Source organism: Clytia hemisphaerica, unplaced genomic scaffold (genome assembly GCF_902728285.1).
Source record: "Clytia hemisphaerica strain Z4C2 unplaced genomic scaffold, Clytia hemisphaerica genome assembly, whole genome shotgun sequence".
Taxonomy (NCBI): Eukaryota; Metazoa; Cnidaria; class Hydrozoa; order Leptothecata; family Clytiidae; genus Clytia; species Clytia hemisphaerica.
In genome coordinates, this window is record NW_027103840.1 from 377366 (window position 1) to 438192 (window position 60827).

Below are 60827 nucleotides of genomic sequence, written 5' to 3' on the forward strand. Positions count from 1 at the left end.
CTCCCGGAAATTTTGCCGGACCTCAGCAATGACCCATTTACATGTGAGGAATTGTTTTTACTTTAGCGTATAAACAAGACCTTAAAAATCGAAGCGCTGTCTCGGGAATTGAATGACAAATTTTGGTTGGTTGATTTTGGCTGTTGCACGGTTTATTTTGTTTCCAACTTTCAAGTTTTAATTAATATTGTCTTGCAAACTTGATTCAGGTAACTCTCATCCTTGTTGTTGAAATGTATCCTGTAGATGACTGATGTTGTTTTTTCTGAAAGCTTAATTTCCTAGTGTGACTAACTGTTTTAGATTGGCACTGCTCTGAATGCCGAGCTGAAATTTGAGGGCTGGGAGAGTGGGGTAACTTGCATCAGCAGTGCGTCTCAAACCGCGATATTTCAAGAGCACGGAAGCGCGTCAAAACACCAGCTTTTTTAGAGTTTTGTCTCGTTTACCCAAACGCTGCAATCCTGCGTAGGCTTTGGGCTCAAGACTAGAACCCCCAATACGAGACATTGGCCTGACCGAAAAAAAATCATCATCATCAATTTTGTTAATTGTCAGAGTCGTTTACTCACTGGAAATACGCAACTTTCTGAAGTTTCGTTTTTTTTCGGTTGTGCTTCATTTTAAAAATAACGAAGATGAAAAGTTACCATCAATCCCGCGAGTAAAAGAAAGTACTCCGACTAGTCTACGAAAAGTGCGCTCGCGCGGCGAATAGAATATCTCGCAAATTAATATATGCATAAAACTGACGAAATCCTTTCTTTTTATGCTTAGGTGACGTCACCATCGATCCTGACTCAACAATGGAGAACCAAATTTGGCAATGTATAATTATTACGAGCGGCCGAGAAAGTTTGTGTGACGCAAAAATTGCGCGATAAACGAAGCCCTAGAAGAACGCCCACTGAAAATTGAAACCAGGAATTTATTGAATATTTCATTAATGAAGTATCAAACTTTTTGTTTTTTGTAATTATTATAAATTCATAATTTTTAAATACTATTTTTTGAATGTCAAAGGACAATTGAAGTGAATTTAAGCTGATTGGGTGGATATTGGGCGGACGGGCGTTTTGCACGTGCCGAGATTGGAAATTAAATGAGAGTAAAAGACGGGGGCGTCTTAGTATGTAATATTAATTCATTATTCTTTTATTTTTATTTTCGCGAATGAAAAATGAATTTTTGATTTTTGAATTAAGGAAATATAGTATAATATATTGTATTTGATTGTCAATGCCAAAAAATACTTACGAATAATCTGCTGTGTTGCTTCGCTATTTACCCCCGGATTGTTTTAGTAGGCACTTCGGTCACGTAAATAAAAACACGTGTATATGTTGAAGCCGACTGTGGACTGACCGCAATTGCAATTACATAAATTATTGTGGAGGGAACGCTTGAGACGAATGTTTGGGAAATCAAAAAGACAACTTTTGTGAGAATGTTGACTTTTGTTTATATGGCTGTTTGTGACGCACTGATCAGTGGAGGCCAGTCTAGGCTTCCTTTCACTTTATCGATATTACGCAAACGGCAGTGTGCGCTAAATAATCTTGGTTTTGCTTTCGATTTCAAGCAAAGGTCTTAGCAACAGGGCGCGCGGACATAGCAGCGGGGCTGGGTAGAAAAATCTAAACATAGAATTCAAAAAAAATACAGATCATCGTATAGAGCACTAAAAGATACCCCCTTTCTATGTTTAATTTGTTCTACCTTGGATTATAACTGAAAATATCTTCAAAAGACCTTCGTCTGCTATCAGCCGCGCGATAATCTTTGCCGCTTCAATTCTTAGATAATGAATAAGAGAGGTGCTCTTAGCTAAGCCGTGCTCGTGGGCGATAAATTCATGTTTACTTATCTTGTATATTTTAGTGGTATTTATCCAATGAAAAGGATGTTGACAAAATATGCACGGCGCTGACAAAATATGCACGGCGCTGACAAAATATGCATGGCATTGATTATGACATCATTAAATATGTCATTATCGATTCAACGCCCGTTAAAGAAAATAATTCGTAGATAGTTCCTTTTATCTTGAAATTTAGTAATACAAACAAAAAAAGAATCAAATTTAATATTTGTTTCCTATCTAGTTTATATTAGCGTTAGAGAATACGGTAAATTCTCGCAAAAAATATTTCGCGATTGGCGGTACGCCCAATCACCCCCACAGGAAAGTTCCAATTTTTAATTATCAGGAAATCGGGGAAACCGGTTCACCACGTGGATAAAAAACGTACGGAATGAAACCTGACAGAAGATTTTCAACCAGATTTATTCAGATAAAGCTATAAGAGGTTCATTATTTGTGGATTTTAAAACCTACATAAGCAAAAACGAAAGTTATTGGGAAGGAAAGAGTAAACGCAAGACAGAAGGTTTGGTTGTGTTGATCAGGTATGTTTTTATTCTATTTGAACTAATGTTAAAAAAGACCAAAGAGGTCCTGACTGGCGCGTACATAGCAACGGGGCTGGGTAGAAAAATCTAAACATAGAGTTCAAAAAAAATACCGGTCATCGTACAGAGCACTAAAAATTACCCCCTTTCTATGTTTAGTTTGTTCTACCTTGGATTATAACTGAAAATATCTTCAAATAACCTTTGTCCGCTATCAGCCCGCGCGGTAATCTTTGCCCGTTCCAATTCTTAGATAATGAATAAGAGAGGTGCGCTTAGCTAAGCCTTGCTCGCAGGCGATAAATTTATGTTTACTTCTCTTGTATATTTTAGTGGTATTCATCCAATGAAAAGGATGTTGACAAAATATGCACGGCGCTGACAAAATATGCACTGCATTGATTATGACATCATTAAATATGTCAATGTTGATTCAACGCCGTTAAAGAAAATAATTTGTAAATAGTTCTTTTTATTGTGAAATTTAGAAATACGAACAAAAAAAGAAAAAAAGAATCAAATTTAATAATTGTTTCCTATCTAGATTATATTAGCGTTAGAATACGGTAAATTTTCATGAAAAATATTTCCCGATGGCAATGAAGGCTAACATGCATAGCCCTCAAATGAATAACCTGTCTGGTCCTTAAAATACAAAGTTAAATAAAAATAAAAATGATAGAGTAGAGCTGCGAGCGAAGCAGCGTACTTCATTTGTTTTGAAATTTTGCTGCTTTGATTGGTCAGTCATTTAAGGGCTATGCATGTTAGCCTCCACTGATGCAAGTTATACGACTTCATGGTATCCAATTTAGGAGATTCAGGTATGCTAAATAGGAGAGCAGACACTTTGACTTAAGTTTTTTCAGGTATTTGCTTCAATCCACGTTCGGAAAACTGAAGAAACTTTTTTATCATCAAGATTTGTACCATTGACCATTTTTTTTTTCATGGAACGGCCCACTATTGTACAACACAAATTTCAAAATGGGCATGGATATTTTTACTCTCCTAAGTAGGAGAGACTGCCCCGCCACAGGTATCCTAATTTGCAATAATCCTTGACTGGTTGACATGACATGTACCGCAGCTTCATGTAATATCCACATACCTTTGTTTAATTCTGCCATAGCAACTCCCTGCATCTGGTTTGCAAAAGTAGTTACGAGTGTTAGAGTGATATTTTTAGACAGCTTTTTCAGAAGGTTTTATCTATAAATATTTTAAAGACCAGATAGTTGCTATGATGGAATTAGACAAGGTATCTCGGCATTACACAAAGTTCCATTAAAACACACACTGACATTATACTTCTACTGTTCAAGCAAAATTTAGAGGAAACGTATTGGACTTTGTATTGTACCCAATACTACACACTTAAGCTAAAATCCTGCAATAGCGGGACAAAAATTACTTTTTGAAGAATGGAAAAAAAATGCCACATCTTTCAAATTCAGTATGTATGTGAGACACATTGACAGTAAAAAAATAGCTACAACTTCGAATGGGGGGTTCGAATAATAGTAGGGGGAAATTTGTAAAATCGCTCGATTTTTTTAGTCAAAGCACTTGTTATACATTTTTGGAAAGCTAAGGGGTAGGGGAATCAAAATAACTTGGGTGCCAATTTTGTTTCGGACACTTTGGTGTGATTTTCGGACAAATACGACGGTCTCGGGCAAAAATCATAGGGTGAAAAATTAATGAAAATTTCAGCTTGAGAAAACGGAGACCTGTTGTATAATTTTGGAAAGCTCTCAAAAAATTAAGATTAGTGATATATTGCGAGTATAGGTGATTTCAGTACCCAACTCGAGATATTGAGCTTCCGAAAGCGCAAAAACTGGACAAAACAGCTGTTTCTGGCTGAAAAACACTGAAAAACACTGTTTTTAAGGATTAATATATCGAGTTAGGTAAAGAAATCACCTATACTCGCAATGTATCACTAATCTTAATTTTTTGAGAGCTTTCCAAAAATATACAACAGGTCTCCGTTTTCTCAAGCTGAAATTTTTATTAATTTTTCACCCTATGATTTTTGCCCGAGACCGTCGTATTTGTCCGAAAATCACACCAAAGTGTCCGAAACAAAATTGGCACCCAAGTTATTTTGATTCCCCTACCCCTTAGCTTTCCAAAAATGTATAACAAGTGCTTTGACTAAAAAAATCGAGCGACCTCAAAAAAACGAACAAATTTCCCCCTACTATAAACACATCAATTTTTTCAAGCAACATATGTCGCGTGTATTCAGTGTATTTTGTAATTATTAAATTGAATGTTTTTAAAGAAGAAAATCTTTTGATACATTTTAAGAAATCAAAAGACGTTAACAACCAATTACCAAAAATTTCAACTCCTGTTTTCTCCTGTTGAAAACTTTTGGGCAAAATGCATTACAGGCCTATTGATTGTTGTTTCTTTTTGTTTATTGTCAAACCGCTGTCTCTGTGGGTTCTTATTCTTTACTTGGACCTTGGGTGAATATGGAATTCTCTTGATAGCTTTAGAAGTTGATAAGTTAACATAATGAAATATTCTTGGATCATTACAGCTCAAAATTAACACAAAATCTCTCATGTCTTTGACATGATATAATAATACCCGTGAAGGCTTGCTGCCCATCGTAGAAATCTTCAAATTATAATAATACATATTCTTTTTTAGTAGGAATCGGCTCGAAAACATTTTTTTCAATGAATGTTCTGGTGTTAGGTACTGAAGGCTCTGGAAAGTCACTTTTGATAAAAAGATTGCAATTTCTGTTGACCCATGGAACCGAGGTAAATTTTGAAGATGTCCCATCCACTATTCCTACAGTTGGTATCAATCTAACCAAAGTTAATGTTGGTAAACTAGATGTAGAGTTGAGAGAAGTGGGTGGCGCTGTGGCACCACTATGGAAAAAATATTTTGCTGAGTCAAATTGTATTATTTATGTTGTAGATAAAGCCAACCAGTTTCAGTATTCAGCGTCCTGTATTCTATTGCTTTCTGTGTTATCGAATCCTTTGAATAATCATAAACGAGTACTGATTTTGTTCAACAAAACAGATTTTCCCACTGCTATGAATAGTTTAATGATAAGAAATTTATTTCGATTAAACGATCTGGTAAAATCTGAAAAGCATGGTATTGAGATTCTGGAATGCAGTTGTGTTGACAAAAATGGATTTAAAGACTTGATTAACTGGTTAAATCAGTCAGTGACAGAATTCATGAAAGGTCAGAGAGCACTTTAAATAATATCTATCATATTATATTGTCTGTACATAAATTTTATTTGTATTATTTATATCATTTGCATTTTATTTTGTATATTTTAGTTATCTCTATGGATATAATATTTGGTTTTCTCCTTCCATACTGAGGTCTTGTTTCTGTTAACTCCCAATATTTTTAAGTGGTTTCATGAAATATTCACGAGACTCCTACTGTTTCATTTACTTTCTTTTTTTGTAACAGAAAAAAAATAAAAAAGCGTTTTAGAAATAAAAAATTAGATCACCTAGGTTGGTTTTCCCCTTTTGTTTTAAAATATATTTCTTTCTTTTTTAGGGTTATAAATAATGATTGTAAAAAATATGCTTGATATGTGGAGAATGATGGGCTGAAAAAGAGAGAGTAACGCAAAACAGTTCACTCTCTATCGACCAAATAAAAAGTTATGAAGAAGAAGAGAAAATATCACAAAAGATACTATTAAAACAAATGTAACATGTAATTATTAACTTTTCACTTTTCTTTCCTTGATGAGTTCTTCTCCCAACTTTGTTATGCTTGTTCACTCTTTGATTGATTCTTGGTGATTTTTAGGGAACCCAAAGAAGAAAGTGAGAAAGAAGAAACCGTTGAAAAAATGTTGGAAGTTCATCTAACTGGTTGCAGCAAAGGATTAGGTAGAAAACACTCTTTAATTTAAACTTACAGTGAAATACAGTACAGTAAAAATTTTTTCTGAAGAATTTAAAAGAATAATTAATGTAAAAACCTTTGAAAGATCGATTCCTTTTGAATTCCCAAATAGTGCAAGTTCAAATTATTCTTTATCCTACAATAAATACGTATTTCGGTTTAGATCTCTTTTCATTTTAAATATTGGGTTCGTATCCGCTAAATTTGTTTTAATTGTTCTAGTAACGTGTCTCTCGTAAAATTTGGTTTGTTTTGTCTTTTGTCTTTTAGGATTTTGGGTTGTTAAAATTCATTGGTCATTTGATTGTTGTCATATGATGTGGGAAAAGTTTTAGTGTTTTCTGAATTTTGATTAGCTTCTTATATTGAAATTACTCATTATTACTTATACTTGCTTTAGGGATGAAAATCATAGGAGGTTTGGACCCAAATGGCAATTACACAGGGATTTTTGTCAAACAGATTTTACCTGATGGCTGTATCGACAAAGATGGTACGTTAACGTATATATTTTTAATTTTTTAAGCTTTGTAAATCTCCTTAAATTTAGCTTACTGCTTGCCTCTTGGAGAAAAAGGTTTTCCTTAGCTTATATTTTGAATTATTGAAATTTTCTATGTTTTAGGTCAAATCAATTTAGGTGATATGATTTGTGAAGTGAATAATTATGATTTACGCCACTGTTCACAAGCAGATGCCATTTCTTATTTGAGAGTGGCTGCACAAAGCGGAGAAGTTCGTCTACTCGTCGATAACACGCAGCAAGCACAGTAAGAAGAAATCTCACTTTGATGATATGGACTGCCTTGCTAATGGTTTACAATTTGAACTTTTTAAAGTTAAAAAACTAATTTTCAAATAATCGGGGACCAACCCTTAGGACCCGATGTATCTTTTATGGGAAGTGTGTGTAGCTGCTCCAAAAGTAGATTTTATTTTGAGACTTAATTGGGAAGGGATTGTGAAAACCAGACAAAATCTATTACGGTTAAAAGATTAACGTTACAGCTAATAAACCCCTTCTCCTCGAATTTGGTTGAAAATTGATTTTTTCAAAGCTGAATTCAACAAAAATGATTGATACAATCAGAAAAAAGTCTGATACATTAAGGCTCAGACAAAATCTGAAGTCCATTGTACCCTATCGGACAAAATCTTGATCTTTTTAAAAGACATTTAGGGACACAATGTAATTTTGATTTTCATTTCAGAGAATTATTTCTGGCTTTGTTTGAAAATCGGAGACCTTCACAGCCGACCACAAAACCGAATAATTTGACTGACCCTTCGCAAGAAACAGGTTGGTGATATTTCCATTGCATTTGTGAAAGCGTTTACTGTATCAGACGTACGGTTAAAATAACTGCTATTCTGTGAAACCCTGTGATCTTTATTTAGCTTAAAGCATTTCTTCGATTTTATAGCAGTAGCGAAACTATTACTTGCAGTTACTGTAACTCAAAGAAAGCAGAAAAATGAACCTTTTTTTTGCGTTGTTATTTGTCGACTTTTTGAAATCAAGTTGAATTTGCATGGTTTTCTTTTAGGAAATGACAAAAAAAGTCTTTTGAACATTCATTCTCCGTCTTTCGATTCTGGCTTATATGGCTCTTCATTCAATTCGCATGACGTCACTCATCATGATGTCATCAATAATGATCCAGTCAAAACAGTATTTATTCTTCACGAAACATCACTCGGTATAAGTCTTGGAGGTGGCACGGACAAACAAGATGGCCCGAATATTTTTATCTCTGATATCGTTTCTGGAAGTGATGTTTTTAACGTAGGTTATATTTCAGTGTCTGTAATGAAGATGTCTAATGGGAATTAAATATCTTGTTCCAGAAGATTTATGCCCATACACCTTTGTTATATACCTTAGAAAGAATGATCGAATATCTAAAGCTCTACATACCTGTATCTCTAGGAATATCACATTAAGATGTCTATTTGTTTACTTTATATTTTCATTATTATTTGATGACTAAAGCCTAAAGTTTAAATATTTTTCCATCTCCCATCTAAAGGAAGGTTCATTACGTACTGGTGACGTCATCATGTCTATCAACGGCGAATCGTTCGTTGGTTTGACGAATGAGCAAGCCAAGAGCAGTCTCTCTCGCATGAAACTAAGGTTAGTTTTTAGCTGTAGTTATGTATTTTTGAATCCCGCTGTTTGTGTTCTATATGTATCTTTTCATCCCTTATATTATCACCTGTAGGCGAAAAGTCTATAGAAACTATTTTATTGTGAAGTTCAAACTTCAAAACAAAAGGATTAAAGAGAAGTACGATAATTTTTCATGTTTTGAACTTAGGTGGAAAATGTTAAATTAGTTATGACCTTCAAGTTTGTCCTCTGAAAGAATTTTTCTGATTTTTTTCTGAAATAATAATTTTAGCTTGCGAGGTGTATTTTGAGAGCTGACTTTTTTGTGCTCTTATTCTTCTATTCAGAAAAGACTTGAGATCTTTTCAAATCGCGTATGTTGAAAAAGAGCAAATCCATTTGATCAAGGAGCAAATCACTCCAAGGAGGAATCTACCTTCCACTTCTACTCCACAACAAGCAATCTCAACAAACGAAGCCTTTCAAAGTACACCTCGCAAGCAGAACGATTCTCTTTTAAACGAACTTTATGACGTCATGGCAGATATACAAGAAAGCGAAAGTGATTGGAATAGTCAAAAAATGTCTCCACAAGAATTGAAAAATGGCGAAGATGATGTTTTTGTAAAACGTAAAATTTTATTTCCGCCAAGATTTCTTAGTGTTCCGTTTTTAAAGAGTAGGTTTTTATTTTATTTTATTCTCTTCTGTCTTAAGGCTTTTAAGAACTTATACAGGAGCAGAAAATGACTCCCTTTGAGAAAACTCAGTCTTATGAATTAGAAAATGAGAATGGTATATCATTTTGATGGATCCAATTTAGAAAGAGTTTTGAGCCTTTTTCAACTGAAAGTTCGAACATAAAATCATGAATTTTCTTCCTGACTGATCATGAAATCATGAATTTTTTTACAATCTTGGGTTTTACGATTTTTTTATTGCGATACTCAATTATTTTTGTCACGTTTATCATGTACTTGGGCAACAAATTGAATTTAGGGTGCCTTTGTTAGTTGGACTTCGGCTAAATACACATTCTTTTACTTTATTTACGCCGGATATCATTTCTTTCATCAAGTCTTTTTATAAGGGAAAGTACGATTTTCGATTTTCTTATGTTTGACTCATATTTTATCCTTTCATTCTTTTAGACATTCCTCCTCAAAGAACGATTTCACATTACCTACAACAAGATGTTCCTTCATCTCAAGACGAGGTCGCGCGGAAGAAAGCGAAAAGACCCTCTGAAACTTTATCACTTGAAGCACACACAACTATCAAACTTGAAAAGCTAGAGGGGGTATTTCAATTTTTATTTCGACTTCTTCCCTGTATGTTGGCGGGATATCTTTGTTCTCGAAACCTGTTTAATTTTTTTAATATCACCTTTTCATTTTTCTCACAAATTTTCACATATACACAGGCTTTACAACATTTGGGACTTTCACCAAACCAGACTCAACGAAAAGAGATTCGAAAACGGCTTCAATCAGATGCTGATGGTAGTGTCACTTATGGAGGTTCGTTTGACGTACTCTGATTTACGATTAGGTTTTAAATTCTTATTCCGTCTCATAGAAGTTCAAAAAGAGCAATTTCGTCTCAAAATTCGGTAAAATTCAATAAAGTGTTAAGAATATGGTCAAATTTGTTATTTTAAGTCCATTTTCTGTCTCAAACAATAGCTTTGCTTTTGATCGTTTAACTTTGACCGATGCCTGGCGCTGCAGGGGATGTTACCGTACGGTAATTGTTGAAATTCCGCCAGAAATTGCGTTTGTCCATGAAGGCATTCGTAATTTCATTAATAAAAAGTAACGAGATATTTTCTCGACAAAAATGCAAATTTACTTGACCCCAAAATTTAACTTGTAACCTTCGGACAAGGCTTTATTTGGGCATAAAGAATTGATTAATTTTTGCTTTTATTTCATATAGATTTTGTAAGGATTGCAAGAGAAGTGTTACATTTGAACAACGGTCTAAAAGATCGGACACAGTCCTTGAAGAATAAATCTCTAACTTTCCAAAAATCAATTATGGTGAGGGATTTTTATATTGTGCTGTCAAATTGCATCCTTGAAATTCATCCTTACTCAGCTAGATTGAATTCAGGGGATAGAGTCTGTATATTGTATTTTCAATTCAGGTTTACTGTTTTTCGCAGCTGAGTGTCTTATGAGTATTAAATATACATAAGTACGGCATTGATTTTCTATTCAGTTCTATTCCTTTTTCATTTTCAAAATCAGTTTTTCAACAAATCAAAATATTTCACTATATTATAAGAAGTGTATTGAGAATTGAGAGTTGTACAGTTAGGATCGTTTCAATTTTCTGTCTTAAGGATACGACGACGACAACGAAAGTTGATGAGAACGAGAATATGATTTCGTGTAATGATGAGATTTATCGGCTACGGCGTGAACGTGACGAAGCCTTACGTGATGCACGCTACTACCGGGATTTACTTCACGAAAAAGACGCCGACTGTTTACAGTTAGAGGAAGATCTTCAAGTTACGCAACAACAGGTGGCCGTCGCACGCCGTGAGTGTAACACGTTACGTTACGAATCACGTAAAGAAATAGAAGCGTCGCAACATCAACATGAACAACAAACGGAAAAGGTAATCTTTCGCGTTGTTTTTTTTCGAAACAGTTGCAGGTTAGTTTTCCATGGAACTTTTTATGTCATTTTCAACTCTTTGTGTTAACATTACGGATTTAAGTTTTCGTATTCCTTCTCGCTTTCAAGTGGGTCATAGGATCCATAATTCCTCGAAAATGCTTTTAATAGTGCAGTTTTTTGTATATTCCATGTCACGTTTTTTCTGTTTATTTTCCAGACGATTGAGAGGCTAGAACAAGAGAATTCGGGTTTGAGATCAAATTCACTTGGGACGGTAAGTCATGAAGCTTAATGAAATAACTGACAATCCAGACTGTCACGTCAAAAAGTTGACATTCTTTCTATGGGCTTAGCATGCATTACTTATGAAAAATGGGGTCAAATGTTTTCTTTATTACAGCTTATGATGATTCTACTGTGTTGTTTATACAAAAGTGAAAAAATTCCAGATTTGGACATTTTGTTAATATTACGTAATTCACCATTAGTCGCGCGGCTGAGGTCGAAAAACGTTTCATTTCGTGATACATATTTTAGATTCCAAAAAAAACAACGGAAACTCGCGAATTAGTATGTGTAGATTACAAAATCAAAAAGTTTCCACGATATTATCGTGCAAGTAACGAGTAATTGGCGATTTTTTGCGTTTCCAGGCAAAATTGCAAGGCCTGGAAGGGGCCTGGAAATTCATGATTTTTGGGGGGGTCTTCAAATTAAAAAAAGACCTATACCACATGATAGAGCTCTTCAAACTGAGCAAAAAAGTGTATTACACCAAAGTCCCAACTTCTCTAGATCAAAAGTTATGGGCCTATTTGTGGTCAAAAAGGTGTTTAATTTTGCATAAATTAATGCAGATTGTGGGGAAATTCCCTGTTTTCCATCAGTTTTTTACCACAAATAGGCCCATAACTTTTGATCTAGAGAAGTTGGGACTTTGGTGTAATACACTTTTTTGCTCAGTTTGAAGAGCTCTATCATGTGATATAGGTCTTTTTTTAATTTGAAGACCCCCCAAAAATCATGAATTTCCAAGCCTTGCAATTTTGCCTGGAAACGCAAAAAATCGCCATTTACTCGTTACTTGCACGATAATATCGTGGAAACTTTTTGATTTTGGAATCTACATATACTAATTCGAGAGTTTCCATCGAAAAAAGTGGAATCTAAGAGGTGTATCACGAAAATCATTTTCTAGCCACTTTTTTCGACCTCAGCCGCGCGACTACATGTGCCTCTTGAAGTGACTCATTAATCTTCAACATATTTGTCGATGATGCCCTTTTCCGGGTCCAACGTCCAATAAATCTTTCGTAAAGTTTCTTTGAATTAGTAACTAAACCTACACCTTAGTCGATTCATGAAGGGTACTGTTAATTGGTCTTATGTCAACATATCTCATCTAATTCCAACACCACTCTCTAGAGATAGGAATATTAGGATATTCGGGATCGCTAATTGAAACTATATTCTTCGCTTAGCGGTCAGCGAGGAAAAACCTTTTGTCAACCTACTTATTTTTCCTATCTTTTAAAAGAAGGGTGCTGAAATTAGACCAACTTACGGTAGCGAATCCTGGGTGTAACAAAGTATTAGTTTTTCGTCACTTAAAATTATATTTTGCATCTTTTTCCAACGTAAGCCTTGTATTGATATACTTTCGAAGGATTTGCAAACGGTATTTCTAGATTCGAATTGTTGAAATACTGAAAAACACAAAAGCCTAAACACAGCTTTTCGAATTTATACACCGTTCTACGGCACCAAAATTTACTGAATTTTACATTCCTGTGACCTTAAAAATCTAACATATTACACAATGTATGTAAATGCTTTTCCAGAAAGACTTAAAAGACCTTCAAAAACGATTGGTTGTGGTCGGCTGTCAATTACGTAAAACGGAAATCAGTAAACGTTCGTACGAAGTAGCTGTCGATAAACTGACCAAATTTGTCGAGGTGAGTACAACCACGCATTATGTGTCGTGATCCCACGTGCCTCACTTCCGTTAATTTGACGTTTCTGACAGATTTTGGTACGTTTTGCAATGTTGTATTTTTTCTCTGTTCTTTTTTCAGAAAGTTCATCTCAATTTAGACTCACAGCAAGACACGAGGTTTGTCTTGACTTGACATTTTATAGTCACTAAAATCAATTACCAAATCTAATTCATCGAATAATTAGTTTTAGACGGCCCCTAAAAACGATAACGCTAAGAATGTCGCTATCCCAAAGTAGCTTCTTTTCTGTTTGCGTTAAGATGTTTCTTTTTGTTTTTTAGAAACCCAGTACAATGAAGAGACTCGATAAATATTTCTCCTAAAAGTTATCACAATCAATATTCACTTTGTTTTTAGTTCTTCAAAGAGGACGCGAAATCGAAGTAAAGAACTTTCAAGCGAAGCCAAAGAAACGATTCGAAACGTTAAAATGCTACTGGAGGAAGAACGTAAGTCGCTTCACAAATATGTATTTAAAATCTAGGGCGATTAGAATCCACCACAAAATTGAAATGAGTCTCTTGTTTAATAGCGAGTATATGTATATGTAATTTTCTTGGACGGAGACGGTAAGGTTCTAATTTGACTAGATCCTGACCAGCTGAGGACGACGGCAAATCAGCACTTTTACCGTCCTCGATATTGCGGGTCAGAACTGCGGGTTATTCCAAATCGCTTCAGACACTCTACCTTCCTCAAAAGTGCAAATACAAAAACTCGCTAATGCTTGACGCAATGATGAAATGTATTTCTTTGTTCACATACTACTAAATGAATTTACAAAACAAAAAACTATTGAATCTAGAATCATGTGCCTGTTTGGCTTTTGTCACTTTCACAGTAAATAAATTCATCTTGAAAAGCTTCAATCTTTAGGAAAACTTAAGTTTTTTGAGTACGAAGGTACGGTGAATTTTGTTAATATGGTTATTATATCTAAATCTTTTATTTCTGCGAAATTCGGGGAAAACCCTATGAGATTGATCTTGATCTATTTTTCTTATCTTTTTTTTCAGCATTACCATTTGGTTGGGAAGAAGTTTACTCACCGGAAGGAACGCGCTATTACATGAAGTGAGTATTTGGAGAAAATTAATTTTTGGGAGATACAAATCTTATTATATACATCTTGAGCGCAAATTTCACGATTGAAATGACAAACATATTTCCATTTTCGAAGGCCCATCGGGGCTGTGAAACAGGGCTGTCATATTGTAAGTTTCTATTAGAATTACCCCCAGCTCATATTGTACGATTTCTCTGTTACCGGAAGATTCTGTAAAATCTTTCCACTTGTTTTAATTTTCCAGTCACGTGACTCAAACGACTTCATGGGTTCACCCGATTTCATCCGTTTCTCGAAAACCGAAATCCGTAAAAAGTCGTAAAAATTCAGCATCATCCAAAAGCAGTTGAAGGGAGATTTTGGAAATTAAATTTATGGGATCAAAATTATTGTGGATTATTTCAGTTTTTATTATCGTCATTTTTATACTGTATCTATATTTCTTTTTTTCAAACGAATATTTTTTATTTACAATAACTTTAACCTTAGATAGCCTTTCGATGTTGATGTCATACCTTTACAATAGAATAATCTGAAAATTGTCTATCTAAAAATGGAACATTCAAGTGAGTCGAGAGTGAAATCTGTCTAAATTGATGACGCGTAGGTTGTCAGAGTTATACTTGTTGAAAAAAACCACAAACTAATTTCAAGTGGATTGAATATTGTCTATAATTCGCCATCAAGCTTACTCTCGGGTACCTAATAACCGGTGGGGGTGGGGGCGCTAATTAATGTTTTAAAAATTTTCCACCCAGGACATTCTTATTCCAACCCCCTCCCCCCGCTTATTCCTACCCCCGGCTATTAGGTACCCGAGAGTATACTCCTTGACATAAATAACATTATTTTACGCTTTTAATTAATTTAATAATATATTATGAATTTTTTTATACCTCTAAATAATATTTAATGTACAAATCTGGTTTTACGGACGGAACAAGTATTACAGAAACAACGTTGACTGCATTTTTGTTCTTGTTGAGGTCTATGTCTAATATATCGACAGTCTTTCAATTTCTCACACGCAAAACTAAAATTTGTCACCAATTCCAAGTTGATCAAATAACGTAAATTTTGACGAATTTTTCTCCACCTTTTTAAAGCGACAATATTGTGGAATTTTTTGAATCGGTGGGCGGGTGGGTGTATCGTTGAGGGTGTTTCTTTTTCGGGCGGTAGATCAGAAAGTGAGCGACTTCTTCGACGTCCCAAACGTTTATGAGTGCTTGGTTGATAGGTATCTGTTGTGAAGTTCAAAGGAACGACTTGAACGTTTTTATTTAAATCCAATGTAAGAGCTCTTGCTTTCTGTAACTTATCCGATCGTTTACATAATGGCGGACTAGCTGCGTAACTGGCCGGTAAAAATGTGGATGATTTGGGTCTTGGTTTCGTGTTCCGTAACAGGAGTTCATCTTCTCGGTGTTTAGGTATTGAAGGAAGTAAACGACTCTGCTTAGCGAGAAATTTCTCTTTTTCTCGTTTGATTTGTACCGTATTCTTTTCTTTCTCTCGTTTGAAGCGATAAATCTCGTGATCCAAATTACTAACAGTTCGTCTGTTCAGACTAACCGTTTGTTTGAGTTTGTTGGAAGTTGTACTGAGCGAACCAATGAAAGTCCCTTCGATGTTCATTCTTGATAATACTGAAACAAAAATAAACAAGCTCTTTAAAAAGTTTCGACCTGTGTACTCGCTCGCAAACATTTATTTTTTAACGGAGAATCGAATATACCCTCTCTCTATTTATATGCAATCTGAGATAATTGTGAAATCTTTATTTTGACAAACAACAACATTTCAAAAAAACAAACGTGGGGTGCTTTCTAACAAAAGGTGGTCCTTTTCATATAGCCCTATCTACACGACGATCGTAAAGATGTGAGATTTTTTCGAGGAAATGATGACAGTTTTGCGTGACCGTTTGAAATGAAAAGTGTGAATTCCCTGATAACAAATTAAGATTCACGACCTTCCCTTTTCACCAATTTTTCACGTTATTTCCTACAAGTGTGATATTCCTTGATTCAGTGTAGAAAGGGCTTTATTTATCTTTTCAAAATTTTAACATGAACGCCCACATTTTGGCAATTTTCTCTTGAATGAACAAATTATTTAAGTGAAAAGGCAAACACTTACTTAAGTAATAACTGCTTATTTTTTGAAAAAATTTTACATTGGATATTTTCGTATTCATCTTTTATTTTACACACTTCTCGAAGAAGATTTCACACGCTGTATTCTCTATTCCATCATGATTGTTTTTAACTTTGTGATGGCAATCATCCTAAAATATTCTAGAGGGTTCCTAGTACAATCAATCTAACCTAAATATAAAACGTGATACATACCTCAAGCAAAAATTAACAGGAAAAAATGCTTTAAAAATAGAATTCTTCGATTCCATTGCAAAATGGTGTTATTTTTAGCATATTCTGAATTCTTTGGCCCATTTCGGGGGGCATTTATTCTTATTGAGTACAACAGAGAACATTCTTACAAAACAGTGTGTTGGTTTTTCCCCGGTGGAGAAGCACTTGGTTAAAATACGATCGTTCTTTAACGGTCCGTTTTTTAAAAAAGAACATCCAAAACCTTCGGATGTTCTTAACTTTTTGAGTTTTAAACCTAAAATTGTTTCGTAACATGTTCTTATTTTCACCATTTTTTGTCCATTTTCCTAAGAAATTTGGTGCTTTAGAGTCTGCGAAGCTTTAAAATGTTCTTAACTTGTTCTTAACATTTTGGCCATCGAAGCCTCATGTTCTTATAGTTTGTTCTTATAAAAAAACGTGTTTATTCAGTGAAATGGGGTAAAAATTGCAACATCCTGGCAAACATCAACACTTTAAGGTGCAACTTTCAGGATTTTATTTGAATTTTGATTTTTTTGCACGAGGATTATTTCTGTTTCACGTCACTTCGTAAATCTGATTAATGATGGAATGGAATTCTAAGAAGAACAAGCTTGATCATCTCTTTTACTTTCGTCATAACGGCAGTAAATAGAAAAAATACTAGCGACAATAAGCACTTTCATCCGTGACCTTCAATAGAATCAGACACCTTTAAATATTCCGAGAAAATCTGAATGAACACAGACCCTGCCGTGACTTATAGACAAAAATTCTTAGAAGCCTCTCAAAAAATCATATTTGAATCATTCAATCTTATCGGTTTGAAATACGAAAGGAAATATTCTGAAAACGACAACAGTGGAGGTTAAAAGCACGACCTTTGTAGGAGCTAAAAAAAACTGCGAAATTAACTTTATTGTAATCAAAACCCCATGGGGGGGAGTACTCAGGCAACAATGGGTGCTAAGTATGTGCGGGCGGTAAGGGTCGGTTTTTTCACCCTTCAAAGTCTCCAAGAGTCGGAAAATTCATGATTTTAGAAAAAAAAATTGATTTCAAGTGAAAAAATTGTCAAAAAGTCTCTTAAAGTGTCACCTTTTCAGTCTCTCTAAAGGTCAGATTTCGGAGGTCCCGTCCGCAATTACCCCTCATCCGCCAACCCTAGTACCACTCCTTCCCGAATCAAAATAACTCTTACAAATTGAAATCAGTCCTGTTGAAAAACCTTGTCGGAAGACTAGAGACCAAGTATTGTAGTTTTATCAAAAGTTTTTGTTGAGCAAAACACCATTCTCATAATTCAAGAACCCAGATATGATTCAGGGGAAATGCCTTCTCCACTGTTGAAGAGAGGGAAAGAAATTGCGGTATAATAATATCGTGATAAAAAAACATTAAAATATGCGATGATTTTGCTCGAAAAAGCTAAAAAACTAATTCTCCCTGGAGTATTATTTTTAACCACAAAACATAATTAGTTTTTATTTCAGTTAACAAAGAGGAACATAACACAAATGAGAATTGTCAAGAGTAAACATAATTACCTCTGTTACGATAATGATCCATTTGGGAATCGATTGTTTCAATAATGCACACTCGATGGAAAACTATAAATAATCAACAAATTTCTATCTTAGATATGTTTCAACAAGACAGTGTGTTGAAATGGAAGTCAAAAGCATCTTGAAATGTAAGTTTAGCTTTCTACCTTTTTATATATGCCTGGCCTTTAGTTTGTTCAGATTTGATCAATATTTATCCGAAAGATGAACCTTTTTTCTAATATTTAAAGAAAGATCAATTTGCTTTTTTTTAATGTCAGATTTTGAGATTATCACCTTGGATTAAGTGAAATGTTAACTGTTTTCTACGAACACGATAATACAAGGCTTAGGATTAAATTTTGTTCAATCAAATTTTATCCCGTGTCAGGAGTTCAATCTTGTTTACTGTCAAGATTTTTAAATGTCCCATCAAGGGTAGAATAAGCAATTTTTTTCCTCAGTCGCAACAAGGGTTACCCAAATGAATCTTGTGAACTTGAGATAACAAAGTTTTTGGGCCTCGATTTATCCTCATTTACAGTAAACAAGGTATGGATATGTGCTGTGTTCGAACCGAAAAAAAAGCTACGGTTTGGAAGCTTTTTATATCCATTGTATTGGTTCTAGCTTGGACTTGCGTTGAAAAATTAGATTGTTTTCCTAGAGTTATATTTCATTGAAAATTCGGGATCGATTTTTCTTTTTTTAGAGTATAAATGCGAAAACTCAACTCCTATTGAATATTAGCCATTAAATTGAATTGTGTCGTTAAAACTGTCCGTTATAGGTCGTACGTCGAAAAGTAAAAGTGTAAAATCTTTATTTTCAGTTGTTCTTTTGGTTGTGGTTTGTGTGGAGCATGCGTATTGCGTTAAAACATTCCACGATGAAGAACTGCATTCGAAAATCCCGCTTCGTTTGAAACGTGAAATCGAAGAACTTGTTCACAAACAACTTCATCAAACCATCTCATTGCATTACAATACAAATGATGACGTCATCAGCTTGTCACGTGATCCGATTATCAAAACGAATTTTCACCATCGAGCAAGAAGAGGTATTGGCCCGATTTCTTTCTGAAACAGTTTCTATTCAAATGTGTTCGAAAAACCAAACTATAGTGGGAACTCGTTTTAGTTTTAAACGAGAATCAAAATTTCAATATAAGGAAGTAGAGATGGGAATAATTCTGGTCCAGCCAATGGAAAACAATGTCTCACCAAAGACCTTTTTCTACTGCTTTTCGATAGTTATCGACAAAGCTGATAATGCTTCAATTCCTTTCGTCGGGAGATATTTTATTATATATTTTTATTCTTTGTACCTACCGGTAATGTAATCGTTTTTTACGGAAAGATTGAATTGAATTGACCAAAGACCTTTGTGCATTTTTTACGAAAGTTGATTGTAAGACTAATTGTATGACATTTTATTTTAACTCAGATTTAGGTGACGGTATTGCTGGCAATGAAACAGTGTATTCCGAGTGGAGCCACTTCGGATTTTGTTCAGCCAAGTGTGGTGGCGGAATTCGCGTACGAAGTCGAGAATGTTTGAATGGAACTTGTTTGAATGAAGATTTGATAGAAAAACAATCATGTGGCAACTTCCCTTGTGTCTCTGGTAAGCGCTATATTTATTTTGTAATGTTTGTTTATATTTTCATAACCTGAAAAATAAGAAAAAGGAAGAGATTGCATTTGCCTCGTTTCTGGATATAGCAGTAATTTTATGTAATTTTTGCAATTTTCAATGAACACTTTATGATAAGCACAGCTTGAATTTAACTTTTCTTCGAAATTTCTCTTTGACAGGTTCATACGTCTTGGAAGGGATTTCCGCAGATTGGATACTCCGAGATTTGACAGATGCCATCACTATCAAATTCTTTGTTCTACTGAATAAAATCTTCCTTGGCAAGTTGACCAGCACTGAGATCAAACTTTACAATTACGAACTCACCTCGTCGACATTCAAGTTTGCACAGAGCATCCAAGTTCAAGATGGCATCTCTTTCACAATCATGGAAACTGAACAATCAATCTACCTGGTGGTCCTGGAGAAGTTTTCCGGTCATTATTTCGGTGTTTCCTCGAGAATGTACATGTATGATCCATCAAGACTCTCCGGAGGTGTCTTCCACACATATCAACCTATCTACTTCAAAGTTTACGATCCTTCAGCTGTTACCAGCCTCGAAATTTATGGCAAACCGTATTTAGCTGTTGTCAACAGGAAAAATAAAGGTGAATTAAATTGATACTTTTCCTTATGAGCATTTATTTTGGCGTCCGGCGGTTGGTCAAAATACGATTTAGGGCGAATATTTAATTTGGCGAATGGCAGAATTTGTATAATTTAGCGGGGATTTGATTTGGCTAATGAGAAAATTTAGACGCTTGCAAATCAAAAAATGATAGTTCTTACTTAAGAAGGCTGATTTTTTTTCATGTACAAAATTTGGCGGGTATATAATACAGATGAGATGAAGCTTTTATAAGATACTTTACTAATTAGTCATTTGAATCGAAGTACTAAAAATGTCGCGTTCTTTAGAAAAAGTAACAATTGTTTTATTACTGGTTAACGACCGACCAAATCAAATAAGAGCTTATAAAAACTCCATTTCGTCCCATATAATATGGCGGATTTTACTAAAACCCACTAAATCAAGATTTAAGCCCTGCCAAAAGTTCACTTAAGTATATCATGATACTTCAAAATAAAATCACTCTTGTAATTTTGGACATATCTCGTATAATAGAATTTCATCTTATATGACCAAATAGGCCTGCTTCATTTTGGTTATTCGTGAAACTTCCATGTGAAATACTATCATTAAATTTATAAATCTGTAACAATTTTTTGATTTCTTCCTAGAAGCACGTCCAGGGAACGAGCGAAGAACGATCGTTTGTAACAATGAACAACAAGAAATTCGATGTACCGGTGGAACTTATATCAGTATCAGTGAAGCACTTTACGGACGTCACAATACCTGGGAATGTCCAACAATCAATTACGCACGTCCTTACCAATTTTTCTACTGGTGTAATATTCGAGTAAAGGACAAGATTAGTGAAATTTGTGAAGATAAAGATACTTGTGTGGTGGAATCGAGAGTTTTGACACTTCTTGGTACAAGCACTGACCCATGCCCGTATACAAATAAATACCTCAAGATCGTCTATTCTTGCAGTTGTAAGTAAATGTTATCTAAACTTCCATTTTAAAGTACTAAAGAAATTTGTAAACATACCGTATGCAGCGGGATACAAAATCAAAACCAATGTCACATTGGTTTTTTTTTTGTTTCAATTGTTTTACAAGTTTGTTTTGGACACGTGATTTTAATTGTTCTCTTTAATGACACGTGATTCGCGCAATGTTTACATTTTACTACATTCTTATCCCTTTAGTCTGAGGCAGATTTTGGATCGAAATTATGCCTGTGGAAAGAAATCAACGATCCGAGCCTATGTGATCAGAAATTAATAATAGGATGCTAAAACTCTTATAAGCGAAGAAAACTTCTGCCAGGACAAGTTATTCCATAAAACCTCTACATTTCCAATCGGTTGAACGATCATGGGAAAATCTATTTCATTCAATCTTTTTTTCTAGCATTATCTTACAGAAGTACACCATACTTTTACGAATGGAACCATGTTGGATTAACCATCGTCCCTAGCGACAACTTGATAACATATGGTGCTGAAGATGTAGAATCGTTTCATATCCATGGCAACGCTTTTGTAGCAGTTGCTAACCACATCAACGATCAACGACAATATCATTTGGATTCTGAAATTTATGTTTTTGATTTGGCTAAACGACAGTAAGGATTTTCATCGTTTTTGGCACTGGCTTGGAAAATAGCTCAAATTGACAGATATGAAAATTTCATGAATAAGGCGATAAGAAAATTCAAAACATTGTTCCATAAATTTGAATTTCGTCTAGTTTTCTTATTTATACTATACCTAAGGGAGGTAACTGTGGCTATTAATTATTCTTATTATTAACTCTCGTCAATTTATTTCCGATCTTAGATTTCGAAGTTTCCAAAAATTACGAACAGATGGTGCAATTGATTTGGAGTTTTTCGTGATTGGTCGAGGCATAACACGTGAATATTTCCTCGCGGTTGCAAACCATGTCAAGGTTGTCCCTGGGCTCGGCAAGACGCATGAGGTTGACTCTATCATCTACAAATGGAACTGGAATTTGTTTGTGCCTTTTCAATGTATTAAAACGAATGGTGCCAAGAAATGGACTGCTGTTACTGGTACGTTGCTTACAATCTCAAATTTCAGTTCAAAAACAGCTCGTTCTTAGTTGCCTATAACTTATTTTGGAATCTTTCGTGGTCGACTTTAGGCTAAATCTTCTGAAAGGTATCTTCATCTTTCAATTTCTTCTCATAACTTTATGATTTTCTCCGACGATTGCCTTTTCAATTCAAACCAATTTCAATCTGATTTAAACCATATCGATTGAGAGTTAAACTTGTGTTTATTTTTCTATATTTTGTTAGGTCAAAATGGCGAGTTCATATTAACACACACCAATATGCATGGAAACGTCACCTTCTACAGTTACGATGGCTGGAGATTCTACTTGACCAAGAAGCAGCCACAAGATCAGATCTTTCAACATTCTGCAACTACAACCTCCATCTCTATCAACACTCCTTCCTTCTCCACTAAGATGTTGGCAATACAACCAAAACCAGAGTTTGTTGATGACGTCAATAACATCTACTCTTTCCAATTCAAACAAGTTTTTCCTAATTTTGACTTGTTGGAGACATGTTTACAAACTGTCCAACAGATTAATCGAACCGTTTACAATGAACTGTTACCACGTGCAAAGCAAGTGAACGAATCCTTCACGAAGATTAAAAATGATATTGTACTTCTGGAGGATGTTATTTATTTGACAGGTAAATCTTAAGTCTAACCTCTTTACACGTATAACAGATTTAATAGTGAGATGAAAAATTTTAAGACAAGCTCTACATATATACGAGGGTTTCACTACCTTACACGAAGAGTTTTCAAACATGGCAACTTAGATAAAAAGCAAAGCTCTATTGGAGAAAGGCTTAAATGGCTAAAAATCACCGAAATCGTAAAAAAAAGGCTGTAACTTTTCTGTTTCATTTTTTCAGAGAACAAGACTTTCACAGACCTCACAGTGAATGGAAAAACCAACTTGAACAATGCCACAATCAAGAACATCAAACTCTCCCAATCCGATCTCAATACCGTCACTATGGTGAACAACTTACAAGTCCAGAAGACAAACCAAAGAAACATCTTGGCAGTTCTTCAAAACAGAATCAAATCCTCGGTCACATATTCAACTGAACAAACGATTACTGGATTGAACAAATTTCAAAATGATGTCTATTTCAAGACATTGACTATAAATGGAAATGTATCCGTTGGCAATCTAACCAATGGAAAGGACCTCTCTAACGTTTCCAGAGATGCAATCTACATTAACAAGGATGAAGTGTTCGAATCCCAAATAACCTTCACTAGCAATATCACATTTGATTCCATCTCTGTCCAACACATCAACAATATTTCGACAACCAAGCTTCGATCAATCAACAAAGCATCCAACATCTCTGGACAACAGACTTTCCAAGACTTCCAGACATCATCAGCCACTCAAAACAACATTCAAGTCAATGGCTTAGTTGATGGTGTGGATACTTCAAAGCTAGTGCTATTGGATACAGATCAAAACATTACTGCATTGCATCAATTTACAAACAAGACCACAATGCAACAGGATTTCCATATCCAGGGCCTGGTCAACAATATGGACATTTCTACTATTGCTTCAGACACCTTAAAGAAGAATAAAGAAGACACAGTCACTGCATATCAACGATTCTCCAGCATAGAAATCAAGGGAGATTTGAACATGGCGGACAAGAAGACAATTAATGATGTGGATGTCTCCAATCTCACTTCCAGTGGAATCTATCTGAACGCCGTCCAGGAATTTGGCAACATCGTATTCCAAAACAACGTCACTTTCAATGACCAAATATCGCTTGGTGAAACACTCAACAACGTCACAATCGATGATTTGGTATTCACAGATCAAACAACTGTCTTTCATCATCCAATCACATTCAAGCAAAATATCACATGTTCTGATCACGTGACCGTGGATGGAAAAATCAACAACCTCAATATTACTGGTTAGTCTTAATTTAATAAGATACTTTAGATTTTCGTGTGATTATCTGTAATTATCTTAACCCGTAGCGTAGATGCTTTAAAGTGCAGCACATTTTGTAAAATCACTCATTTAAACTTTACTCTGCAAAAGTTTCATTTTCATTCAAAGAACAAACTTAATCCATCACCATTGGAAAATTTAAATATGTTTTTTAGAAACGGGTTGTTTATAACATTCTTTTAATAGGAATATCTTTGAAATTAATATAGTCGGGCTTAAAAGTAGACCAGTAACTGAAATCAATTACATTCTTATTATTCTAGAAGACATCATGGACGTTTCATCCAACCAAACCATTACTGGCAACACCATTTTCACCAAGAATCTCCAAATGTCAAACAATCTTCAGGTCCATGATCATCTTGATGGAATTGACATCAATGCATTTATCAAGAACGTTATGACTTACAATACAACTCAAAACGTAACTGCAACAAAATTCTTCAGTAACTTGACCACAGATTCGATATGGTTCAACAACTGTACAGACCAACAATGTACCTGGTTAAACATCTTATTGAAACTTAAGGAAGAATCAATCCATAAAACCAACGGACAGATATCTGTTAATGGAACTAAATCCTTCTCAGATGTTTTAATCCGTGGTAATCTCACTCTTAATGGTTTATTAGATGGTTTAGAATTCCCTGGTGATTTCTTGCAGCGATCCATTGATGAAGTGATCAATGGTACCTACACTTTCAACAACGTCACATTCGTCAAAAATATCACCGCTGATACGCTAAATGGTTACAATCTAACTGAACTCTACGAACGTGTTTTGAGGAAGGTTGGCCATGAACAAATCGTCATCGCCAATTGGTCTTTCAATGATCACACTCACTTTGATGAACTTCAAGTTGATGGGTTGGTTGACGGAGTAAATCTATCACGTGATGCACTTTTAGCCAATCAGGATCATGTAATTTCTGGGGAAAAGACTTTCCAAACGGTACCCACGCTAAACGTCTACTGGTGCATAACATGACAGTCAGTGGTCTGATTGATGGCGTCAATTTGACTCAATTGAATGAAGAACTGGTGACAACATTAGCAGATGACATCATTATCAAAGGGAAGAAGGTTTTCCAAAACCACGTGTCGTTTGGCGGTAATTTAACGGTGGGATTGATCGACGGTGTCAACATTTCAAAATTGAATGATCAAGCTATGAAGCTGGATGAGGATCAAATTGTCACTGGAAAGAAGGTATGCACATTTAGAATTATCAAATAAATTTTTGAAAGAGCCTGAAGAATTTCATGAGCGTTCTTTCTTAATTTTCTTACAGCCATTCTTCGTAATCTTTATAAATGCTAATAGTGGTGTAGCTCGAAATGGTGCTTAAAATACATTTAGTTCATTCAGTGATTTCCTCACAATTTTCTTTTGATCACTTAAAGTAAAATCTCTGGCCCAACCTTCATACTCTGTTGAAAATTCCTTCTAACAATTGAACAAAAGATTCAATCAAAATTTGTTACATATATCGTGGGTCTACTCTTAGAAAAGTTTTCACCCTTTTTCAGATTTTCCAAGAGAAGATTGAAGTCTCGATGGAGAATCTCAAAGTTGGTGGTTTGATCAATGGAATCAATTTGACCGAACTTCTACAACAATCCATCAACAAGAACGAGCCTTCAGTTGTGATTCGACAAAACTCGACTATCCAGAATCTAACAATCCGTGGTAACACATCCACCCATGCATTGAATGGATTGAATTTGACCGACATTGTTGGATCAGCCTTGATGAAAGATGGTGATCAAACTATCCATGGTGATGTCTACATAAATGAGCTTGTTATCAATGGCGATCTCAATATTACCAACCTTAACGGTCGTGACTTCTTGGAAGAAGTGATTCAGCTTAGCAACCCAGGATCCATTTCATCTCACCAATTCTTCCAAGACGGTATCACAACACAGCAGTTGGTCACACAACTACTCAATGGTCAAAATCTAACAGAGTTTTTCAACAGTATTGTCTTCATCGATCAAAACGCAACTATTACCGGCAAGAAGATTTTCACTTCAGAACTTCGCGTTGATCATCTGATTGCTCATAGTTTAATCAACTCCAAGAATCTGACAGAGCTGATGGCAACGACCCTATTGAAGCAAGGCAACCAATCAATCCACATACCAACTACATTCAGTCACGTGATTCTACAACAGGATTCTGATCTCATTTCGCTTAATCAACATTCAAACGTATCAACATTCGAAAAAGAAATCTTGTACAAATGCGAAGGACCTAAAAGACACGTGGTCGGTAACCATGTATACCAGAAAGCAGAATTCGGACAAAGATCGACTATCGGACACGTCAAGGCTCAAGGATTAGTCAATGGATTAAATATTTCATCCCTGGAGAAAGAAGTGGTCACTAAAACTGGAAACCACAGTATCGTTGGTAAGAAGACCATGAAATATTTGACAACTAACAACCTGTACGTAGAGAAGATCAACAATTATTCATTCCCTGGTGATTTTGTTCAAATTAGAGATGATGAAAATATCACAATAACTGGCATAAAGACATTTTCAAACGACACCATAATCACCAATGACTTGATAATGTCACCAAACAGCACTATCAATGGATTCGACCTATCAGAGATCGCAAAGGAGATTGTCACTATTCATGAAAACGTTTCCATAGAAACTGATGTTGTGTTTAAAAATCCAGTGAATTTGTCACAGAATCTTGAAGTTGGACTTTTGAATCAAGTGAATATCTCGTCGGAAGAGTTGCTGTTGAAATCAACCAATCAAAAAGTGACAGGTCATAAACACATACTGAAGTTGGAAGTTCAAGGAGATGTCATAACTCCAAACCATATCAATGGAGTGGACGTACAGAAGATGTACAACGAATCTATTGTATCGGAACGACTAAATACAGTGACTGGTTCGAAAGTGATCAATGGAGATGTGATTGTAGAAGGTGAGTTTGCCCATTGTCTCTCTTTGACTCAACTACACCATTTACCTCATTTAAAAAACTTTCATCTCAAGAAGCCTATAAGGTGAGGGGACAGAAAAACAGAAACATGAGGTTCAAATATTTCAATCTCAATGGTCATTTTAGCCCTGAGAAATCTCAGCCACAACGTAGCTTGTAAATCCAATATCTTTCAATGATCTTTATTTTATTTTCAGGCAATTTGGAGACTGGGCTTGTGGATTCAGTCAACGTTTCTATTTTCTCTGAAATGACCAGAATCTCTAACTTTTTGAATTACGATTTGTCAGCCTACGAAATAGCTGTTCAAAAGAACGAGCGAACAATCACTCAATTGTCACAAGCTATTGGTGATATTCGACAGAAAATTGATTATTTCGTCCCTCACGAACAAATCTTTTTAAACTACAAATCAAGTTCGATGGATGTACTTCAAAAATGGAACATGACTTGGTTGGTTGCAGGGGCATCAAGTGACGTGTATGACATTCCATGTGCAAACAGTACCGTTTACAGAAAATTCGAAGGAGAAGAAACGTTCATCGCAATTTTACAGGTAAGATTCAAATGAATTTTTGCGATGAATTTGTCGGGAGTAACTTATTGGTTTTGTGGGTTGAAAGCCGTTAGTGAACAATTATTCCAGTTATGAAAATCGAGACATTACTTGATGACAAGAGAAGACATAAAGAGATATTTTCAAACAAGAAATTTATCCATGTTTCGATTCTCTTTTCTAGATCACTTCTTCTTCGATTTCCGGAACAAAGCTCGACTCACTGGGCTCAAAGAACGTCTCTTTAATTACTTCATCCAAGAAAGTAAACGGTTACTGTGGCAACACTACATTGGATCCACACAAATTTTACGCTATGCAATACAATTTCCATCAAAATTCAAACGAAAGTTATGAACAATCAACGCGAGAGATGACAAAATCAACAGGCTTAGATGTTTTCCAAACTTCCCAAGAAACTTATTCAGTCCTGTTCACACATCCTAAAACTTCAAAATCCAAATGTGTTGACCAATCACTGGTCATCTATCCCAAAGGAAACTCTATCAGCTTTGGAAACGAGACATGTGACGTCACAAAGGGAATCATCGTGGATAGCAGAAATCTTTCCAGTATGATCGCTTTACTTGGTGTGAATTCAAATGACGAACCACAGCTGAATATCTACACAGTTGTCCATCCAATTCCAGAATTTTCTTTCCAAGGAGAAGCACACCTGGTACAATCCATCCCAACGTACTACGCATCCGATGTTACGAGTATAACAACCAACTTGGGACGATTTTTAGTGATTGCCAACACATACGACTCTAGTGAAGGCTCATTAACCGTTTCATATACAGTTCCTGTGGTGATCTACAAGTAAGTGAATTTCTTCTATACAATTTGTCTCTGCTGCCTTGTATTGAAATAGTGCAATTTATGGGTTTAGACCTGGAATCTTTCTGAAAATAATCATATAAAGGTAATTTCAATGCATCCAATAATTCAGTTACTTGTACCCATATAATGAATATGCCCTGTAACCTTGACTTGACTGATCAAATGAAAATAAAATGCAGAACAATCACCTTATCTCTGTTTACACTAAAATGATTTTCATTTTAGGCTTGAAGAATCGAAAGAATCGTTTCAAGAATATCAACACTTGGATATCTATGCTGCTTATTTGGTCACCCATTTCGAATTTGGTTCCAATATTTACATTGCCATAGCAACCTATGATCAAAATATTGTCGTGCTTAGGGTTAGTAATATCACAATTTCGTAATGGCGGATCCTAAGTTATGTTTTTTTTTCGATAATCGGAAGGATTTAAAATTTCCGTAAATTTTCTTCCCATTATTTTGAGATGAGAAATTAATTACAATTTAATTAGCCTTATTTAGAAACTTAAATCGAAAACAGTTACTTGTGTAAGACTACTAATACTTAGTTTGTCAAAAGACGAAAATAGTGAATAATCTATCTAAAGATAATTAAATTAATACTCCAAAATATCTATTTTCTTTCAGCACCGTGGCTTAAATAAATGGCAAGAAGAGATCACCATCCCAACTCGTGGATACGCTTCCGTTCGCTCCATCAAATTCTGGATGGATTCAAGTGATGATATTTATCTGGCCATCTTGAGTGACAACGACTGGGACGAGTCACACCCTACCATGGTAACGGTTTCCAAGGCAACTCTGTCGTCACAAGCAGATGGAGAAGATATAGCGCGCCAAGTCAACCAAATGCATTGACACTGAACTATATCATGTTTTAAATAAAAATAAAAAATGACACATTGTTTGTAAATATAAAAATGAAAAAATTGAAAATATAAATTGTAAAAATTGTTATTTTATAAATGTTTTATTTTATACATTCTCTTTTGTATTAACTGCACTAATGAATTGAAAAGAACTAAACATTCAATTTATCAAAACTTGAGGTTCTGAACTTCTTTCCCATGTTGGACTACCTTATTGGAACTAATTTTCGCGGGTTTTAATTTTAGCGTTTTTCGCGGTTTTTCGTCAAAATCGCGAAAATTTGATCCCGCGAAAAATTTTGAGAGTTGAAAACCGCGAAAATTAATTCCCGCGAAATACAATTTTTTCCAATTTTATCGAAAAATTTGAAAAATTCCTAGGAAAATGAAAGAAATTTGTCCAAAAAAGGGCAAAACCGCGAAAATTAAAACCCGCGAAAATTCCAGAATGGAAAAAACCGCGAAAATTAAAACCCGCGAAATGCAATTTTTCGGATATTTATTTTCGACCGCGAAAATTAGTTCCCGCGAAAATTAGTTCCAATAAGGTATACGCTATATGGGTAAATATTTAATAATAGAGCATTCTCAGGTTGTTGCCTGCCTGGCATACGTTCTCAATTTTAGTCGAATCTAACTTCTGTGGGAACACACAAATTTTCTAAAGTGAGAATGTGACGTGGAAAAGTCTCCAGTGGTTTTTGAAAAATATATTCAATAGAAAGATTTTTCTTAAATATGTTATTGAGAGGTTTTTTCTTGTTTCTAAAAGAAAAAAAGGTGTTTGAGATGGAAATCATTAGCCAGAGAGTAAAGTGCATTTCTTTTGATAAGAAATTGACACCTGCTGCCATAATTTCGTCATCTGTACTGATATCAATAATTTACCTCCTCCATTCCTCCAAATTAGACCTCTGACTTTGATATACCATTGACGGAATAGAAATTTAAAGCATCTCTTCTTTGAAGAGATGAACCGATTGGCCATTTTAAAGGCTTGGGGGATACGAGAAGTTTTTTTCGCGTTAGTGCAATGCAACATGCTCCATCCTACTAACCTGAAACGCTTTCTCGTGTCTCCACCCGTGGCTTCTTTTTTTGTTTCATGGGACACGCACTTTTTTTCTTGTGTTGGTGGGATAGAGCATGTTGCATTGTACCAACGCGAAAAAAAAATTTTTCATGTCCAAAAGCCTTAAAGCATTAAGATCATTCTTCAATATCTCGAAGCTTGAAATCATTTACACGCTTTTTTTTATAAGAATACACTTTATAAGAATGTCCATGATGAAAATGGCCAAAAAATGAAGAATATGGTAAGAATGTCACCATCATCATGGAATTTAGCAACTGAACCTAAGAATGCCATTTTTAATGCATTTTAACCTGTAGATTGCCAATTTCGATCTTAACCTATACTGTAAGAATATTTTGGGATGATTTTCGCTAAAAAGTTAAGAATATCCATGATGAAATGAAAAAACACCATTCTTATAAAAAAAAAGCGTGTATTCAAACAAATTCAAAAGAGACTTGTGTATCAGTATAATATACACGGGAGGAAAAAAAAAAAGGCTCAAAGTTTTGATAGAATTTGAATTAAATAATGGTTTTGAGCTTGTTGGAAAGAAATTCAAGAGTGGAGTATTACTAAATTTCTTTTTTACAGGTGCTAACCTTCAGTGAAATTCATTTCATCAAAGGATATTGCTCTAAAGATCGGCAAGTTAAAAAAAACTAAAAAAAATTAAAAAGGCAGTTTTTTCTGCTTTTTATGTTTTCTTGTAAGCAATCAACTTTAAATTGTAATGTTTTTGATTGAATAAATATTTTTGAAAATTCTTTTGCAACATTGAGAAATTCTTTTGATAGAATTCCGAGAGTATTAATCAGGGAGCACAGTATTTCAAGGGCTGATTTCCTAGAATTCACACATTTTGGAGGTCAGTGCATAATTATGCGGTTTGCGTCAAGGAGTCGTTGTACTAAACAGAGGGTGTCGGAATTTGATGCTAAAATCAAGTCAATTTTGATAGCATGTTTAGCTTTTTTCTTGCGAGTAGAACCTCAACGAGGAAACTAAAAGTTTCTACCTCTTAAATTAGTGAATGATCAATGTGAAATTACATAATTGTTTATCAAAACAAGCTCATTAGCCCGTTAATGATTTTTTGAGGTTTTTTGATTTTGTAACCGTGTCTTGTGGTTGATGCTACCTACCCTATTAGCCCCAAGCTTTTTTGACTTTTGTATCCCCAGGGGTGGGGGGGTAGAATCTACCACCCTCGATTATTTTTGATCTAGGAGAGCTACGGTCATGAAATTTGGTACAGATGTTCTCCATCATGACACAAATTTCCTGGAACAAAAAAAAATTTGATGACATCATTCAAAAACCGATGACGTCATCACAAAATTTCCACCTGTCGGCATAAAGCCAAAATATATGGTTTACAAAAATGTCTATTACATTATTCGAACCAATAATGATATTTAGATTCTGTTTAAAAATTCTGAAAGATAAAAGGTTCTTCTTTAACATAATTGCCGGTTTTGCAGTTTCCATGAAGATTTTATCTTATAATTTGTGCTGAAGATGAGTTAAATTTTCAAAATTTGATGACGTCATTAATGATGACGTCATCATTTTAAATTTTTTTTTTCTAATTTTTCAAATTTATATTGTCAATACCTATCACGTGTCAAAATTTGAAGATGATTGAATAAATAGTTTAAAAGTTATCAACAATTTAAAATAATGAGTTTTAAGCGATTTTAGCTGGGTTATATGTCATGTTTCACAATAAAGTCATAAAACTTGATCTGGACAAGCTATAACCCTAAAATTTTGCAGAAATACTCTTAATAAGATTTTGTTTAAAGTCACAAAGTTTCAAGTCGTTTAAAAAATTTTTCTCCGAGATATACGCAAAAGAACTCCAGCGTGGTAGATTCTACCCCCCCCCCTGGGGCTAATAGGGTTAAAACATTTCTTTTAAGAGACTTATGCCCTCGCTGCTGGTGTGTATAAACGGTCCTCATAACCCAGATTTACAAGTGTCCGGAAAATTCATCCCCTTGGGAAATCACACTGAGTTCTGATAAAATGTTGAAGGAGCTCGCGTTCAATAATCTCATTTGATAGGTTGAGAAAATCGGATTGAAGTAGCGAAGAGGCGACATGAGAAAGTTGACCTTGAAATAACAGACGAATCAGGTTCGATTGCAATGTCATCCGCTCAGTACGAGGAATAGACCTTATCTGAGTTTTTGATTTTTCTAAAAAGCGATGCATTGTGGGATTATTGTTTCGAGTGTCTTACAATAGAATTCCATCGAGGAATTCCTAAGAAATTTCTATTGTTATAAACTCGAAACAATCCCACAATGCATCGCTTTTTTAGAAAAGTCAAAAACTCCGATAAGGTCTATTGTCCTACTTTTTCCTGCGTTTAGTTCCGGTACTAGTCGGTGATGAAATAATAAAGAGCTGTCATTGATCCATTGATGTGTCATAGCACAATGCGTAGGTTTTAATAATCCTCAGGCTTACGTCCAAAGTGTTTTTGTCTACTTAAATGAGATTTTATTTGAAAACATTTGACAGGTTTCAAGTAAAAACAAATTAAGCTTAATTAACTTTTCTATTAAACAATTTCGAAATATTTTGACATCATTTTGAAGGGGGAGAGAATGATTAGTTTTTCGCAAATTTGTTCGAAAAGACTTTTACATTGTATAGACGGATTGTTATAAAGAGCTAAGGAGAGGAAATAAGATGTATTGAATATCTTTCCGAGAGGATGTCAGAGTTTTGTTTACAAATACAATGAGTTACGTTTTGTGGGAATCGTATGAAAGACGACGTAAATAGACCGAAATAAAGATAATTGTTTCCAAAAATTAGACATCTTTAATCACTGAGTTGTTTATAGTAAGAAACCATTGGTTGACGAAAAAGCAAATAAACTTTCAAACAAGTTCATTTGGAGTGATAGTTAACCTACGTGAAGACGTGTTGTATATTTTGGATGCACTTTTCAAGAAGTTCACAAACATCACTCATTCACACTGTTTTAACGTTTGACGCAGAACTTTGTGAAATATACACCGAGTTTTCGTAAAAGAAAAACAACCACTTAAGAAGAAAATTTTTAAGAGCACCATAGAGATCACTCTGGTAGCAAAAGAAAGCAAATCATTTTGAGGTGAAGTTACGTTGGATGAAGGAAGATATTATTCATTCGAATGTCATTAATTTATGGAGTAATTAAAAAAAAGTTTTTCAAATTAAGTGGACGGATGAGTCAGTAATCCCGAATTAAGAAACAATAACAATCATCTCCTAATTGGTTAAAGGTTTTTTTGCTTGGTTAGTCGGTTTTGGTATCGTCGATAGAAAGGTGTTCGGAAAGAGAAGTTTTTTCAGAGATGTCGATCGTTAAAAAGGAATTGTTACCAATCCCACCACCTGAAGCAAGGAAACAGTATCTGGTCTGTAAATTATTAAAAGAGGCGACTGTAGAGAACGATTGGACCTTAGTGGACTTTATGTTACGTCATTGTTGGAATAAAGAACGTATTTTTGTAACCACAAGTAAAGATGGAATGGGATTGCTACACCACGCAGTTCAAAAAGATTTCCCAAATACAGTACGTGTTTTGATTGAGCATGGTATTAACGTAAATTATCGAAATAAAGAAGGAAATACTTGCCTCCATGTGGCATCACAACTTGGAAACGAGGCTATACTTGATTTACTGATGGAAGGAGGAAGTAACCCTTTCATAGAAAACTCAGTTGGAAAACAGCCCATCGATTGTGTGAATGATAAGTTACATTTTAATGTTAAAGAAAAACTACGTAAATATTCTTTGAGATGTTCTCGTGTGAAACTGATGAAAAATCTTGAAACATGGAAAAATATTTTAGCAGAGGAAGAACGGAAAGAGACTCTCGTCAAAACGAGGCTGAAAGAACGAAAACCACGTCGAAAAACAAGCGTTATGCAAGTACCAAATTTACAAAGGACAGATTCTGGTATTATCTCCGATTTCGGCAGTGAGAAATCCATACCAGTCACTAGTACAGTGACGTCACAAAGTAAACAAATCGATGAGAAAGAGAACGAGAAAAAACTTGGCAAAAGTAAAAGTTTCAGTGTCAAAGATATTGCTTCTCAATATAACACAGTGACTAATGCATTACGTAAACTTAGCTCAAATGCAAAAAATGATGATGTTAAACCATCCGAAATTAAAGCTTTAAAGAAAAACAGAAAAAGTGAAAACAGGAAGCAATCAGGAGGAGGACTGAAGGTCTCTGAACAATACGAAGGAGAGCAGAAAAAGACATCGAAAAAGCGAAAGAAGATCGACCGTACACAACGCATGTCCCTTCCACTCTTTCCTATCTTTGCACCTCCGGAAAGTTATATTTGAAAATATAAAGCTTAGTTCATTATTGGAATTCGTGTATTTATATAACTATCTAAAATTTGGCTAAAAAGTGACAATTTATTCCTCCTGTAAAAAATGCAATAATAATATAAATTTATTTTCATAAAATACGAAATTTAAGACAACAATTTCATTGTTGGAATATTTTAAGGGTATGTGTAAATAAATATGTGGAAAAAATGAAAAAATATGCTATACCGTAATCACTAGAATTATAAAAAGGATATTATCGAATATTGAAACACTTTGTACACATATAATCTTTAAGGATCAGTCAGTGTATAGTAATGTCATTGTTACGTAATTGGTCCGGTTTCGTAGAATTTGTCGTCTGTCAATCAAAATATGTCACAGTGACGTCAACAAGTACTAGTAAAACAAATTTAAACGATGTCGTCTTGTAAGTTCTTCTGCAAACTATTTTTGATCCTTTATTTTCTCTACTGAACACTTTACAGTATTGACATCATATTTGTTGGTCATAGAAAGAAATATAAACAGGTAGAATTTGTCTTTGATCAACAGGTTCAAGATGCCACCGTTTCGTTGTAAATATCGTAGTTTGAGTAGTTGTTTTTTTAATAAGTGTTCATTGTCTCAATGTCGCACAGAGAAAGAAAGAAAATATCACAGTGAAGCTCTCTCTATTTCGATATTTCAAAAGATCAAAGTTTTCGTCGAATTAAAGAGAAGGTAACGTTTTTCAAACAACTTCCCTGCAGAGGGATAAGAAAAGAACTAATCTCTGAATTCGAATTATGGAAAGACTTGGATAATGGGCGTTCGAATTAGAGAGAGTGAATGGCTTCCTACCTGTTGTTAAATCCTTTGTTTGTTTGTTTGTCAAGCGTTTTTTCGTTTTTGTTATTCATCGTTTCTACTTTGTTATGTCATAGATCCAACGTCGACTTTTTAAGCCCAGTGTACTGGAATCCCTGTACCAGTGCCTTATATGAAAAAGTGAAGTGATTGTTCAGTCAAAAGTTCCTGTCTGAGGTGAATTGTTTGGCAAGTCTGCATTGAGTTGTTTGACAAGTCGAGGGATGAATTCGAAATTTATAAGTGTGAGCATTGAAAATATTGATAAAAAATCTAAATATTTAAAACTATGTGCAAAGTGTTGTAAAAATATAAAAAAAGTGCTCACAAGAGAAAAATTGGAAGCGGTAATACTTTATTTTCTAAAAACTGTCGGTTCGATTAGATCAATCAATTCGCAATCTTTCAAACTGCTAAGATACAAAAATATTCTAATGTTCTTTGTCTTGTTGTTGTGTTAACTGTGGTAAACTCACCTCCAAATGAACATCTTGGAAGTCATAGCAACATGTCCAATGGAAACCAATGTTACAAAACACGAATACGTATTCGAAAAATGCGAACAGTGAATATACTGAAGAGATAGAAAGAGAATATTTTAAGTCAAGTAAAAAAAGCAACACAGAAAAAAGTGTTTTACAGAAAAATGTACAACTTTTGATAATAAATTTGTGAGTCAAGGAACTTTTAAAGTATAATAAAATTTAAATTTCTTAATGATTCTAAGAAAATCTCAAACTTCCTAAAAGCAAAACACAAATTTGGAGTATTCATAAATTGAATGGGAATGTGCTTGCATTGGAAACCAAAAGACGAAAGTTAAACCAACAATAAGGCTGACAGATTAACAGCACGGAGTGTAGGTTAGTTATATCGAGGAAAAATAACCCTTTATAATAATTCTAATACAATAATGACCGGCTAGTGAGGGCTGTACTGAGAAATATTGCCCGAGGTCAAGTAACGACCGAGCTTGCGAGGTTGTTGCATTGACCGAGGGCAATATTTTCAGTACAGTCAACGCATGTTAATTTTCCTTTGAAAAAGTGACGTCACAATGAAATTTCCAAACGACGGGCAATTCTGGCCTGTGTAGGCCTGGCGTCGTCATGCGAAAAAAACCAATTGCATTGCGCAAAAAGCCGCGTAGCCCGCTTCAAAAAAGTAAACGGTTAACAAAAAAGGTTATACCATTGGGTTCGCAGTAAGTATTATGTCTCCAAAAGAAATAACCCAGTAACATCAAAGAAAGTATGGATGAAAGGAAAAGGATGATCTTCATTCTCAATGAACGGTAATTCTAGAAGAAGAAGAAAGAAGAAATTCACCACAGATTATACATAATTACATAAAATATTTAATTACATATCTTACAGTTTGCTTCATTAATATATGTAATAAAACTTTGTCCAATGGCCCAAAAATTAAAACTACAGGACAACAGCGTAAGCCTCTTTCTGATGAAAGAAAACGCAAAACAAAAGCCCAACAATCTTATTTTTTATTCACTGTTATACCGGGTGCACCAGAAAAAAAGTAAACAGGTTTGTCAAGATATTGCATCTTTGTGCCAAAAATCTGAAAAAACTAATGAGCCAATCTCGAGAAAAGCTGGTAACAGACGGACGGACGGACGGACATGGGTTAATTTATAGGACCTCCAAGGTAGGTCCAAAAACAATATTTCCCTCAAAACAATGCTTAAAATCCCATTTCGATTAAATTTTTTGATGATAGTTTTGATCCTTCGTTCAAATTTTGATTCCCTGTTTTTAATGAATTTTAAAGTTTTGAGTAGGTCAGGTATGTGTTCACCTTTCTTGACACATTCTCTTTAATTGATCATATCTTTAGAACAACAAATTTTTATATATCAAAAGTATATATTTTCTGAAAGCCAATAATATTCTCTTTCTAATGGTAAAAGTCAGCTGAATTTAAAAAACTGGGCAGGATATAATTAAAATCTTAAAAATTTTAACCTTACCTACTTCAAAGAAGTTAAAGTCACCCATAGCTTTTGAATTTTGAAAAAATAATTTCGATACTATGTTCCCAATAGATTGAACTAAAAAAGTGTCTTGGGATTTTTTTTGGAATCGACTTTAACTCTTTAAATCCTAACTAGCCGTATGCGCAGCGTCGCACGCTGCGTGTCCCATTCCAGTGAATCACTACACATCTAAAAAATTCTAACGGAAGAAAGATAGCCGCCGATTGATGATTTGATTTTGATTTTAAGAAACAAAGGAGAAAGAAAATAACATTGCATTGCAATTTTTAACCACAATTAAATAAATGGTAAAAGTATATTTTAAATCTTTTTAGCCATCGTGGCTAGCCATCGTGGTTGGACATTCGAGGGTGACTTTGATAGACTTTGAAAAGTTTTGAAAGTGATATGGAGCCGCTATTGTAAACAGAAAGTTTTAAGAATAAGAATTCTTTAAAATGAGAAAAAAAAAATGGGAAGATGGTTGATTTTAACCCATCAAGCTCCAAAGACTTGGTGAATAGAAAATGGTATCTTGGGGTCTCAAAGTTAGTCTAGTGGTAGGAAATCTGCTTAGGATGCAAAAAGATGATGATTCAAGGCCATGAAGAGGAGGCTTTGTAGAGCTTTGTTAGATTTTCGAAAACTTTTTACAAAATGTTGTAAACACACACGTTTAAGCGTATTAATATATAGAATTCTGTAAAAATATCGATAAAAAAGTAAATTTAAATGTGATTTTTTCAGTTATCTGTAAATTGAGGAAAAACAACTCGGTTAGAAATAAAATCCTAACATACTTTTTAAGTTTGATCTTTTGGGAATCTCATAAAAAAAGAATAAAGTCGATATCTAAATGCTATGGGTGACTTTAACTTCGTTAAAAGTAGTATGGTGTGGTAAAATTTTCGTTTCGCGAACCAATTTTGAAGTTTCATATACCAAAAATCAGTCAATACGTCACTTTCAACCAATCAGCTGTTGGGTCCGTGGAAGACATTGCAATGGTGCACATCATGGATAGAATAAAACAAGAATCGATAAAAAAATCTTTAACCGTAAGCTCACAACAACTTAACAACCCTGTATACTTTTTTTTCTGGCGCAACCGGTATAACAGTGAATAAAAAAGGTGTAAAGAATCTCAGCCGAATTTGATCATTTTAGAAGCCACATAATGTAAGGGAATCTAAGGTTACCTTTTGATTATAACGCACTTCGCCCAGTTTGAAGAAAATATAACAAGTCATCAACATATGCAACAATGCACAAACAATGAAGTTTTCGAACGATAGTGCATGGTAGTCTGGAAGATGAAGAAAAACGTGAAAAATTTGATCATTCTGATAAGGTCTGCTTGTTTTTAATTTTAAAAACTTTGTACAAATTAGCTGAATGTTTCTACACGAGTATTATAACAAAATTGCAACTTTTGCATGATTTGCATGGACCCCCCCCCACCAATGAAACGTTATATGAAAATTTAACAAATATGAACAATTCATTCTGAAGTATGTCTTGTTTTTGGTACAGAGTACTTTGTACTGATCATTTTTGTAGGTTTTAAGGTGTAATTTGATTTTAACGTACAGTTTTGAAAATATTTAGGTACCAATGATCTAATTGTAGCATTAGTAACTTTGCAGTGAATCACTGTTCAAAATTTGAGACCAAAAGGACTATTTTATAAAAAGAAAAAAGAAAACCATTTTGTAGGTTTTAAGGGGTAAATAGCTAAAATTGCATTTTTTCACGAAGGAATAAAAATTTTCTTAGCAGCTTTTACAAAAAACCATACCAAGGGAAGAATTCATAGGTAGCCTAGACTCACCAGAAAATGTTTCAGCCCTTATTGTTTTCTCTATCAGGATATAGGGGGTACCTTTTTTTATTGTAGGTTTTAAGGGGTATCTACTGGTAGTATTTCTATCCCCATTGAGATTTCAATATAAATTTTTATCCCCACAGTGGGAAAAGATCCGCCGAAGCTGTGAGACAGGGGTGTAATATAGAGGAATAGGAAAAAACAAAGAAATGCAGAGTGTGTCTTACCATAATTATCTTCAGAAGAAATAACAGATAGCAAAACCAAAGATGTAACTTCAGTCCATTTGCAAATAAAATTTAACTTGATCAGTATCCGAATATAAGGTATAGTGCTTGACGAGGCAGCATTCATGTAGAAACGGTAACAAATATATCCAAATAAATAACGACAACCAGAATGTATTCCAATACAAGTTCTCCATACGTAAATCTCTGGTGGTAAGTGGCTTGCTGAGCTAATCGAGGGAAGGAAATTTTTGACCTGTAAAAATTATCGTCATAATATAATAAGTTTTTGGACTGCAGTCAGAGGCGACTGATTGCTCCTTTTTCAGTAGTTACCTGTTTGAAGGTGGGGGAGGGGCTTTCTCTTTGGTTTGCTCCACGTTTTATAATAAACTTAGAATCTTCATAATAATAACTGCTTTTTTTAATAACAATGGTTTGAACCAACCAAAGAAAAGTCTTCATACCAGTTCATAAAAATCATAACAAATGATCAAATTATAGTTTTCCAGAGTTTTCTTTAGATATTACTTACTTTACAATGAGTTGATGTAACAAGATGTGGGTGATACCAGATTGATAATATGACACAAGAAATGATGCCAAAAGCTGGCAAAAATACTGCAATGTTTATAAGCAAAGGTAATGAAATCTTGATAGACTGTGACATTTTATTAAATTAAACCCTAATGAAAGTATGAAATGATCAAATTTCAGTGAATAGATTTCTCAAAATTAAATGAGAGGGCAATACAATTATCCCCTTGTAAATAAGACAATTGAACATTCAGACTTAGAAATACTTAGAATAACCTTTGGGTATATTTAATGTTCATAATTATAATAACTATAATAGAAAATAAAGATTGTTTTCCCTGATAGCAACTCTTTGTTACTGTCTATAGAAAGTGTATACCGAGTGACCCAAATAAAGTATAAAGGTTTGATGGTAAACTGTGTCCGAAATAATGTGTATTTTTACTATATCTTCTTTTTTAATTGTTAAGAGGAAAGACAGACTTAAAAGTTAGCATATACAGTAGCTTATTAATTTTTGTAGTAGCTTAATTTTTGGATTTTTACAAAAAAGCAAATTTCGACTTCAAAAGCTTATAACTTAAGAACCACTGAACCAAGTTTAAATAGTTATATACCAGATTTTAAGTTTGCCTTTCCTCTTTACAATGACAAAAGAATTCATTAAAATCGCACATTATTTCGGACAAATTTAGCCATCAAACCGTATACTTTTTTTTGGGTCACCCAGTACTTTGAGTGTTTTCCAACCTTTTGATATCAAAGAAAGTCTTAAGCACGTTACTACACTTACTAGAAAGAAGTAGTCCTACTTAAACTTTAGGTAGGAAGACTCCTCTTGAGTGGTTACCCCCCTTAGGAAATTCTATGGAAATTTCAGACTGCCCCTTTAAGATTGTTTCAGAAAGTTTAACTGAAATCATTGTATATAAGCCCCTTGTACGCGTTCCCTCAAAATTCGAGACCCCCCCTCTAAGTGAAGGGGCGTAGAATATATGTTAAATATTGAAATATAACTTTTTAAATTTTCTCAATGTTGCAAAGTTTTTGGGGTTTAAATTAAAAATTCACTTATCATAAAGATAAAAAATACACAATAAAAAATATCAAATTAGGCGAGTCTTTGATGTTTGTTTTTTTGAAAATTCTAAAAGTTTTCTGCCTTTACCATTAACTGATTTTAAGTTATGAAAGTAATGGTTGATAAGTATTTTGGAAAGTATATGATAAATACTGTTGCAAGCCTTTTTCAATATTTCTAAAACATTGCCAAAAAATGCTACATTATAGCACCCAAACTGTATCAGATTTTTCAAGATGTACCAGACTCAGAAATTTTGGGCTTAATTGTTGGAAAATTATTTTCCTTTAAAATCATTTTCTCGATACAGTCTTTTGAAAAATCAAAAGTCCCAACAAATTATATTCGAAAGCAGCTGTTTTTTTTCTTTTTTTTGTATAGAAGTGTACTTAGCTTAAAAACCTCCGATGGTACGGAGCCAAGGTGAGAATGCTTAGTTGAAGCAGCCCGCACTGCAAATCCCGTAATTTAATCTTGATATAGGAGTTTTATTCTATACTGCCTGGCATGGACCCTGATGGTAACCTGGATATCCAGAGCGTACCGTAAACTATTTCACTATCTAGTTTTTTATAAAATTGTGTCTTATTTACGTCTGGTCCAACTAACTTGTCTGCAGGGATATTTGTCCCTGAATATGAATGTGCATCTGATTGATCGATTCGTGCCCAGTCACTGAGCAGAACTTTGTGGGGTTTATAATGTTATTTTTCTATGCGCACCCATATTTTATGGAAAAAAGCTGACATTGCAAAATAAAGATGAAAAAATGAAAATGAAAACACAGAAGAACGCCCACTGAAAATTGAAACTAGAAATTTATCGAATAATTTACTAATGAAGCATCAAACTTTTTTGTTTTTTTTGTAGTTATCTTAAATTCATATTTTCTAAATACTATTTTTTGAAAGTCAAAGGACAATAAAAAGTAAAATTAAGATGATTGGGTGGATATTGGGCGGACAGGCGTTTTGCAAGTTTCGAGATCGGAAATCAGACCAGACTAAAAGAAGGGGGCATTTTAGTATGTAATATTAATTCATCATTATTTTTTTTTTCGCAAATGCAAAATGAATTTTTGAATTATTTTTACAGCTTTTTATGTGAGAGATATTGCTAACACATTGGAAAAATTTGTGGAATTTTCCAACGGAGTTGTCGAAATCATCGCCCTCTACTCAAAATCAGAAAACCTTCTCATCTCAACTGTTTATCGCCAACCAGATAATGCAGTAAATGGTTACCCTTCAAGAATGAACGAATTTTAGGAAAGGATGGCTCAGTTAAAATTGAAAATTCTTGAAATTGGAAGTCCTACACCTGATGTTATCATTGGTGGCGATTTTAATTTACCCCACATATCATGGCCTTTGTGTATTCCAAAACAAGCATCATACCCTGAAGAACCAAAAATGATAGAGTTCCTTGGATCAATTATCTTCAAGATCTCAACATGATGCAATATATCAACAAACCAACCCATAAGGATAGAAACACCCTTGATCTTGTTCTCACCAACAACGATAATTTGGTTCTCTCTCACTATATACTTACTACTCTCAAAAGTCACTCACCATTCAATAATTGAAGTTACTACTTTAAACCAACCCAATGCTACTACTGAACCAATCCACAGCCATCCCAAACTTTCATCCTTTAACTCTCTGAATTTCTTCAGTGATGATATATGTTGGCATGATCTTAATACCAGCTCAGAAAACTATAACTGGGAGATGGTGCTCAGAAAGAAAACCCTGAACAACATGCTGGAAAATGTTAAACAAGAGTCACGTCTCCTTCAAGACATAATAAACTTACCAAAGAAATGATTTCAATTGAGGTTAACTTTCTTAAATCTTATAAAGGGACATCTCAACTTGAGGAAGAAAGAGCAATAAAAGCTATTAAAAAGAACCCAAAATACTTTTACTCATTTTATGCAAAACAATTTTTCAACAAAATTGGACCGTTACTAGAAGAAAGAAGGAAATCTGATCAGAGTATCCAGAAAAAATGGCAGAGATCCTCTCCCAGCAATACAGCTCAGTCTTCAGCACATCCAAACACCCTTCTCCTCCAACAGCTGATCAACTATCACAAAATGCATATATCCCATTAACAAGAAAAGATTTTGAGGATATGATTAATTAACTCAATAATACCTCTGCAGCTGGTCCAGATGGCTTCCCAGCAATCTTTCTAAAAAACTGCAAAAATCACTGTCCAGACCTCTTCTCATCCTTTGGGGAAAATGCTTGGATACTGGACAAACCCCTGGAACCGTGAAAAATCCTTCTTTGTCCCTATCCGCAAAGGATGAAATTGAACTTAAACAGAAAGATATCGCCCAGTAGCCCCCACCTGGTGAAAATCTTCAAAAAAATCTTTAAAAAACAATTGACAAAATACATCGAGGAGAATGCTATGTTCAATCCTAATCAACATGGTGTTCGCTCTGGGAGATCCTGCCTCAGCCAACTACATATTATCCCACTATGATGAAATTGTGTCTATATTGGAACAAGGCTCAAATTTGGTTCAAGAAAATAGCTTGAAATTTTCAAATCATATACCTGCATATACTTCCATTTATAGAGTAATACTTTTACATGAAATTGACAAGAATCTAGAAAGCCAAATTTAAAATTGAGTGGTAGGAACACAGGCATATGCATATATTGAGCTTCAAAAAGCGCAAAAACTGGACAAAATAGCTGTTTCTGGCTGAAAAACGCGGTTTTCAAGGGTTAATATCTCGAGTTAGGTACAGAAATCACCTATACTTGCAATATATCTCTAATCTTAATTTTTTGAGAACTTTCCAAAAATATACAACAGGTCTCCGTTTTCTCGAGCTAAAATTTTCATTAATTTTCAACACTATGTTTTTTGCCTGAGACCGTCATATTTGTCCGAAAATCACACCAAAGTGTCCGAAAAAAAATTGGAAACATAGTAATTTCGATTCCCCTACCCCTTAGCTTTCCAAAAATGTATAACAAGTGCTTCTAACAAAACAGTCGAGCGATTCCAAAAAATCGAACAAAATTCCCCCTACTACCATAGCTTTAATAAGAGAATCCTCTTATAACTATGGTTGGTCTAATGTAGTTGACATCCCTCTTCTAATTTCCACACCCTTCTTAGCAATTGGAGAGGAAGAAATTTTTATCTATAAGGGATCCCAACCTTACTATTATTCTTATCTCTAAGGCGGTCATCGAAAAAGTGTTCTGTTCGCGTCGCAACGGGTGTTAAAAATGCATGCGGGCGGACGGGCGGTCAAAAACATTCCCGGGTTTTTTTTAATCACGCCAGTAACTCAGAGAGGGACGGATGGTAATGCGAGCAAAACAATTTTTCGATGGTCGTCAGAGCAATTGAGAAAAAAGCTATACTTTAAAAGAACAAATTGCTTTTCCCAGATTTTTTTCCGCATCTCTGCACCGGAAAATCAGCGGAAACTTTGATGCGGGCGGGTGACGCGAATAGAACAATTTTTCGATGACCGCCTAAAGATGGAATAAAACAATAGTCAACATCCCCCTTCTAATTTCGTGTCTTTCTTTAGTAGAGATATGAATAATTGGTAGGTTGTGGAATCACTGATGGAAACTGTTTTTCTTTGCTTAGCAATCAGAGAGGAAAAAATTTTTTGTCAATAAGTGATCCCAACCTTATTATTATTCTTATCTCTAAAGATAAAAGGGGGGGTTTCATGGTTGGCGGAGGAGCGGAATCGGCCCTTTTTTCGGACGGAGTAGCGGAATTTGGCGAAAATTTAGACGGTATTACGGAAATTGGGTTCTCTGACGGAGACGGAAAATTAGACAATTTTAGTGCGGAAAAACGGAATTTAGCAAAAAAAATTGCGGAATTTCGGAATTGGTAAAAGATATTCAAAATTTTCGACAAAAATATTGAATTTCAAAGGAATTTTCGGTGACGGAATTTTGCTTCCCGTACGGATTGCATTGAATATAACAAAAAATCAGGAGGAGTCAGCACCATAGAATATACAAAGTTGAAACTACTTATAGTTTTATAGGCTAAAAGTCAATAGACCTGCAAAATGTACTTATAATAAACAATTAATAAAATAAAGAACAGGGAATATAAACAAAATCCTTGTTGAATAAAAACCAAAAATTCACTGAGATTACCTGAGATTTCGCACTGCCATTTTGGGAAAAGGATAATTACAAGGTCTCAAAAGAAGGTTGTCTATTGCTTATTCCGACATTTTAAATTTTCCGGGGGTTTTGTTGTTTGGAATTGATTAACTAACAGTTAGGTAGGGTCAGGGTTGCTAGTAACGGCTTGTGACTGTGCCGGGTGCATACTCGGCACCTTGGGCCCCGCAGGGTTGCTAGTAACGGCTCGAATTTCAGTCAGGTTAAAAGTCGATGTCGGAATGAGCAGTAGACAACCTTCTTTTGAGACCTTGTAATTATCCTCTCCCGCCATTTTGTTTGTTTTGGAAGTGAATCACCGCCATTGGGACCACTGACCTTTATATAAGGTCAGTGATTGGGACCCACATTAGAGAAAATACTCACGTCGTAACCGGCGTATCTCACGTTTAGTGGCGACCTGGCAGGGGGTGCAGGGTGTGCAGTGCACCACCCAGAAAGACCTGAGAAGGGCGCCAAAAAAGCTTTTCAAGGGGGCGCCAAAAATTTTTTTGATGTTTAATTGGGCGATTTGGCGCTCTTGACACGTTTATATAGCGCCTTCTATAAGTGCAATGTAATTGTAATTTTTTTTTGCCTGCGGCGCTTCGTTTTATTTTACGCTCTTGCATTCTTTCTCTAGAACTTTTTTAAAAATTACTCTCAACATTGAATCGCGAAAAGTCAAAGCAAGACAAGTTTTGTTTATTATCCACCAAGGGTTAAAGAGGATGCTCACCCCCAAAATGAGAGATTGCCAAAAAGATAGAAACTTGTTGATGCTCGCTATGGTTTTTGTGGTCTTATGCGGACTAACTTCCTCCTTTTTAGAAGATCTTTTAAGCTGTTTGACCTTTCTTACACCAAATTTTTTTGCCTGTGGCGCCAGAATTACAAACACCCTTATTCCTGCCAGCTTTCGAATTTTTGGGGCCTCTTTCAGGCATTGATCTTTTAAGGAGAGTAAAGAAACCAGCGGCGCAAAAGTTTGAAGATTAACAGGTAATTTTTTTGATAATATTTTAGAAAACAAAAATATAGACCAAATCGACTTACTAGGTATGAATTTCAATTTCAAGTATCAACAGCTCATGTTTTTTATTTGAGGAGTTTTATATTTGGTGTAAATCGGTATAAATTGGGGCATTTTTAGACATTTTAAAAGTTGTAAATTGAAAAAATTTTCTTGTTCAGAAAACTATGACATTTCAAATTATAACAAGGAAATGTCAAGTTATCATTACCACCACCTTCGTATAAATAAAAGTTTTTTAACTCAAAGATTCCGGGCGTTTCTTTCAACCAGTCACTGCTCTTACAGTTTAATATTTTCACTTAATGATTGAAGGGGCAAATTAGTACTAGTAATCTCATGGTTATAATCGAAATTCGGGATAAATTTCCCGAGGTCAATTTTGAAATTTTTTGAAATTTCCTGAGTGCAACGAGGGAAATTTAAAACATTTCGAAATTCGACCGAGGGTAATTTATCCAGAATTTCACGAAAACAAGCATGGGATTCCTGGTTAATATCATGGTTTGGATTGAAATTCTAACAATTCTGAAAGACGTCAATTTAACACTGGAATTCAATCTGAAAATTTAAAAAAGAGGTCTCAAAAAAGTCATAGAAACGCGAATCGAGTTTTAATTGGATAGTATTCCATTTACTTAAGCCTTTGAAGTTAGTAGGAGATAGTAAGTATAGTAAGAAAGTCAAAAAAGGTGATGAATTTCCAAACGATGAAAATTTCACTTTTGCGGGAAATTACAAAATCTAGGAGGGAAATTTACAAATGCTAGGAGGAAATTACAAGTTCGAGGGAAATTACAAATTAACGTAAGCAAAAACGTCAATCGAATTTCAATCAATCATGAGATTAGGACAAAAATACCAGGGGCGCCAATTTCATAGTTTGCACCACCAAAAAGATTAAACCAGGCCGCTACTGATTGCTTCGTAGCATGGATTAATTATAGAGACTCTGGAATTGTATTTCCATTGTTTTCAGAAAACAATCGATGTACAGGCTTTGTCCGCAAAGGACAACTGTCATGGCGGCTCGAAGGACTCTGATTTCGAAAAATGTTTAATACTCTTATTTCTAAAAAGTTCTCTACCAATTTGTATTCGTACTTTTGCTGGCCAAAAGTTTGAAAATAAATACTAGAATACCAAGCAGTTACATTTATGAAATCTAGTGTGAGAAAAACATCATCAGACGAGTAAAATCAAACAAAATGCTTATAATGACACGATATTTTTAGTTCGGGATATCTTTTTAATATTTCTCTGAGAAGAGCTGAGATTGACATATATTAGACGTGAGTCTCATAGCTCCACTGTGGTATGAAAATCTTGTAAATTGAATATGAAAATTTTGTAACCCTTTCAGAGTGTCAGTGACAATGATGATATAGACATTTTTTTCAGCTCAAAATAGCCAATGCAGATCGTTTTTGAAGCCAAACCTTCTTATTTTATTTTCAATGGGGATAAGATTGCTACAAAAATTTACACTATGGAAATGTTACGTTTTTTTCTCACAGAGTATGATTTTTGGCAAAATTTTCGAGTAGGAAAAGGTCCCATATCATGTGACGGTATTCAAAAAACTTTCGAAGCAGGGTATGGTAAAGGAGATAAAATATAACCTTCGGTAAAAAAATAAACATAATGCTAAGCATACCAAGCATACCTCTAAGTACCGTGAAAAGCACAGCTCAAAATCATATATTTACGCTGTGCCGACGAATCGAGATTCTATTCATCGCGCAATCAGCGAAGACAAAAGTAACCATGACGACCATCCAAGATCTTGGATGAGCGTCATAGTCGATATTTTTATTCCCGTCGTTGAAAACACAACTTACAAAAAGTCATCAATGCTTTGTAAAAAGAGTCAGTGATAGAGAATCAAAACATAAAGTCTGTCTATTATTTCGATTCAATTAAAATGACATTTCCATAATTAAAAGTTTAGTAATTACTGTTATACATTTGGGGATCATGTAAAAGATTTCTTTCGAAATAAACTCATTTCAACTACACTTGGAGGTTTCTGGGGAATTCGTAAATAGTAAACTGCATACTGATACAGTCTGCTAGACATTAATATGGTAATATTTGCTCTTCATCTTTGATTTTTTCTACAGTGATTAGATTGACACATGCGCGATAAAATTTCTATTATTTGTCTTCAGAGGTTACTATTTTCTTTGAAAACTTAACCTCTGATACTCAGGGTAACCTCTAAGCTGAAATGCAAAAAAACTTGTGCAGCTTTTCTAAAACGCTGACCTTTTTAGGGTTACTTTTAAAGCTGTTTTAGCTTTCTCAGACCAAAGATTTTTGCCTGCTGCACTAAATTACAAAAAAAACTGTAATTTTTGAGCTGAATCAATGTTTAAAAATTCGAAATTTCCATGAATAACCCGAAAATCATTAGACATTAAATTGAAAGTCTAAGCGTATAAATAAGCATGAGTTAATGCTGAAAATGAGATTTTGCTAAGCATACTGAGCCTCAACCCAATGTTCCCGTATGCTTATAAAAAAAGAGTAAGTTTGAAGCTACCATCTGGTTGTTGACAGACAAGTGGGCCACCGCTATCACCATGGCAAGCACTTTGCTGTGTACCTTTGTTGGCCGTGCAAAGCATTTGTTTCGAAACATAGGTCTTGTATTTTGAGTTCCATGTGTGACATTGACAATTTCCTTTGAAAGTCAAGTTTAACTTTAGGCACATTTTGGCCCAAATTTGCCCCAAAATATTTTTTTAATTCGGGCTTCATCAGATTTTAAATATTACCATTTTACATTACTGTGCAAAAAATCAGAAAAAACTAATGAGCCAATCCCGAGAAAAGCTGGTAACAGACGAACGAGCGAACGAACATTTAGTTAATTTAAAGGACCTCCACCCACCGGGATAGGTCCAAAAGAGAACATTGTAAGAACAGTCTAAGAAAAGAGATAGCTGAGAATCCTTTGATATGTCTTATTGACAAAATGACCCTTTTGAACCAAACTATTGACAGGGTCATAAATATGACCTTTGTAGATTTCATTATAGCAAAAATTCTTGAATAAGATGCTTTCAGTATCATCGGCAGATAGAAATTTACAAAAAAATAGGAATATCAATCCCCATCATATTTCAGTCCGTTATTTTTACACCCACTGGCTTGTTCGAGCCAAGGAGATATTCGAGTTATAGAGGTCCAAGCGGAAGCTTCAGCGATATACAACGACGTGGTTTACATACTAGCCTTGTAAAATATACGTGAAATATGCAAAAATCGCATTTGTATTGTGTTTGTCTTACTTTTACTCTCTTACTCACTCTTTATGTCTTAACAAAGAATTAGACCAAGTATAATTTAAACAGAAGAGTAAAGGCCGGTTTCCACTTGCGCGCGCTTTGATCACACTTTTTCGAGCAAAGGTTCCACCATTGAGTTTCAAGCCCGAAGGGCTAGAGGTCAATCTCCTTGATAGGATTTGAAGCCAACAAATCCTACCAAAGTTGCGCGGCCTTGAGCGACCCGCCTGGTTTTTAAACAAATGACAGATTGAAACTAAAATTCACCGCTTCATTTTGAAAAATATATCACTCGAAAACAAAGGAATTGCTAGATTCAATCCGTCATAAAAAATACGGCGCATATTTTAAGGCTTCAATTTTTCTTGCCTGAGAAAGGTTAGAGATCGACCTCTAGCCCTTCGGGCTTGAAACTCAATGGGTTCCACGCTATTGGTCAAAAGAAAAAAGAAGCAACTCCATTGGTGTGATCTGATGTAACGGTTGGAAAAAGTTGAAATGTGTTCAACTTTTTTTTCGAGCGCGCGCTACATTTTTATGACGTAATCTTTTTTCCAAGCAAAAAGGATTGAAGCCAAGAGGTGCGATCGAAGCGCGCGTAAGTGGAGACCGGCCTTAATGTTTGACAAATATCTTACCTTTGATGCTACAGTATGTGGCCCCCAAAACGGCGATCAAATTTGAAATTTCTCTCAAATCTAGAGGAAAAGAGATTTTACAAAAACTTTTTGCTGCATGAAAACCTTTAACATCTCTACTTTATTTCCTGGAAGTTCTTTTTCAAAATTTTCAATTTCAACAATATCTTTCAATCGCTTAAAGATAGGTAGCTTTTTTCTAATGGCCCCCAAAACGGAGGTTTGAAATTTTAGCGATTTCTCGAGATATCTTTAAGATATGAATACAAAATTTTGACCATAGTTTTGAAATATGATTTAGAGGGTTTTCGGCATAAATTTATTTGATAAAATTTTTACAGTATACCCCTGGTTGTCAAAATGCAGGTTTGGGGCCCCCAAAACGGAGGTGTAGTTAAAATCAAATTATTAAGCCCAGTAGTAATAGCGGGGAAAACTATGAACATATTTGTGTTTTCCCTTAAATTTACGACCCAATGGATGTAAAAGTTATGATTTTTATGAAATATTTCAAGATTTTCGATATTGCAAAGTCCAAACTGAAAAATTAGAAATTTTCAAAATGACAATTTTGATTTAACAACGTCTTAATTAAGTTTTTGAAACAAATCTCTTTTGAAAATAGTTCCACTCATGTATGGAATAAGCTGTGAAAATTTTAGAAAAAAAGCTTAACTGAAACTGAAAATATTAAGCTTTAAAGATATTTTTCTCCTACAATCAAGGTCATAATATTTGAGAAAAAAGGGAAATCCACCGGGAAGTTTTTGAACCACAATCGATTTGTAGATAGATATGCCCTCCGATGCATCGGAATGGGTCCTACCCACGGTGGAGTAGGAATCACAGCGCAAGCAGACATTGCAACCCTGCAGATGCGAGCTGCAGAGCCATGGTGTATACCACGACACTCGAACTACACGGGAGAACGGATGTCCTCGCAGGTGTAGAACCTCCTGAGTGTCAAGGCACACCACAATGTCTGAAATATCTACCCATACTCTTGTATCAGAGTTATGGTACCCAATTCCCCTCACATGGCATGGGTTGACCCGGGCGAAGGAGCATTCACTTGCCAAGTAAATCGTAGTGCCACGGTGGGTATCGAACTCGAGCCTCCTGGACAGAAGTCAAGCACGATAACCACTACACCACTACGCCTACCTACTTACAATCGATTTGTAAGTGCTCTAAAGTAGGTTGGAAGGGTAGAGTTTTAACTCTGAGTTTTAACATGAGACTTAAGACTTAGGACCTTAGGATCTGAGGATCCAAAAGTTCAAAAATAGTCCAATAAGACTCAGAATATAGCCTGGAAGTGTGCCAACCCCTCCCAAATTGAAATATTCGATTAAATTAAAAAGATAGCCAAAAATCGACTTTCTCGCCAGAACTTTAAATCTTGAAAAACGTTAAAATAGCCAAAATTCTCAATATATTATGACCTTGATTGTATATTTTGCAAAAAAATGACAGAATTTGCCGTTTTTGCTATCTCAGCGAAAATTTTTATATATAATGTTAATTTTTTGTTATAAACTATTAACTCAAGGTGATAGGAATAGAATTCCAAGATTTTTTGCTTTTTCTCATATTTAGAATTTTCGGTTTTGTCAATGCTGATTCTAGGGCTCCAAAATACTGGTTGACCTTCAAGATGCTATATCTTTTACCCAGCCTCTAAAGTCACAGATGTATTTGCATTTTCTGAACGGCATTAGGTGTAGAAAGTTTCCTATACCCCATTTTCATAACTTATTTTCAATATCCAAGGAGCTAGAGTGAGTTATATGCAATTGTTATCTAATTTTAGTGTTGAAATATTTCCTTTAGACGCAAATATGTTATTTTGAATCCGTCTCAAACCATCAAAAACATGCTCATTTTTTAGTATAACCATCATTCTTTCAAAATAAACAAAAATCGTTTAATTCTGATAAATCTACAAGTCAGAATCTTCATTTTAATGAAAACCTCCGTTTTGGGGGCCGTCTCCGTTTTGGGGGCCATATACTGTATGGTTACCACGAAAATAAGTCAGAAAAGCCAATTCTGCATCTTCAGTTCTTCTCTTATTTATATGAAGCCTACACGTATTTTTATAAGAACAAACTATATAAGAACATAAGACTTCAATGGTCGAAATATTAAGAACAAGTTAAGAACAAGTTAAGGCTTTGGGAACTCTAAAACACCCGATTTCTTAGGAAAACAGACAAAAATACCTTAAAAGAAGAAATTTTGGCGGAAAGAAAATTTGGCGGATTTGGCGGATTTAGCCAAAAACCACTTTCAATGCTCTCAACTGTTTAATTTTTTCACTAAATGGAAAATTGTAGTAAATACAAAAGATCTTATATACAAAAAAGAATCAGTCAGAAACCAGCGCTAAGAAGGAATTAGAATTCACTTTAATATAATTCGAATAAGTGGATATAATTTGATGCATTATCTTTGTCTTTTATGTTTTAATTTTGCGATCTTTGTTCGTTAAGAAAGAAAACTTTGCTAAAAAAATAATATAATCGTTAATTTAACAAATCTAGTTGTTGATATAGCAGTTTAACCAATTACGGAAAACGGAGACACGAGCAAAAACAGTCCAAGCGTCACTAGCCGTACATGTTGGTGAGCCCCAACTGACAGCCCCATGAAGTTTGAAGCTACCATCTGGCTGTTGACAGACAAGTGGGCCACCGCTGTCACCATGACAACCCATTTGTCGTGTGCCTGGGTTGGCCGCGCATACCATTTGTTGTGAGATGGGGACGTATTTTGAGTTCAATCTGTTACATTGAGAATTTTCTTGTATAGTTAAGCCAACTTGTTGAAGGATTGGATGTGAGCTTCCAGGATGTTGAATCTTTCCCCAGCCTGTTGTTAAATAAAAATGAATGAGTCTTATCAGCATCATTACTAGTCTTGTTTAAATCTTTTATAAAGTTAAAACATTTTGTCATGGTTTTGTGAAGGTGTAATGGGAGTGGTCAGTGTCCTCCGCAGCAGTTCCCTCGGAGAATGGGCACTACTTGAAGACTTTTCAGGTGCTGCTATCAAAAAATAAATTTTGAAAAACCATGGCTTGGGACTGCTTCCAATGAATTTTCATAGTTCAAAATTTCTCTCGTTTGCATTTTCTCCTAGATGAAAACTTATGAAGAAGGCTCGCCAAAAAATAAAAAACCTCCGATGAGAGTGCCATTTTCTGCTTAACCACCGCCATAGAAACAAGCCACAAGGTTTAGAAGCATACGGGAAATTAAAACTGAGGCTCGTCATACTTAGCAAAATTTAATTTTCAGCCTTAGATTATTTTCAATTTCTATTCGTTGTATACCCCCCTGTCTCATTGATTTCATTTTCAGTACATAATTTCTCAAGATCTTTTTACAAATTTCAGCCTCAAAAGCTTATAAAAAGTTTACAAGGCATCTCAAACAATAACACTCCAAGAAAGTTCTACTCGAAATAGATACAACTATTTTAAAAACTTTATAAAAGGCGATGCTGAATCTATCAAATTCTCTTTTCAAATAACCATGATATTTCGGTAAAATGGTTGAGGTCTGATACCACAGACCACTCAGTCATCTCTCCTTCTCGTTAACCCTGAAAATTATTTATCAGTTTAGATCAAGAATATGTATTTATTCACAAAATAAGACGACTCATTCTGTAAAATGGCTCTGACCATAGTAGGTAAAAAATTGTTTCGATAACAACGAGTTTTCCTTTTGAGTGTTTCATACACGTGTGTAAATTTTCAAACCCAACAAACCAAAAACTTGTCAAAACCAGAAAAAAAAATCTATAAAATAATGTACAATCAATCGACTAAACCAAAAAAAAAAACAAGCCGGAACGCTGATTGGACAAACCTGATGAATATATATTTAGAGCAAGTAGGGAAGTGTAATATAGTCGAGTGCTGGAACGCCAAGGGGATAATCAGTAATTGTTCCAGTTATGGAAATTCGAGATATAGAGAGGCAGAATAGTCTAAGAATCTTCTCAAGAGACCGGAAAAATCGTTAGAGTTTATGGAGATAATTGAGGAGGTTCAAGTTATGGAAAGTCGACTGTAGTTTAAAGCGATGATGGAAAAGATCGTGAAAAAAGAACGGACGAGCGAACGGTTTCCTAGTGATCTTCGGCTGTTCCGGCTACCAAAATCAGTTTCATTGAAAATTGAACCATACTGAATCGTGGGCATTTTATTATAATGCTTTTGTTTGAAAAACAAAAATATGAATTATAAAGATCCAATGAAATCTGCAAAAACGGTGATTTCCGGCATATTTCTGTCATTTTCGGCCAGAAAAAAATTTCCATCGAAAATCGGACTAGGTCATATTTTAGGCATTGCTGATTTACATCTTAGTTCGAAAATTCAGAAAAAAACAAATGATGAAATCTCTAGAAAATGCCAAAAAGCCGGTTTTCCCGGCATATTTCCAGCATTTTTGGGCGGAATTTTTTTTCTTCTCAAAAATCAGTGTGCAAAATTTTATCAATAATATAAAATACAGCTCAAGAAATTCAAGAGAAACCGTTTTTCCGGCAATTCTCGGCTGTTCCGACGATTTTTAGAAAATTCCGGCTTCAAAAATCAGTTTTATTGACAATTAAATCATGCTTGATGGTGGGCATTGATATCAATGATATTTTTGTGTGAAAAACAAGGAAATATTAAGAAAAAGTTCAATGAATTTCCGGCATATTTCCGGCGTTTCCGGAAAGATTTCCGGTCGGAAAAAAAAATTCTCAAAATCTGAACCGGCTACATTTTGGGCATTGCTAATACACATCTTTGTGCAAAAATGCGGAAAAAATAAATGAGCCAATCTCGAGAAAAGCAGGGTAACAGACGGACGGACGGACAAATGTTAATTTATAGGACCTCCAGGTAGGTCCAACAAATTCTATCATTCCTCAATTTTATGTGAAAAAAGCGTGACAGAAGAGAAATAAAAACATTAGCCAAAAGATACCCTATAACCCCGTAATGAACACAAAAGCAATACAAAACCTTAAAAAGGAATAAATCAGACAAGATATTGTAATTTTTTTTAATTTAAAGCGTATTCTTCCAAAAAAACCCAATTAATCTTACTATATTGAGACGTGGGCTAAGTTTTGCATTATTAAATTATAGCGCATAGCAAGCCTTTTGACATTAAAACTTAGATTTAAATTTCAGACTTAAATTTCCTTAATCATTAACGCGTATTTTACATGCCTGAATATCGTAACTAAATTCTTCTCTATTTTTTTCACGCGTAGCTTCCAAAATAATTATTTATTGTCATTCCTTAAAATAGAAAAATTTACAATTTTTCCGGCATGTTAGACAGGGATGTTATAATCTTTGACGAAAGGTTTAATGGAAAGAGATTCTTACCAGTCAAGTAGCATTTGCTTCCCACAGCTGGTTGTTCTGTAGGCTCTGGTAAACACACAGGTTGTATACGATCAGTGAACATTACTGGACGGTCGAGTTCGATCAATGCAATGTCATTGTTCAAGCGTCCGTATGAAGGATGCATAATAAGCCGTTTCACATTTCGAGTTTGTTCGCTACCAGATGGATGGTTTAAATCGTGACCGCCTGTAACGAAAAGATTGCTTTTTAAGGATGAGAGTTTTGGCTTGTACTAATTTCCTGTAGAAAGCACGTGTTCTTCCAAAATACCTTTTCATTTTGTATCTTGAGATTTAGTGGTATATTGCTTCAGATAAAAACTCACCATTTTTAAGCAACTAATCACGGATTTTCTCTGTAAATCTCGACCTCGACATTATTAAAAAGTTAAGACTATATATCACATGGGACTCTGTTGTAAAGATAACCAAACGATAAATGAATTTATTATTGTTCTTTTGGTGCTTCATTGTCACGTGATGTAAGACTTTAAAAAGCGCGGCTGTTCGAAGCTATTCACAAGTTGTTAGATTACTTAGAAAAGAACCATCATGTACCTAAGACGATTTGGATATTGGAAGCTTGTTGTTTATCGATGCAATGAGATGCAGTGACCACCCATTTGGCGTTGACCAAAGATCCTCCACAGAAAAAACGCCCATCTTTCATTGTCATGGCAATTTGCCATGGCCATGCTCCAGCTTTTGCGTTCTCTCCAGCAATGACTCTTGATGAACTGACTTTGACTTGACCGCATGGTGCACCTAAATTTGAGTAGAAATATACCCATAGACAGAAGTTATCAGTTATTTCATCTTCTTCGAAAGTATGTGAACTTATTTGCAAGTATATTGAGACTTGTTTCATTTCAACTCGCTAGACTTGGATAAAATGCTTCAAGAGAAAAGACAGTCTTAGAGATATACCCATCTGGCACACAACGTTTTTTCGACGTTTATCTAACGTTCAGAACGTCCATATAACGTTAGATGAACGTTGAAACAACGTTGTGTGCCAGCTAGGTATTCAAGACAAAGAGAGTCCATTATATCGTTCCGTGTTTAGGTCGAAGTTCTTCGAATTTTATTATGATTCTTACCTGATGGTAACCCAGTGCCTTTGCCAGCGCAACCTTGAAAGGTAGAATGGAGAATATTTTTCAAGGATCTGGTTGTTTTATGAATCAAGTTGACTTGTGTGCTTTATGGAGAGCCCCAACATAGCCTTTTGTGGAACTCAGTTGTATTACTACTCTTTCCAGTTTAGGCGAAGAAGTCAGATTTTATATCGATATTTCCATGGCCTAGGGGGGGGGCACTCGATCCAAAATTAGGCCTTTGAAATCGAACCCTTACAGTACAGAGAAAACTTAGCCAAATTTGAGTAAATTTGGGCGGAAAATCGACCCTTACGGTGCAATTTCTTGACCGTGTTCAGGCGAAATATGGTAACATTTTCCAAATTTTGCACCCTTATAGTGCAATATTTTTATCTTTGTTCATTTGGACCCTTATAGTACGCTTTGTGCTCAGTTTTTGATCAAGTTTTCAAGTTCGAGACAGGCATTGGTTCGAGATTTTATCAAACGAGCAAAACAAACGCAAGTTCAAGTTGGAAACAATGGAAAGAAACAAAAGGCTTCAAGATGGAGTTTTTTTACAGACTTTGGTGAGATTCTAAACACTTACTTGGGACACCACTACCGCCACTTCCGCCGCCACTGCAGGCGTTGCAGGTCTTTGGGCATCTTTGTCTGACGTAAGAGTTGCTACATTGTGAGCGGAACATGTAACAATTTGAGGAGAGATCTCGACATGCTAATACGACAACAAATTAAAATTGTGCATTAAATAAAATCGAAAATGAACCTTCTACTATACTGGGTGATGAAGGCTATAGTCCCTGACCACTTTAGATCCCAGAAGGAAAGTTGCCCTTTATTACTTGAGCAACCTGATCCTGATAACGATACAGAAATTCACTCGGAAAATTCAGCTTATCGGAAAAACGTTAGGAATTTAGAAAAAAGTCAAGGACCTCGAGCTTTCCAGGGTCCCTCTGGGAGGTTGACCTAACAATTTCAAAAACTACAATAAAGGAGGGAAAAAATATTCAGAGTAGAACACACTTACATCCGCTGCTACCACTTCCACTGCCACCGCACGTTCCACAGTATTTTGGACATTGCACACGAACAATAGCACTCGTTGAGCATTGTGCACGAGAGAAGAACCGACAATATGAACTCTTGTCAGAGCATGCTGAAAAGAAAGGTAGCATCATCATATATTTCAAATCTTGAGAAAAAGAGATGTTCATAGAAGTTCTGGAGCTCAGACCGTACCGAAATAGAGCTTTAATGTGCTTTTTATCGGCTCTTTTTACAACGGCCCTCACGCCAAAGCTCATTTTTAGCCCAGCCCTAATTTAATTTCGATCCGTTACGCTGGCCCTCATTACGCTAGCGACGAAAATATAACACCAATAAGGGCTGGTGTAAAAAGGGCCGATAAGGTTTCTCAGGTTTACTCGATGGCTCGGTTATAAACGTTTTTAGCAATAGAATTTTAAGCGAGCACCCAGCTGGCACACAACGTTGTTTCAACGTTTTTCTAGCATTCACAACGTCCATACAACGTTAGATAAACGTTGAAACAACGTTGTGTGCCAGCTGGGCAGTCATATCTACCTGCAGTGAAAGCAATAAGAGCAGCGAATACAACTAATAACTTCATCGTCGTCAATCAAAGCAAAATCACTGATATGTTAAAATTGTAATTAGATTCACTTTATATAGCATGACCTTGCCGTGTTTTTGACCCCCGTCTTTACGCACCAAATTAAGGCTCCTACACAATAAAATGGTGTTCCTTAAAAGGGGTAGAATGTCAAAATAAAGTAATAATCAAATCAAATTTGAAATATCTGTTTATTCAGCCTCTTCTTGATCTTTCGGCAGTAGATTGTTTAATTTGGTAGGTATATTGGTTTATTTCATTCAGCTTTTGAAATATGAGTTTTTAAGAACATTTTCCCTGGATATTCATTAAAAAAACTGCTTCAAATTTAATTAAAACACCGAATCTGCATTTTTCTTTCTCAATTCGCAAGTCTTTAAAAAACTTTTGACACCTGAAATATTTATTGTGGGTTGAAAGTTTTTAAATTTTCCTTTATTAGAAGGTCTAGACTCCATTGGAATTTTAGGGAGTAAGAAATAGCACGCATCCAAGGCAGGATGTTAGTGATCTTTTTTATAAGAATTAGTAAAGTTTTTGTTGAGGCTCGACTATTTTTTCTGCACTTTAAGCCTCGAGTTGTTCTTATCCTGTTCTTACATCTAGAGCAAGATGGAGGTATTTCAGGCATTGAGCCCTAATCTTTACTGCTTTGACCCCCGAGGGGGGAGGGGTACTTAGGCAAAAATGAATGATGGGTATGTGCGGACGGTAAGGGTCGTTTTTTCACCTTTCAAAGTCTCTCTAAGGGTCGGAAAAATCAGAAATTTTTAAATTAGTCTCTCTATAAAGGGTCGGAAAATTCAGGATTTTTAGGAAATTTTTTGGTTTCCAGAGAAAAAATTGTAAATGACTTTTTTCAAAAATCGAAAAAAAAAATTGTAATAAAGTCTCTCTAAGGGTATGACTTTTTCAAAAATCGAAAAAAAAAAAAAATTCAAAAAGTCTCTCTAAGGATCACCTTTTCAGCAAAAATCAGTCTCTCTAAGGGCCTGCTTTCGGAGGTCCCGTCCGCACATACCCCTCATTCGCCAACCCTAGTACCCCCCCCCGGGCTTTGACCTCAAAATTGCTTGAAATTCAGCAATTCAAGTCTCAGCAGTGTTCTCAAACTGCTCTTACTTTTATGGTAATTTTGAGGTACATTGTTCTTATGAAATTGCAAATATGGCACTTTTCATTCAAATAATCATGTAGTCTGGACGGTTTAGAAGTGTCTAACAATTCCCTGGCCTTGATAATCTGCGGTTTAATAAAATGAAGTGACGAAGCAGCCTTCGATATTTGCCCAGCTTTTCAATCCATAAGACAATATTTCTCAATATTTACTTTCAAAATCAATAGAAAGGATTGGGACGAAGAAATTATCATGTGCAAATAGTAATATAAGGGAACTAATTATAACGGAAACTTTGTGCGAGGTTTGTTGGTGTCAAATGTTCGCAGTAGACATCCCAAATCCCCAATCACGACAAAATTAGTTTTTCTTAAAGACCAAAATTCAACAAAATTTTAGCATGTTAATTTTTATGATCAGATGGTTTTTGAGATATTTGGCCTGCACACGGTTCCGTTGTCCCGAATAAAATCTTCAAATATTCTTTGTTTAACTACTTTCCCAGTCCAGTAATAACAATTTGAAATGTTTGAAAATGGGTTCTCCCACGGTTCTTACGTTGAACATATACTTTTTTCTTACAAAAAGTCAAAAACTTCTAACTTAGATATCTTCACTTTAGAAAATTTTTAAGCAGAAATATTTTTGCTCTGGACATTAGAAGGACCCCAGATGCCAAAAATCTCAAAACATCTAAGTTTTATTTTCATGAATTCTCCCTCTCCAAATCAAATTTCGAGCTACTTTGGATATTTTCTGCCCCTTGTTCTGTTTAAAATTTTCAATGAAAAAAATAGAAAACAGGGTTATTCCTGAAAATTCATATAAAGCTCGCATGAAACAAGTATGCAAAATTTCAGCCAGATCCGACCATTTTTTGGGACTCCAAGGTGCCCCAAAGTTCTAGCCTCGTTTTGGAGAAAA

General features: G+C 35.0%; 6 protein-coding genes across 8 annotated transcripts; 4 read left to right on the plus strand and 2 right to left on the minus strand.

The window, feature by feature from the left end:
• Nucleotides 1-6022: 6022 nt before the first annotated feature.
• LOC136807463 (syntaxin-binding protein 4-like) lies at nt 6023-10614 on the plus strand. Its single transcript, XM_067064042.1, has 11 exons — nt 6023-6128; nt 6232-6314; nt 6731-6823; nt 6956-7100; nt 7542-7630; nt 7878-8116; nt 8361-8467; nt 8791-9122; nt 9595-9743; nt 9867-9963; nt 10382-10614. Coding segments are annotated over exons 1-11 (1569 nt in total). The 5' UTR covers nt 6023-6126.
• Nucleotides 10615-10741: 127 nt separating this feature from the next.
• LOC136807487 (syntaxin-binding protein 4-like) lies at nt 10742-14612 on the plus strand. The gene is made up of 7 exons (XM_067064070.1): nt 10742-11072; nt 11292-11348; nt 12916-13032; nt 13153-13190; nt 13432-13523; nt 14091-14148; nt 14385-14612. The coding sequence occupies exons 1-7, from the start codon at nt 10830-10832 to the stop codon at nt 14488-14490; spliced, it is 711 nt and encodes a 236-aa protein (XP_066920171.1). The 5' UTR covers nt 10742-10829; the 3' UTR covers nt 14491-14612.
• A 1087-nt stretch (nt 14613-15699) lies between these two features.
• Nucleotides 15700-40556, minus strand: LOC136807490 (post-GPI attachment to proteins factor 2-like). 2 transcript variants are annotated; one of them, XM_067064074.1, is made up of 8 exons: nt 40408-40556; nt 39873-40128; nt 39020-39126; nt 37019-37127; nt 36304-36401; nt 35822-35955; nt 18045-18107; nt 15700-15789 (listed from the first exon to the last, which is right to left on the minus strand). In XM_067064074.1, the coding sequence occupies exons 1-6, from the start codon at nt 40540-40542 to the stop codon at nt 35899-35901; spliced, it is 762 nt and encodes a 253-aa protein (XP_066920175.1). In that variant the 5' UTR covers nt 40543-40556; the 3' UTR covers nt 15700-15789; nt 18045-18107; nt 35822-35898. The 2 variants fall into 2 exon arrangements, with proteins under 2 accessions (XP_066920175.1, XP_066920174.1); XM_067064073.1 differs by lacking the exons at nt 15700-15789; nt 18045-18107 and adding an exon at nt 35189-35377.
• LOC136807488 (uncharacterized) lies at nt 18139-29722 on the plus strand. 2 transcript variants are annotated; one of them, XM_067064071.1, is made up of 15 exons: nt 18139-18190; nt 18874-19101; nt 19488-19667; nt 19859-20290; nt 20925-21245; nt 21669-21882; nt 22097-22332; nt 22582-22989; nt 23218-24267; nt 24572-25517; nt 25838-27257; nt 27473-27831; nt 28016-28653; nt 28900-29038; nt 29307-29722. In XM_067064071.1, the coding sequence occupies exons 1-10, from the start codon at nt 18166-18168 to the stop codon at nt 25294-25296; spliced, it is 3819 nt and encodes a 1272-aa protein (XP_066920172.1). In that variant the 5' UTR covers nt 18139-18165; the 3' UTR covers nt 25297-25517; nt 25838-27257; nt 27473-27831; nt 28016-28653; nt 28900-29038; nt 29307-29722. The 2 variants fall into 2 exon arrangements, with proteins under 2 accessions (XP_066920172.1, XP_066920173.1); XM_067064072.1 differs by lacking the exons at nt 25838-27257; nt 27473-27831; nt 28016-28653; nt 28900-29038; nt 29307-29722 and having other exon boundaries at nt 20928-21245; nt 24572-25385.
• Nucleotides 33980-34990, plus strand: LOC136807464 (ankyrin repeat domain-containing protein 54-like). The gene has a single exon (XM_067064043.1). It carries the CDS (start codon nt 33980-33982, stop codon nt 34988-34990), a length of 1011 nt encoding a protein of 336 aa, XP_066920144.1.
• A 12504-nt stretch (nt 40557-53060) lies between the features above and the next one.
• On the minus strand, nt 53061-58783 carry LOC136807465 (chymotrypsinogen A-like). The gene is made up of 7 exons (XM_067064044.1): nt 58738-58783; nt 58181-58309; nt 57737-57865; nt 57148-57180; nt 56606-56812; nt 56028-56234; nt 53061-53500 (listed from the first exon to the last, which is right to left on the minus strand). The coding sequence occupies exons 1-7, from the start codon at nt 58781-58783 to the stop codon at nt 53169-53171; spliced, it is 1083 nt and encodes a 360-aa protein (XP_066920145.1). The 3' UTR covers nt 53061-53168.
• Nucleotides 58784-60827: the final 2044 nt, after the last annotated feature.

What these genes read in the sequence shown, in the direction of transcription:
- LOC136807463 (XM_067064042.1), top strand. An exon ending in CTGGAAGTGATGTTTTTAAC is followed by an intron (nt 8,117 to 8,360) that starts GTAGGTTATATT and finishes TCCCATCTAAAG; the next exon opens with GAAGGTTCATTACGTACTGG. An exon ending in AACTTGAAAAGCTAGAGGGG is followed by an intron (nt 9,744 to 9,866) that starts GTATTTCAATTT and finishes ACATATACACAG; the next exon opens with GCTTTACAACATTTGGGACT.
- LOC136807487 (XM_067064070.1), top strand. Translation starts at nt 10,830, where the DNA reads ATGATTTCGTGTAATGATGAGATTTATCGGCTACGGCGTGAACGTGAC. An exon ending in AACTGACCAAATTTGTCGAG is followed by an intron (nt 13,033 to 13,152) that starts GTGAGTACAACC and finishes TTCTTTTTTCAG; the next exon opens with AAAGTTCATCTCAATTTAGA. An exon ending in GGAACGCGCTATTACATGAA is followed by an intron (nt 14,149 to 14,384) that starts GTGAGTATTTGG and finishes TTAATTTTCCAG; the next exon opens with TCACGTGACTCAAACGACTT.
- LOC136807488 (XM_067064071.1), top strand. Translation starts at nt 18,166, where the DNA reads ATGGAAGTCAAAAGCATCTTGAAAT. An exon ending in GAAATGGACTGCTGTTACTG is followed by an intron (nt 22,333 to 22,581) that starts GTACGTTGCTTA and finishes ATATTTTGTTAG; the next exon opens with GTCAAAATGGCGAGTTCATA. An exon ending in CAACAACCTCAATATTACTG is followed by an intron (nt 24,268 to 24,571) that starts GTTAGTCTTAAT and finishes TTATTATTCTAG; the next exon opens with AAGACATCATGGACGTTTCA.
- LOC136807464 (XM_067064043.1), top strand. Translation starts at nt 33,980, where the DNA reads ATGTCGATCGTTAAAAAGGAATTGTTACCAATCCCACCACCTGAAGCA.
- LOC136807490 (XM_067064074.1), bottom strand. Translation starts at nt 40,542, where the DNA reads ATGTCACAGTCTATCAAGATTTCATTACCTTTGCTTATAAACATTGCA. An exon ending in TTACATCAACTCATTGTAAA is followed by an intron (nt 40,129 to 40,407) that starts GTAAGTAATATC and finishes TAATTTTTACAG; the next exon opens with GTCAAAAATTTCCTTCCCTC. An exon ending in TCCAAGATGTTCATTTGGAG is followed by an intron (nt 35,956 to 36,303) that starts GTGAGTTTACCA and finishes TTTTCATATAAG; the next exon opens with GCACTGGTACAGGGATTCCA.
- LOC136807465 (XM_067064044.1), bottom strand. Translation starts at nt 58,783, where the DNA reads ATGAAGTTATTAGTTGTATTCGCTGCTCTTATTGCTTTCACTGCAG. An exon ending in TGGAAGTGGTAGCAGCGGAT is followed by an intron (nt 57,866 to 58,180) that starts GTAAGTGTGTTC and finishes TTGTCGTATTAG; the next exon opens with CATGTCGAGATCTCTCCTCA. An exon ending in CAATATCCAAATCGTCTTAG is followed by an intron (nt 56,235 to 56,605) that starts GTACATGATGGT and finishes TTTTCGTTACAG; the next exon opens with GCGGTCACGATTTAAACCAT.